At 48.5% G+C, this 60,948-nt stretch overlaps 4 protein-coding genes across 4 annotated transcripts in view; 2 read left to right on the top strand and 2 right to left on the bottom strand.

Moving 5' to 3' along the window:
- The first annotated feature begins 653 nt into the window (after positions 1–653).
- LOC103711374 (sm-like protein LSM7) lies at positions 654–7,514 on the top strand. The gene is made up of 6 exons (XM_008797488.4): positions 654–811; positions 1,147–1,236; positions 3,844–3,925; positions 5,792–5,863; positions 6,585–6,637; positions 7,169–7,514. The coding sequence occupies exons 2-6, from the start codon at positions 1,234–1,236 to the stop codon at positions 7,256–7,258; spliced, it is 300 nt and encodes a 99-aa protein (XP_008795710.1). The 5' UTR covers positions 654–811; positions 1,147–1,233; the 3' UTR covers positions 7,259–7,514.
- A 2,423-nt stretch (positions 7,515–9,937) lies between these two features.
- Positions 9,938–11,897, bottom strand: LOC103711375 (serine/threonine-protein kinase UCN-like). The gene has a single exon (XM_017843864.3). The coding sequence runs from the start codon at positions 11,717–11,719 to the stop codon at positions 10,424–10,426; it is 1,296 nt and encodes a 431-aa protein (XP_017699353.2). The 5' UTR covers positions 11,720–11,897; the 3' UTR covers positions 9,938–10,423.
- A 28,994-nt stretch (positions 11,898–40,891) lies between these two features.
- On the bottom strand, positions 40,892–41,708 carry LOC120105220 (zinc finger A20 and AN1 domain-containing stress-associated protein 11-like). The gene has a single exon (XM_039117480.1). The coding sequence runs from the start codon at positions 41,548–41,550 to the stop codon at positions 41,077–41,079; it is 474 nt and encodes a 157-aa protein (XP_038973408.1). The 5' UTR covers positions 41,551–41,708; the 3' UTR covers positions 40,892–41,076.
- A 14,741-nt stretch (positions 41,709–56,449) lies between these two features.
- Positions 56,450–60,948, top strand: part of LOC120105219 (phospho-2-dehydro-3-deoxyheptonate aldolase 2, chloroplastic-like) — a 5,179-nt gene continuing 680 nt past the window's right edge. Inside the window, exons 1-4 of the mRNA XM_039117479.1 lie at positions 56,450–57,053; positions 57,149–57,426; positions 58,541–58,817; positions 58,919–59,164. Of these exons, the coding sequence (XP_038973407.1) occupies positions 56,529–57,053; positions 57,149–57,426; positions 58,541–58,817; positions 58,919–59,164 (1,326 nt within the window). The 5' untranslated portion in view covers positions 56,450–56,528. The remainder of the gene's footprint in view (positions 57,054–57,148; positions 57,427–58,540; positions 58,818–58,918; positions 59,165–60,948) is intronic.

Raw genomic sequence — 60,948 nt, 5'->3', positions numbered from 1 at the left:
ATTCTCTCTAATAACAACATAAAAAAAAAATTGATTTGGGCCCCATTTTTGGCCTTATTAATGACATACCCTAGCCTGCCCAAAAAAATAAATGAGCTCTATATTTAAGCCCAAACTTGATCTAAATTTTTTAAAACCTACTCCGAAGCCTGACCAGGTCCGATGGGCTTCGAGCTGGTCTGAGCCTATTTCCAACCCTAGGTGACTGTGAAGGTGGCAAAAGATATATAGACAGTTCCGTAGATCTAACACTTCTCTTGCTACTTCTATTAGAACTTAGAAAACTTGAAATGATGCGTCACGTAATGCTGATATTAAAACCCCAATCATGTACCAAATGAATGGATTGTTTGCAAACCAGGTCCTCCTAGTTTTAAATTCGGCCCGCTCTATTAGTAGACAAGCAGAAATGAAGGTTTCAAATATGTTATCTTAATTATTATTACATATATATAATATAGTTATTTCGTACTTATTATATCAATATAATGTATATACATTTTAATTATAAGTTTAAGATATAATCTGGATGCTTAGTTTAAGTTATATAATTAAAAATTAGAAGAGGCCTCAAGCCCTCGCCAAAGCACTTAAACAGACCAGTCGTGAACGACAAACCTGAGTCGAGCTCGAATACAAAACGAGCCTTAGCTTGAGTTAGTCCAACTCGGCTCGCTTCCGCCCACCTATTGATGATAACTCCGACCGAAAGATTTGTGCGTGTTCCTCCGATTCCCCCCTGGAAGAAGGCAGGAAGGAAACCCTAGGCCGACGCCTCAGCGTTCTTTTCCATTCAAATACCCATCAAAACGTAGGAGAAATCGAAGCAATCTTTTTTATTTTTTGGCTCTTTTCGCAATCTATTCGGTGGTTCGATTTCGTTTTTCTTTACCTTTTTTCCCCATATCTTCTTTTATGCACGTATATATGTAGTTTCAAAGAAGCGTTCGATTTTTCGGTTCCTTTTAAGTTTATTTTTTTTTCTACGGTAAATTGGTTAGTACAAGTTAATTTTCTTCTACTCCCTCGCCTACATTAGGGTTTCACGAGTTATTCTTTCCTGTATTGATGAGTTTTCCCCTTTTTTTTTGGTAATAAAAATTATAATTGTTCTCAGGCTTATCTCGAATCATGATTTAATTCCAGGTATTTCTGTTGATTTTTGCTTGTGCGCAAACACTTCTTGTCGGACACTAAGAGGGAAAAAATTAACAGAGGAGATTCCGATATAAGATGGTAAGTCAATATTGCTGCAGTTCTTTCTCTCTTCTAGCCATTTGTTAATGTTCAAGTGCGATAGCTCAAGTTATTGTTTTGTGGTAAAAGGACGTCTCTTATCCCGCCAAGTCATTGTTATAGAGAAAGGATTGGTGTATTGATTCTTGCTCATATCAATGAGTGTATTGATTCTACAATATGGAACATGATGGAAACGTATAATTGTTTTTGTTTCCTTTTTCGTGATTTTTTTTTTGGGTTCCCTGATACTTCATGGTTTAAGTAGTCTTGGTAAGTTTATAGTCTCCATCCTGTGTTAAATTATGGGAGTAGATTCTCTTAGTTGTATTAGAAAAAAGGATGTACTCAGAGATCTTCTGCACATTCTGTGAGGTAAATTCCATGTGTCTTTTCATTGAGTTCATTCTAGTATCAGTATTAACTGAACTGGCTAGTCCCTGATGAGCCACCATTCTGATCTAATTTAGTATTAATACATCTTGAAAATTTTCAAGGGAGCTTCATTTCTTCATTAATTTATGGTTAATACAAAGCCTCTTAACATGTATTTGCAGTTCACTGGGAAGAATCTTGTTTGTTTATGAGAGCATGAGTGTCTTAGTAATCTTTTGCTACAACCTTATACGTTGAATTCATTTGCAAACTCCAGATTAAGTAGGTTTTGGGGATTTTGCATGTTCCTTAAGTTACAATATATAGCCTGTACTTGAAAATGTAATTGGTGTTACATTAAATGGGTTTCATGCGCTTTATTAACATGTTGGGATAGTGATTCCAAAGATACTGCACAATGCAATTTGCACTTTGATCCATGGCCATCTCATCATGTCAAATACTTAATCGGTATAGGCAGTGTCATTTTGGTCATGACACTTTAGAATTTGTTAAGAAAAAGAAAACAACTTTATCAGATATGAAAATTTGCTAGAAACTTACCCTGACAAAGGGTTGAGAAAGGGGGAAAGTTAATACATGAGGTTGCTCAGGAAAGGCAACAGTGAAATATAAAATGATACAAAATATAAAATGATTAGTAAGATGTTGCATATTATAAGAAACAACATGAAATATCCTAAAATCAACTCGTAAGGTAAAAAAATATAAAATAATATACATATATTTAAAGTATAACATATATGTCAATATCTAAAATCTCGTCGAGTGGCGATGCCTCTCGTAGATATTTGGATCATCAACATTGTCAGAAGACACATCAGCCCATCCCTCTAACTAAGCGATACAGTTTTGTATGTTTATTTTATAAGGAACGTGCTCTGGGTTATAAGCACTCTCGGATCTCTTGCTGAAGCTCTGACTCTGAAAGGTATCTTCTGACTGATAAAACGGGCCCATTCGAATAAGCTGATAGCAAAATTCAACTTGTAAGATGCTCCGAATTGCGTAGAATAGTAGCCACCGGAAGATGATGCCTCAGACGCACCATGTCTATATCTGTATCCGTATGGATCATAGGTTGCATGTGACTGCAGGTAATAGGATCCAATATACGACTTGAAACGTGATACGTCTAGATTTTATTCCACATGCGAGGTCATCTGTAGCTGCATCGTATTCTTTTGAATGATCTCAAAGAGTCTGTCTCCTATATGCAGTCGTATCCTCGCAGGCTCTACTAGATTGTGCACCGTGGTTCCTATTTTGTGTAAAATGTGTTAATTGGGACTCACTGTTGAATCGAAAACTACTCTGCGGCTGTGTCTCATAAACGGTCTCATTTTTTCCACTTTCTCTTCGGTCAACAAATCCATGACCACCAGAACTGCTGCTCTCAGTCTCTAAATTTGAGTGAACTGGCTCCTTCTCTACACTCTCCGTGGGAGCTGCAGGTGCTTCTTGTTTTTCTTTTTTGGTGTGCTGAGCAGCTGCTTGCTTACCCTTTGTCTCTCTTTGTCTGCTTACTCTTCGTGTCCCTCTTTGTCTGGCTATGTTGGGAAGATGGATATCGCCTTCTTGACCAAGTCGATTGGATAATGTAGTGGCCTCGTCTAAGCATCTTTCGATCATATCTTTGAGAGGATGTCTCGAACAAGGAGTCATGCGATGATCGGCTCTGAACCGTTGAGACGACCCGAGAAGTTTATAACAAAAGAAGGAAAGGGGGAGGCAGGCCGGTCCAAACTGGCCCGACTCGGTGCAAACCGGATGGTTCACATCAATTTCGAACAGAACCGGCTAGCTCGGGACCAGCCCCGAATTTAATAAGCGAACCGACCTGGTCCCCCACTGGGTTGGCTCGGTATGGGCCGAACCGGATGGTTTGGTCCGGTTCGGCCAACCTTGGTTAGACCCATGACAATTGTTTGGGTAGAATACTTTGTTCTTGATAGGCTAGTAGGCCAGGAGTGTGCAAAAGATGGTGAAATTGCATATAGCTTTTTTGGCCTATGCACGATCAACTTTTTTGCATCTTCTACTTTAAATCAGCCCCGGCTTCATGCTTATAGGATCGGTCACTAGAAAGTTTAATCTAATTCATCCCTTATTGGAATTGTTGCTTTTACTTGCTTAAGTTTCTTTAATGATCACACAACAATCTCAGGTAATATGTTGTTCTCATCAAAATGCTTTTGTCATCTATTCCAGTCAGGCCGAAAGGAGACCGTTTTAGATTTGGCAAAGTTTGTTGACAAGGGGGTCCAGGTCAAGCTAACTGGAGGGAGACAAGGTTTGTTGTCTATGTTTACTATGTATTCCTAACTTTCTTAATTATAAGTTGATTAGTTTTGACAGTTTGTCTTTTAAAAGAAATGTGTATAAAAAACTCAGTTATCAGGATTTCTAGTTATGCAAGCATCTTCAATTTACTGTTTTCAACTAGATTGCTTGTTAACTTTGATAGAAGTAAACCATAGTATGATAAATCTGCTTTTCAATGCTTGTGTTTCTTTCTTTCTGCCCTTCTTCTTTCTGTCTGCTCAGTTTACGGGAGAAGTCAATGCCAAAATCTACTTTAGGACTGATGAAATTATTTGGTGACCACTTGCAAAAGTGTGGTCTTTCACTAGCCTCTGTCCCCTCTTATTTTAACACTGGTGGTGTTGGTTGCCTTCTTCTGTGGTTGCCTTATGCTAATGAACTATTTACAATCCTTCTACCACTTCACATGTTTTTCACATCCCTGTTCATCCATCCTTGATTCCTCTTTTTTTTTAGAGGTGCCTGTGTCACTTTTTCATGTGCTGCTTTTTACATCTTCCTCAAGGAAGGACATTGCACATCTTGGTCTTTTGATTCTGAACTCCTTTTTAAATGACATCAATAGAAGGCATGCCATAATATTTCAAGTTTCCTTGAAATCATCCATTTTGGTGTTCCATAGGGTAATAAGTTGGTGTTTTCTGGTCTTGTTAAGAGAGAATATTCTAAGGTGAATGCTGATGATGGGCATTAGAAGTGAACCTTGGAAGAGATCTATTTAAGTGGATTCCCTGAGACCTGTCTGGTATTCTCAAGTTAATCTCTGATAATGGCTACCAGAATATGGTCCTTGTGGAATTTGTGGAGTTGTTCGTGATCACCTTGGTGAGATAATTATTACAGTGATAGTAAACAGATGAACATCAGATGATCAGATGAACGTGGCACATGTTCCTTGCTTCCAGAAGGTTGAAAACCTTTTGAAAACTTTAAGTTTCATGGGAGGAAAATTCTGATATTGGCTTCCTTAGAAGGAAAGTTCAGATTTTATATGACCAGCAGACGTGTCGAGTGAACTTAATTCTGTCATAGTTGAATTAGCAAGAAGAAGCAACTCTTAACAGCAATCATACACATTCTTCTGCCCTAGTATTTTTTTATGGGTCTGATTGACTTGTTTCCTTTCTGGGTTGCTGTACCTTTTGTCAATGTAATTTGTTCCTGGTTGTTAAGTTCCTACAGCACCTATGGCATATATCCTGGATTATAAAAGAGTTGCTCATCTTTTCTCTCATTGTATTCAAAGTTATCTCCCTAATATGACTTAATTATTTGATCTCGATAGATCCTTGATAAACTTTATTGTGAATAATTCATGAATTCTTGCAGATGTTTTTCAGATTATTTTGATTGTCTTATTATGTTGCTGGATTCTGTTCATTGATTGGGATGATATCAGTACTAACATGGACTCTCTTCTTTATTTTATTTTATTTAAATTTTATTAAATTTTTACCAAGCTTTTGTTTAAAAAAATAGATTGAATATGAATCATAACTGCTGCCTCTTGTAGATTTCGTTTTCTATAATGTAAACTTAGCATTCTTGTTCAAATCAATTTTTTGCTGGTTTTTAAATCTCTTTATTTAGCATCTCCTTCAGCTAATTTTAGTTTAGTGCTTTCTCTCTCATCTGCTTTGCTTAACCTTCATGTTTAGCTGCACTTTCATCTGAAGCTTGTTAGCTTAAAGTATTTCTTGATGCTAGAGTTCTTACGTTATATTATATAGTAGTAGACACTTTGATTTCAGGACTTTGGTGAGAACTAATGGTGAAAAAGGATCAGAAAGCATCATAATACGAGCTGTCTGACCATTTGAATGTCTTATTGCAGTAACAGGAACTTTGAAAGGATACGATCAGCTGCTAAACTTGGTTCTTGATGAAGCAATAGAGTTCCTTAGAGGTATTTGATTTTTTGAGGGATGTGTCCATCAAAAGGCATCTTAGAGTTGCGCATTACCTTATTTCATTCCTTAAATTTTTTCAGTAACTATATCACTAGGTTGTCTCAATGGGTTTTGATGGCAGCTGCAATTTTTCTTTTGAACCCTTGTTACTCCTCCTATGACTTGGGAGTACCAGGGAGTAGTGAACCTAAAGAAGCATACAAGTTATGGAGTTGAGAAATCCCCATTCTGTTTATGTTTTTTGGCATGTTGCTGGTGATTGTTACTTGACGTCATATTCTTGTTTCTTAAATTGTAAGTTCGTACATGTGTCATGGGTAATGATCCCTAGAATGACGAGTTTCATTTTCCCTACTGTGTTGACAGCTGTACTCCATAGTTAGGTCAGCTGCAGTGTTTTCCCAGTGTTACCAAATTAACTATAGAAAAAAAAAGCCTGCTGTAATTACCTTCAAGTCATTGTTTTCTTTTCAGTATAGATTTTTAAGATCCTAACTTTCCCCATTACTATTATTTTTCTTGTTACTTGGTAGAATTTCCTCAAGTTTCTTCTATAATTTTGGTTCCATTAACTCTGGATAAGAAACATGTTTTACCCTCCATCCCTGAACATTTTTTCTGAGTTACTCTTGGGTAAATATATCTTGGAAAGTTCAATGCTTAAGTGTAGTATTGAAAGTGGTGATCTTATTCATGCCAACCATTCTATCGTTGCAGATCCTGATGACCCACTGAAAACAACGGACCAAACCAGACGACTTGGCCTAATAGTATGCTCTTTTCCCTCTATTGTCTTTTGTGACTTCATTACTTCTTCCCTGGTTTTGTCTTTTTGTTTTAAAAATGTGACGTGACCATGTGGGGCATCTAAGAAGTATGTCCCTTTGGTGACTCAATGTCTCTGTAATTGGCCTAATAGTATGCTCTTTGCCCCCTATTGTCTTTTGTGACTTCATTACTTCTTCCCTGGTTTTATCTTTTTGTTTCTATGTCAAAAATGTGACGTGACCATGTGGGGCATCTAAGAAGTATGTCCCTTTGATGACTCAATGTCTCTGTAAATACCTACTTGTGTTGAGTTTGAGAGGTTACTAAAAATCATTTACACTCAAAATTGTTAGATTTCAAGATCTTTTTGTCGAATAAGGCCGCTTTCAATGCGTCATTCTCAGCTACAAGCTGATCGATCTGCCAGTTCTTTTGCTCCAACAATCTTTATAATTTTGATTCCTCTTAGTGGAAGAAAAAAATGATGCTTTTTGATGATGCTCTGTTTAAAGTACCACGTTATCCTCTTTCAGGTTTGTAGGGGAACTGCGGTAATGCTTGTATCGCCAACTGATGGAACTGATGAGATTGCTAACCCCTTTCTTCAGCCAGAGGGGGCCTAAGCGGTTTGCTCAGCTATTCTTCCTTGAACTAACCGCCATGTAATCATATATTATTTCAACAGTGTGCTTGCTTGTGTTGGTTTTGCTATGCTAGGAAAGCTGGGTGAGAATTTTATTCAATATCCACACCTTTCATTGTCTTGGAATGTCATAGGGAGGATAATGCTAAAGCTTGGATGAACATTTCCTTTTGGTATTTCTTTTCTGTTGCTCTCTGTGCTTGATGTTTCAAAATATGAGAAACCACTTAAAATCATTTTCCTCTATTGTATGCTGATAAGTTATCATGGTTAAAGTTAGATTTAGATTTGAGGACTCGTTTTGTTCGCAAAAAAAGGAATAAAAGTATGGTCAACGAAAAAACAAAAAAAAATATTTCTTGTTTGGTTAGAGTTTTTAAAGAAGAAATTAGAAAGTGAAATTTTATGGAAATAAATTTTTCATGTTTGGAAAAGAAAAATTCATTAGAGTTATGAAAAAGCTACTTTTTTACCGATTAAAAATTAGAGTCGTTTTTTTTTCTTTTCTAAAAATATTTTTAAGCCATCAAACTTTATGGATAATATTTTTTTTATTAACGGTATAATAGATATTTTATATATTTTTTTTTAGGAAAGTAAATGTTCAATCAAACATAAGTACTTCTTGAAAGTGTCATTTTTTAATGATCAAGTGAAGAATTTTTTTTTTTCCGCGAACCAAATTTTAAGAAGATGCCGCATTGGTGCAAGAGTTTAACAATGTTGAGCTAACATCAAATAAGTGATGGCTATCCAAACATGTTATCGGTAATCCATGTTCTCAAATTGGGAGACATATATTCATCAATACAGCTCGAAATATTTTGTAGTCGTTGCGGAGATATTGTTGCTTCTGTGCCGTAAGAATCACCAAATATCTGGTTTCAGGGCCAGTGGGACAATTTTTTGGCTGGTTGTTGTCACATCACGTCGCACAATAATCCTTAAGGTGAACTATTGGGAGCGACTGTAGATTACCTGAGAATATGACTGCCTTGAATGGAATGCCAACAGAGGACTGGGGGGGGGGGGGGGGGTTCAATTTATTAAAGGAATCAGATGCTGAAGCTCAATTGAATTGCATGTGGGGATGTTTTATGCTTCCTCCTCTACGCATGGATTGATATACTTGACAAGATGAGGACTTGGCAAGAAAAAACGACTGTGATGGGGTGGTTGGATACGCAATTCAGTGTCAAGAGAGAGTTTTCTTAATCCTCATTCCAGTTCCAGGAGAGGCATTTCAGATGATTGATATTTCAGCCAAGGATAGCACCCGGGTCCTTAACATTTCTTCGCGTTACAAAGGTAAGTCCTGTTGTGGGTCTTGACGCAATGTCTGTGAGTCTTATCATATTCATGACAAGGAGGAAAGTATTGAGACTATCAGTCGATCATGATGATTTAAAGTTTTGGTGTTTTCTTGTGGGAGATGTTGACAGGCGATGAGTAACATTTCGTTCTAAAGCATCATCACTGTATCTGTGGTCCTCTTCAGTGGAGTTGCTTCGCAAGATAAACCGAGAAAGAAGGGGGGTGGTGGGGCCTCACAGGCCAAACAAAGGAAGGCAAAAACTTCCAAAAACCAGGTCTATGGTACAATGGGGGTTGGGGCAGTTTGGTGTTTTGCTGCCTCGAGTGGGATACGAGGGCCTCACATCACCCTCTTCCCCACCCACGTAACGGATGCAAGAGAACAAAAAGAAGGGGGTGCAAGGGCACTTTTATCTCTTTTGGACCCTAGTGGGTGTGGGACACCAAAAGGGATGAGGTCGCCAGGTGATTTATCGGAGGTTCTGCCATCTTCGAAGGGTGCTGTGCCCTCAAAATGGTTAATTTTATTTTTTCTTCTTTACTCAGCTGATCAATTTGTGGCACTCTGTGACAGATCTCTGTTGTCCATCTGCCTGCTCTATTCCGTGTTCTCTTTGAGTGACTTGCCGTCAAATGATTAAAATTTATTATTTTTTTAATTATTTTTTTTTGCTGAAAATAATTTTTTTTTATAATTCGAGTACGAATACAACTAATAAAATTAAAAAATAACAAGTTTTCAAGTGCTCTCGGTAGCTCCCCCCTCCAGCTCGTAAGATGCCTCCTAGAGATGAAGAGGGGCACCCCTTTTTGGTCCATTAGCCATCCCGATTATTCACAACGAGACTTCTTTATGTTCCCTATGAGCATCTTCAACTTTTATTTTTGTAATTGGAAATGGCTCGGTTGCACCACAGCCTTACCATCTTGACAACGTTCGATGTACTTTGTTCTGCAAGAAATTTGCAGTTATTCTTTTGAATTCGCTGTGACACATTTGTATCTTGTCAGCGGTCAACTGCGTTTAAATTTGTAACTCCATTACTCGTGGAAGCCAAACTAAACTCTGCTTGCGGGGTTACTGTAGGACCCGTGTCCTTCAACTTGAGATAGCGAGAGAGCAAGCCTGCGGGCTCCCTAATCATCAATCAAGCTTCACGAGGTGGTAGGAATCTTGTCAGAGAAACTCCTGTAAGTGATATTCCACAGCTTTGATAAAATATAACTGGTGTCACAGAAAGGTAATCTACAATGCTATTCTCTCTACTCTTTAACCTGCAAAACTAAAGGCAGGTTAACTATGCAATATTTCATTGTATAATGAACCACCATCTCCCAGATTAAGTGTATTTTTTAATGAGGATCTTTTCCATATACCTCCTTTGATTATGTGTATACAGCTACATATGATCTCGTCCGCCACAAACAAATGTTTGAAAAGTGGCTGATGAAGTATAAGAGTAAGATTTGCTCTCTAGATTTCAAAGTCGAGAATGAGGGATGAGATGGCAACAGATCCCTGCAATTATCAAGAAATAATAAACATTTGTCGAAAGAAATGGAGGAGTATTACAAACAACATGCTTGGATCCGGTAGAAGGCAAACGTGTCTTCCAAACGTGCGCACAGCAAACGTGTCTTCCAAATTTTTTTTGAAATACCCACTAAAAGTTATTCCTAATTACAACCAGCGTCCCCCACTGATGAAACCCGGCTCCGCACGGCACGGCCCCTCTTCCATTATGTACAACCCCAATACCGAGAGAAGGTCCACCGTTTTATTTTAAAAAGGAAGGTTAAAAAAGAACAGGTAGACACCTAACGGTAACCGTCAGAATTCCGCCAGCGACACTGACGACGAGAACGGCGACGGCGCCGCCGGCGAGGTCTGCTTCTGCCGGATCCGCTTGAAGTAGTCCTGGATGTCGAAGCACCTGACGGCAGCGGCGGTCTCGTCAGAGAAAGGCGCGAGCACCTCCTCCTCCAGGTCCTCTAGTGGCGGGAGGAAGGGGGGGCGGTTGACGTCGGCGAGAAGATCCCACTGGACTCCCTGGAAGAACGCGTGGGCCTTGACCTCCTCCGCCCCGCCGGCGTACCCGAGTCGCCGGGTGGGGTCTTTGGCTAGGAGACGCGAGATGAGGTCGATGAGGTCGGTGCGCTGCCGTCCGGCGAACTCCGGCTGGCGGGTGAGGACGTTTCGGAAGGTCTCCTTCCGGTTGCGGCCGCGGAAGGGGGTTCTGCCGTAGGCCATCTCGTAGGTGAGGATGCCGAGCGCCCACCAGTCGACGGCGAACTCGTGGCCGTCGCCGCGGACGACCTCGGGGGAGACGTACTCCTCGGTGCCGACGAACGAGTGGGAGCGCTCGCACGCGGCGCTGGCGACAGGGCCGGAGATGCTGGGGCGGCGGCGGCTGACGGGGGAGACGCGGGCGGACTTGGCCTTTCTGAGCTGCTGCTGGAGGTGGACGCTGATGTCGGGGGAACCGCCGCCGGAGCTGGCGTGGCCACCGAACAAGATCCGGGTGAGGTTGCGGCGTCGGCGGTGGTTGTTAGGTGGCGAAGGGAGGGAGGTGGGATTGATATAAGGGACATTGAAGGCGGGGGAGGAGAAGGGGGAAGGGAGGGGTTTGGGGGCGAGGTGGCGGGAAAGGTCGAAGTCGGTGAGGGTGACGTGGCCGGAGGCCTGGAGGAGGACGTTCTCGGGCTTGAGGTCGCGGTAGACGATGCTGAGGGAGTGGAGGTGGGCGAGGGCGGAGACGATCTCGGAGAGGTAGAAGCGGATGGCAGTGGGGGAGAAGATGCGGTCGGAGAGAGAGTAGCGGAGGGCGTTGAGGTCGCCGCCAGGGCAGAAGGGGACGGCCCAGGCCAACAAATCCGGGGTCTCCAAGGAACCCAACAGCGAGGGGAGGAAAGGGTGGGGGGCCAGGCGGGAGAGGACGGAGAGCTCCCAGCGGGCGCGGCGGTCGGCGTCGGGCTTGGCGGTGGGGGAGTGCTTTTCCACCACCTTGAGGGCGAACACCGGCGGCCGTGAAGGGTGGGCCGACGGGTCGATGACCAGGAACACGGTGCCCATCGCCCCCCTCCCCAGGACCCGAGCCGCGCTCAGCTTGTCCAGGTCCAGCTCCATATCACATTAATGTGATCAATCTCGTTCAATTCCTCTTATATTGTACCTGAGTGTATTTATAGTTGTGTCTCCGGGGAGGAGGAGGGTGAGGTTTCTCGAGAGAGAGAGAGGTGTCCTTCCCGGGAGAAGGAATTTAGGAGGGAGACCAGGTGGAGGGGGAGGGAGAAAAATATGACGATTTGGCTTTGGTGGAGTGACTTATATATATATATATATATATATATATATATATATTCTTTTCAGGATTTATCTTTTTCTCTGTGTCTTAAAAATGATTAAGAGTTGATCATTTGTTTATGTAGTCTAGCATTCACTGTTTAATTATTTAGCCTCCTCTTGCTTTTGTTAGCAGGAACTCTTGCTTTATTTAGGTGGAATCCAAGGTCTCAGGGGGAAGTTACGGTAAATACTTACTTGGGTGATTTTTTTTTTTGGCACGTGAGAAAGGTTGAGGGCGAAATGTTTGGCCTGCGAAAGTGAGAAAGGAAACTTTAACTTTATAAAAGGGAAATTGGGTTCAACTGTTCAAGTAGGAACGGAATGAGTTGGGTAGGCGTGTTCCATGCTTGACTCGGAGGAGGGATGGTAAAGATAAAGTTAAATAAAACGAGTTGAATGTGCTGGATTAGATAAAAGTTCTTTTTTTTTTTTTTTTTTTTTAAGAAGGAAGGTTTGTGAAGAGTTATATATATCTAGATCTGGTACTGAATGGATTTTACCATTTCCTACATCCGTCTCAAATGTGCTGTGGGTCGGATAAAACCCGTACATTAGAGTCGGGTCGGATTAGATATCCGATGAATTAGAGTGAATTATCATATGTAGGTTCGAGCGTTACTTGCTAAAATAAAAAAGTAACATATAACTAGCTTGAACAAATATTTTTGTTTAAAGATATAAATCATCACAAAAATGATGAGTTTTTTTGGATTGTGACATCATCTAATTTTTGTGGAATAGAGAAAATATATGGCCCCACGAGGCAAGGGAACATCCAGAAGTTTGAAATCAAATGATTTAGAAAAGCGAAAAAAAATGTTGGTTCAAGTTTGCATGCTAAATTAAAAGCAAGCAAACAGCAATCAATCTTGGTCATCTCCTGTGATCTCCAAACCAAATCCAACAGGAAAGAGCGACCAGGCTCGACACCAATGCCCTACAATAGAGTTATAAAATCCTTTCAAGTAGGTGGTCTAATGTTTATTTTATGGTGGCGGCAATGCCCATATGTATTTAATATATTTGCCCACTTGTTTAATGCTTCATAATATTTTTAGGATTAGTCAATAACTAAGGGGATTAGAGCTAGAAGAGAGGTAGGATCGGCACGTGTGGGGACGAATTTGGTACATATAAATTTGGGATGGTTAGGTTGGATGGGCCGGGTGGGACAAAATAAGATAAGAAGCTCGGTCCCCATGCGTGCCCGTCTCTTCAGCTTGTTCCTCAGCGGGGGCCAAACAAATCTCTCTAGATAGAGATAGAATCCATAAAGCTTCTTGATTGGAATCATTGCAGCCTTAAGTGAATGTGTCCTTGGTCGATCGATTTGGCTTTCACCTTTTCACATGTAATGCGAATCCAAGCCGAACCTGCAAGCACTAGTAGGGAACGAGAGAATGCAATTCTATGAAAAAGTAGAGAATAAACTACAAGAATGGTTGATAATAGATGATAAAGGAATGATTAGTTGATGCTCACTAATTAAAGTATTTCCTCAAGGATGGTGATTATCCCACGAGGTTCGGATGTCTATTTCCACGAGGTATTCCTTGAGGACCATAGCTTGAAATACAAGAAAAAAGCATGGTTTGTATGATTGTTTCAGAAAGGAATTTGAAAGAACTTAACTAATGTAATCTGACCCTGAAAGAACAAGATGTAAGGTGGTTTTTTAGTGACATTATTTGGTTTTACCTAAGATCAAACCTAAACTATTGGAAATCAAATCGACCGACTTCAAGTTACTCGAAAAAAGACCTTTGTCGATGTTGTTTTGTTAAAATCCTCTAAACCCTAAAATGCTTGATGTACCGGCATCGAAATAATAAGTTGACTACTATCCTATGATTAACAGCCTATGAACAAAATCAGCATGACCCAGACAAGTCATAGGTCTTCACTTAGGTTTTCTTTTGTTTTTGTTTTTTCATTTAGCAATCATTCTTAATTCATGTTTGCTAAATAGGTGATCAGCCCACACTCACTGCACGCACTGCTTGGCTTCTTCTGAACCTTTGGCACTTGCAAAAGTCATCTGCACGCCTCGTCTCATAAACTAGTGTTAATGGAGTGAATTTGCTTGATTCGGATACAACATATGAATCAAGCCAGGCCTCGACAAGATCTAGGTGTAATTTATCAAACTTGAAGCTCAAAATATCCCCATGACACCCGGTTACAGGTTCAAAGGTGTCCTATTTTATTAGTGGCTACGGTTTTAAATTTCACTCTAATGGTGGAAAGGCACCAAGAAACACCATCTCTATTGTTAAAGTCATTTTAAAGCAGTAGACATCTGGCATCTGTAACTCACTACGAGACATAGTGAGCTCAACTTTGCTTAAATCGATTGTTATCTATTATTTAAATTCAACATTGCAAGTCACTTTAAGCTGGTGACCTTTTCTAATGGTTTTATAATTGCCCCCTTGATTTCAGGCTGAAATTGGGTGATCTCCTGTTAATTTATCATTCTTTTTATCTTTTCTATTCCTCTTTTGTCTTGTTTCTTCTTTTCTCGAACCTTAGGAATTGATGTATGATCATCTGAACAAAGGCTAAATGGGTCCATTTCTTGAATTGTTAGAACTATTTGGAGACTACCTCTGTGGTGTGACAACTGACCCATAGCCACAGCATAAAACTGATGCATCCTACATTGGGCAATATAAGGATTCTATGTATATTATAAAGTAGTTGTGTTCTTCCTCATTCCACCCTTTTTGAGCCAATGGAGTTATGGTTTTGGATTTGTATGATAGATGAACTAGATTTCCTACTTAAGGGGATTAATATTAAAAAAGCAGGAGGCCTGAAGTAAGTTAATTAGAAGCTTAATGTCAGATTATACAGTAAAGAGGAAGTAAATGAAGATGCCAGGTCTCCCAAATCAAATAGCTAGGTTTATATATCTACCTCAACTGATCTCAACCACCAACCAAAGAAATTTATAGTGACTACTAAATAGATTCACAGATGTGCGTGCAGAATTATAGGAATAAATTCTTATAAATGATGGAAGCAAACCATTGCTTCTGACATAAGCTTAGTGTTAAGTGGGGTGGCCATGCAATCCTTGGAGGTTACAGTACTAGTAAAGCAATTGCCCGATCATAATGGAGAAATAAAATTACAGGACAGATAATAAAGCAAAAATTAAGTAGTAAGTTAGTTTATAGTTTAGCAGTTCTTTCTTGAGCTAATGGGACTGAATTCTTGAGCTTTTAGGAATAATCAAATTGACCCTCGACTTAAAACTATTATTTGCATTCTTCATACGTATCCAACCAACAATAAACTAAGAAAACCCCTTTTTTTTTGTTGTTCAAAACGACTAAACTAGGTAAAACTTTCGAGAAGAAAGCCAGCCGACCGGTCTTCAATTAAATGATTAAAGGTTTCACAATAGATAAGTTTTATGAAAGCTTGAGGATTGTATTTGTTATCCCACATATTAATCATTATCTCATTATAACTAGCTTCTTCCATATTACACCATAGTAATTCAACCAAGCAAGAACAGTCTAATTAGTGTCTCGTAGCATTGCAGCATGAACTAGCGGCTTCCATGCATGGCCTTCGAATCAAAGAACTCATAAGATGATGTCCCACTGTGGCCACGTACAGTTGGCCATGGGAGTGTGCGAATAGGGAGAGACAGGGGAACGACGTACCCCCGAGGCCTATAGCCCATCACTGTTCTCGAACCACTTTGGCTCCATGCAGGTGACTCTCTTTCCACATGCATCGAGCCAAGAAGATGGCATCGAACTCCAGGATGCCACAGCTTAAGAGCACTTCCAGTGAATCTGTTCCTTTGATGTTGTACTTAAGAAGGATAGCATCTAAGCTTAATAGTGGGCATATGGTCGTATATAGTGGCCTGCAGAATGGCATGTGAAGTTACGTGGTATGCCATGCGCTTTCCATCTGAAGCCATGTGATGTTAGGGTCACTCTGATGCAGTTGCTTACTGTTAGCTAGGTTCCATGTTACTTGTATATCATTAGCTCTCCTTTGGAAGAGGATATCTTGCTTTGGAAAAGAGTTGCAGCAACCTATCTTATTACTCGTAGCTGCCTTCATTTGGTGCTGTCGGAAGGAAAGAAACGCTCTCCTCTTGCTTATCTACCATTCACAAAATCTTTCATCATCTCAACAGCTGGTCCATTCTCCGTGGACAGAAGGCGCTTCCAGGTAATGTTAAATTGTGGAACAGGATCCAAGGCCTCCTCTAATTAGCTCCTTGTCGGTTCCGTTTTTGGTGCTCAGCCACAGGCATCATCCAGCTGATGTCGGAAGCTGTTTCTTGATCAGGCTTTTACTTCTCCTTTGGTAATTAACAAAAATTTCTATTCTCTTCAGTATATCCTTCTTCTTGTAGATATTTTTCCTCTGTTAATAAAATTCAGGAGACTAAAGTTCCTTCCACTCAAAAACAAAAGTTATATTTGAAACATCCGTTCAATTTGGCAAACTAAAGCATTAGATCATTGCTGCATAAATCGTTCGTGAGAAAATGATATTTGGTTTGCGAGTCGACACATGGTATCTTATATATCTTTTCTCGCCTTTTGAGCCATATCATCCTCCTACCAACCGCATGGCTGAGGCAGAGACACCCAAAAAACCTACTGAAGACTTGTTTTGCTTGGTTATTTCATGGGTTTAGTAATAACTGATGAGCAAAATATATAAGCACTATCCAACTAGTCATTGGAAATAATTTTGGAAATTTGTTTACACAGGAATTGATTTAGCATTCCTTTCAAAGCAAACATTGCAATGACAATCACATTTAAACATACATGGCATCAGAGGAAAACAACAGAAGGTGAAAGATAAATGACTTTATGCTTCTAATTAATACAGTTATCCAGATGGATTGTATTGGCTTCATTGCATAATCAGAATATCACTCACTAACGTTATCAGCTAAATTGAATTACTCATATTAGTAGTATTCCATGAAATATGAAAAGTGTACAATATATGATCTATTTTTAAGTTTTTCGCTTCAGTTCTATTTTTCCATATTCTTTAAAGCGTAAACTAAAGCTTCAGAATATATTCCTCCTGTTTTCAATCTGCAATTTTCTCTTGCCGAATTATTCCCAGAAATTGTGACAATGCCCTGTTAGACAAAAGGTTGGGTTTCATTTATAGGAGAGACAAAGCAGTAGTTGTGCTTTTGGGCATGGCCAATTCTATTCCTAGCTCTTATTTCTTACTAAGAGCTGTGTCTTATCCTATGACATGGTTGTTGCTTGCCACTGTTAAGCCCCTATCATATGATTGTCATGTATATAATTTATAGCTTCCCCGAATTAGTTGCAGAGGCTTTTAAGTCACTTTCTTGTGCCTCTCATCACTAATTAGGTTAAAATCACAGTCACTTTAGTTGCTAAATCATATCTCACTACCTCAACAGCCCGTCTCAACATCCTATCATAGTATTATTAAGGATAAGATGAACACATCCACTTCCCTTGGTATATATGATCTGGATTTTCGTGATGACAATGAGCCATCACCTAGAAAAAAAATCAAATCAAAGCCACTGGTGTGCACCAACCACCAAGACAGTCTGGTAATCCCACCAAAAGAAGTCTAATCATGGAGCCAAAAGTTAAAATCTCCATGCTGGCTGGCAGAATCCCCCGGCGATTGTAAAGCTAGAAAGCTCCAAACTCTCGAGTGTTGGTGTGCTTATGGAGCTCATAAAAGTTTAAAACGTGTCCTGTTTGTTTCTAAGAGGAGGCCATGTGCATGACTACGCCTTGCTAAAGAGTTTGGATGCCATTTTAATGCTTTCTTTTATATGGTTTTGGGGAACAACCTAACATGTTCATGATGCCTATTCCAAAAGCCTTCTCTCTCTCTCTCTCTCTCACGTCCCAAAAACAGGACAACCAAACTCATAATCCTTAAAAATTTAGAAAATTACTAAGCTACAAATTCATAATCAACTGAAGAACTAAAATTTTACTATATAGATCGCGAAGCTTACTAGCATGAACTCCAAGCCTGCTATTCTTCATCCCTACTGATCCTATTTGCCTTAAAAAAAAAAATAAAACTAGAAATTTATGAGCGACACAGCTCAATAAGCAAATCTTACATTATCTTACTGGATCAAGAATAAGTTTTTTCATGTCATTGCATCATTTATAGAAAATAAATGTTATTGCGAAACTAAAGCATTTCATAGCATAAGAGATCAAAATAAGTTGTAAAGCAAATCATATATGAATAAGTCATCCATTTTTTGTAAATATAGTTTCAACTTTATATTACAAATAAATTCGTAAATCATTCTTTATATTATTTAACCCTATCATGAATTAAAATATTGCTCATAGATATTCGTGCTACGGTCACTTTATACTCGTGATAGGGCCGTAATCGAATGTATGTCATAATTTGCCAACTATTATACCCGCTGGCGGGCCATATGCCAACTATTATACCACTAGTGGAGCCGTATGCCAACTATTACTATTGTTGGGGCCGTATGCCAACCATGATACCCGCTAGCGAGGGCCATACATAACTATCTGAGAGCCTTTCAAATACTTATATATTTTTCTTAAAACATACACAATAAATAGATGGAAACACTAAATGGCATGACCAAATTCATATTTCATAACAAAATTATTTTCATTAAAATATTTATGGAACTATTTTTTATAATAAAATATTATTTTATAACTCATATGCTGATCTAAAATTTTAAGAAAAATATGATATTTTCACATGCGAATCTTATGCAGAAAAAACTTAATAATTTGAAAAATAATAAAGAGTGCAAAATCTGCTTACTTCTTTTGCTTTAGACCGTCAAACTTCAATAAGCAAATTACTTAACCCTATTAAAAATATTAAAAGTGGAATTAATTTTTATTCGGTGATCGAATTAAAATAATAAGAAAAGGAGATGGTTGATCGGGTGATAGAATATGGCGGCACCGAACGGGTCAGATTTAAGCAACTTGGTCAATGAATCAGAAGGCATGGATTTGATTAGAGCCAAGATCGTTAGACAGAGTTCATAATAAGTGGATTTTAGGGACACTTAACAAAGTTGGGATGATCGGTTTAGTAGGCGGTCCAGGCACAGGATAGATTAGGGCTCTTTATAGGGGTCAGCTCGGGTTCGTAGAATAGATGGATGGGACCTGATATTGGGTTCCATAGTCTTCTAGATAGAGTAAGTTGAGAGAGAAAATAGAGAGAGAAAGTAGAGAGAGAATAGAGAAAATAGAGAAGAGGGAAGAATTCTTTCCGTCTCTCTTCTTCCTTCCCCCTCAGTGTTAGCAGCGGTGGCCCATCTACCCAACCGATGGTGACCTTAGGCGATCGCAACCCTGGCCAAACTTGGCGGTCGGTGATGGCTAATCATGGTGAAAGATGACCGAACCAGGGGTTTTCTATTTCGGATGAAGCTCCAGTGATTGCCGGCTCAAATCCAAAGGAATGAAGGCCCAAAACACTAAGGAAGAAAGAGGAGGAGATGAAGAACTCATACCTCAGTTCGGCGAGGCTTTTTGGCAACTCTTCTCGGCCGAAATCGGAGGAAAAACTCCAGAAAGAAAGTTTGAATCGCGAGAAATCTAGTCTTATTCTTTGATGAATCTCAGAGGAGGAGGATTGGGATCTTAAATAGGCAAAAATTCTAAGTTTTTTGGCATTTGGATGGTCCTGAAACCCTAGTTTCAGGCGCAATCGCAATCGGATGAGGAAGGAATGAGACTCCCAGCCGGAGTCCTCCGCCTCCTTTCCTTCATGTGCAGTGCACGTGAGAAGTTAGGCTGGCCTCTTAGGCTGGCCCATAGGACCAAAATTTGTGCTGGCCAGTCAATGAACCGGGCCCTCACAGGTCCCATCCAGGGGGGGGGGGGGAGACGAAGTCTACAACCAAAAGTTAACTGCACCACTTTTATGGTGAACGAAGACCGGCCTAGTGTTCTCCTTCATTCTCCTTTTTGGTGTAATTGGCACGAGATGCCCACAGGCAGCTGTTCAGATTCAAAAGAGGTGGGGCTCGGTGGGCCATCATTTGGTCGTGCTTGCTCCACTTCTCGTGTTGGGGCAAAGCTGCCTTCGATCCCTTGATTTGTAGTTGTTCCACCAATGCTCGAAGAGGATGGCAGCAGCAAGTATGATGTGCTTTAAAGCAAAGGGAGGGGGATTTCTTACGACAACCATGGTCGGCCATCATAGTTCTAGTGATGGTGGAAAGATTATGATTTGAATATGGTTCCTTGATGATATAAAAGGAGACATTGAACGAAAGGTATCACTTAATAAATGGCATCCTTTCTCTTGTGCTACGGTCACTCTTGGACAAGAATAATTTTATCATTCTAATAGATCAATCTAGCCATAGCAAAAGAACTCTCACCATGTCACTGACTTTGTTTTATAGTGTGGTTGTTAGGAAGATCAATGGTCTAATTAGGACATATGGTTGCCCAAAAGCAACACCAGTGTTTCCTAACTAGGATGGTGGACTGCCCTTTATGTTCACGGTTTAGTTGGGTGAGTCCAACCTGATCATCTATCTAAACCTAATTAAATTGTCTTTAGTTCTGGGATTGCTATTAGATCGATTGCATTTGCTTGGTGGGTTTAGTTCTTATGTGAGTTTTAAGGCACGAGCCCATGCTTCAACTATTATTTTCTTTTATAACTTCATTTTGTAGTTATCCTTTCCGTTGATCGGCTGAAGGATGTGGTGATGCTACCATGTCGCTAACATGTAAGACTCATGCTCGAACATTTCTCCCATAAACTATTTCGAGAAGGTCTGCCCCTGCGCTCTGGAGGACCACCATTGTTTTGCCCAAGCAAACATTAATCCTTATCGGTGGCTTCACCTCCACCTCCAATATATATATATATATATATATATATATATATATATATATATATATATATGGAATTGTGTCAGAAGTTTTTTACAATAGATTGAATAAGTATAAATTTAGTATTAGTTTACGGTTGAGAATTGGTGAGAGACGGGTGATAGATGAGTGTCACCACAATCAAATACCATATATGGAGTTTGGGCCATTCATAGGGCATGACATAGAGTGGTACATCTCATATATATATATATATATATATATATATATATATATATATATATAGAGAGAGAGAGAGAGAGAGAGAGAGAGAGAGAGAGAGAGAGAGAGAGAGAGAGTGTTATACTTAGCTATACTCATAGATCTTTACTTGGATCCGATTATATCTAAAGTGGATAATAGAAATTCTACATCGATGATCGGAACTATTGGATATCATTTTTACCTCTAAACGGCTTACAAACAAATAGAATCATGTATTTAAAAAATCCTAGCCTATACATCAAGTGATCAAAAAATTAGATAGTCTAAATAACATTAAATTAAATATATATATTTTTTATCACTTGATTAATAGATGTTCAAATCATATAATTTTTTGTGTGTAAGCAATTTAAAAATAATAAAACACATCTAACGACTTGAATCGAATATATAAAATCCTCACTATCCAATCTAGACTTGATTGGATCTGAGTAAACTTGCCTGCAACCAAGTTTATCAATCTCTCTATATATAATATATAATTTTAAATAAAAATCTAAATAATTAAAAATTATTAATATTTGATATTTTATTTTTTTTATCCATCTATTCGCATAAAAACAAAAGTTGAGAAACAACCAGTAATTATATTCTTTTTTATAAGCCCAATGCTGGCACAAAACTTGGGCGAAAGATTCTCTCTCTGGACCACATCACATGCACTTCATGAGTTTTTTTTCCTTGATAGATCATGTACGCTATTTTTATTAGATGAGAACGAAACAGCGAATTCAAAAAACACAATCAAGTAATTTTCAAATCCTCGAACGAGGAAAAAATGGGAATAATTCAAGTTCTCAGGCTGACCCACTTGGAACCCCAGGGGATTAGACGTAGAGTGGTCCAGGGTACAAGACAAAACAAAGGCGCATTTATTATATACTCTCGGTGCTCGAGTAAGATCGTACTTTCTCGATGCACCTGCCACGAACCCAATCATTTCCCTACTTCTAAGAATAAATTGGAACTGGAAGCCATATCGCCAGGACGGCTCTACCTTTCTCCCAGGGCAAGGGATGTTTCGAGGCATCACAAGTTACCAACTGGTAGATCGCTAAGTTTCCAGAGTTTTTTTTTATTATTAAGAATAAACGTTCATTATAACCATTAAGCATGGAATTCCTGCGGAACAGCCATTTGATCTGAGTACATCAACTGAAGGAACGCTAAGGAAATTATAAGTCCAAAGATCGCATGCACAAATTCATGACACAAATCTATTAGCTTCTCTACATGTATTGATGTATATCTACTAATATAGTGCTGTAGCTGACGTACAAACTATGTAATATCCTTGCAAAACAGGTCTAATCATCCAATGATTTGCTCAACCTTTTGTAGAATGTTTATAAGGGTTGAGTAAAACATTTTCGTTCGTAATACCTTGAAAAGCGTACGTAAGAATTCATATTGGTATATCTTTAAAAATTCATATACACTAGGTAGATCTCGAATACTTATACAAAATTAATGGATCTAAATAATATCTTCTAACTGTGTATAAGGCGGCCACAATATTTGTGATTGGATTTGATTATATTTGGACCCATTGCCTAGTGAGGATGCCGAGCTTAAATAGGAGAATGTGTGAAGATTCATGTCAACATGTGTGTAGTCTCATATTAATGGATCTTGAATATTTATATAGAACCAATGAATCCAAATAATATATTCCAGCTAATTTTTTTGAGCGAAGTCCTAAATTTTGGTTTAAATAGAAAAATGTGTAAGGATCTATGCAGACATATGTCTAGTCCTATATCGACTATGCATTTGACAGATTTTGGATATTTATATAAAGCAAATAAATTTAAATAATATCTTTCAGCTAGTTTTTTTTTATGAGATTCTGCATGGTTATATTATGGTTAATAGCAACAAAAGTGCCTTCTAAATAGCTCATGTCTCGATAAACAATAGAATATGGGCAGCCAACATGCACTTATCTACGTATATAACCGAGCCATCTGTGAGGTCCTGGTCTATTGACCGGCCCGCACATAGATTGGGCTTGTGGGCCGGCTCTCAAAAACTGATGTGAAGATTTAGAGTAACTCTGCCATTTATGCCTGTGCTTGTGAACCGCGAACTAGGGATAAAGAATTATATCCTTGAGCCAAATTAAGTCATCTCAAGGTAAGGTAAGCCTGGTCGTCAGCACCATCAATCCATAACATCATGAACCTTCTTTCAATCATACAACAAAATTCTGCAATCTAATTACATTGTTTCCTCCCATTACATCCACCATTCATTAGCAGCCCCGTGACCTCGTCAATATGTTACAATAATTCACATACATTTCCATCAAGGAGAAAATTCAATCAATACCTCAAATATCTATTGTTCTAACCAATGAAAACCCATAAATATTTCATGTTAGATGAGTTGAATTTGCTTGTAGCTTGACCAGTTTGCACTCGGTTAGATATGGACTAATTCATTTTTTAAATTCTAGTAACATCGTAATTAAAAATTGGATCTGATTTGAAAATCAACTTGGGTCTGGATTCATAATTTCTAACTTGGCCCATATACTATTTTAATCTAATTTTCAACAAAAGATATGCCTAACCTTGTCCGCACCTGATCTAGCCCAATTTCAAAATCCAAATCAAATAAAACCCCTTCTCCTTGTTTATCAATTGTTATACTTTTACCTATAAAGGAAAACCAAAGTGCCTATTTTGTTATTTTTATGTTTTTATTTCATGACAAATTAGTAAAATCAAGGTTGGCCGAATCGGACTAAACCTCTCGATTTGGCCCGTACCGAGCCAACCCGGTGGGAAACTGGGTCGGTTTGGGTATTAAAATTGGGACCAGCCCCAAACCAGTTGGAACGGGCTCCGAATTGGCTGAAACGGGTCCCAAACCGGCCGAAAAGGGCCAGAATTAGAATGAATCGGCCGAAATCGGCCACAAACTGATCCGTTTTTTGTTAAAAGAAGATGTTGGGAGGGTCCAAGGCCTTCCAAAGATTTCTTTTCTATAACTCTAAACGTCTCTTGGCTCTCCTTTCCCTCTAACTTGCAAAATCACACTAATTCAGTGCGATTGAAGGAAGATCTATGCCTAAATAAGGTGTGCTTCCTCTTCCCTATCTCTTTTTTCTATTTTTTTTGCTCCAAAAAATAGCTCAAAATTTGCAAAATAAGAGAAAATTAGGCCAAAATTTTTGATTTGAACTTTATTTTATAATATGTTGTTGATCCATAGATGATTTCATGAAATAACACGATTTGGTCGGTTTTTGATGTACTAGTGAGTCTTAGTTTACGCATGCTGTTGCTGGTGGTCCAAACCGAGAACGATTGACACGACGGTGTGAACGGGGTTCCGCCTGAGTTGTCTTGGTTGGTGCTGGTTGCGCTCCACCTTCCGCCAAGGAACCTGCAAACAAGCCTTGCACCACCACCAGGGTGGTGATGGCCCTCCGACGGTCAAGTCAGAGGAGATTGGAGGAGGAGAGATGTTAATCACAAGTGGGAGAGAGTGCTCTGGGAGGTATTGCTTACCCCCCCTTCTCCCCCCAGCCCCGTATATACCTGGCTGGGAGGTCTCTCAGGGGGGTTTGTTGTCGTGGGGCATGATAGAATGGCCACTGACATGGCCGTTACGGGGCGTCGTGGAGCAGCGCTGGGTACGGCCATGACAGGGCGTAGTGGAGCTCCGCTTTGTACGGTTGATACAGGAGATCGTGGGCAGCATCGGGTACAGCCGTTGCAGGGAGTAGTGGAGCAGGAGGCCGCGGCGTGCCTCTGGAGAATAGCCTGTCGTTATCAAAAGATCTCCGACTCGGGGTCGGAGTGCTGGATCATAGGGCAGCCGACCCGGGGTCGGGCTGCGGAGCCGGGGAGGTCCGACTCGGGGTCGGAGTGCTGGATCATAGGGCAGCCGACCCGGGGTCGGGCTGCGAAGCCGAGGAGGTCCGACTCGGGGTCGGAGTGCTGGATCATAGGGCAGCCGACCCGGGGTCGGGCTGCGAAGCCGAGGAGGTCCGACTCGGGGTCGGAGTGCTGGGTCAAAGGGTAACTGTAGCTTTCCTGGATACGCGTGCCGATCACGTGGGGCATGGCGGCTTAATTCCCCCATAACAGTAGCCCCCCACTTCCGAGCCTGGAACCAGAAGGGGAACAGGTGAAGGGAGTGATGTTTCGAGATTGCCGCCATCCTTCGGAGAGGCGCGCGCGCTTCAAGCTTCCCGCCTTCTTTATGGCGTATGGCGGTTGCTGCTGACCTGGCAACCTGAGGATTTCGGCGGACATCCTTCCTTAATGGTGTCGATTCGCCTTTGGGGTGCGAGCGACCCTTCGGCGGCCAGGCGTCTTCTGGCGTCATCGAGGCGTCACTTGCCATTTCGCCTATTTAATCGGGGGCCCTCCCCCGTCCGTCTTCTTCTTTACGGACATTTTCGAGTTTCTCCTTTGCGCTGCCATTGTTGCCGCCGAAACGTTCGCTTGCTTTTCCTTTGACGCTCTCGGAGCCGTTCTTCCTCCTCTTCAAGTGAGTTTCCCACTCTTCTACTTTGAGCTCTTCATACTTTTTCTTTTTGTACTAGTGCACCCCAGTCGTTCCGGCCTTTCCCTCCTTCTTGACCCCGTCCTGACCGTAGATTTATTGGCCATTAGGGATGGGCGAAGTGGGAGCAGATAGCATCAAGTCAAAACTGGTCGCCGAGGACTTAGACGGATTTGTGGCTCGGTACCACCTTCCCGAGGCCTGCAATGTCACGCTCCCAGGGCCTGAGGAGAGGATGTCTCATCCTCCTCGAGGGAAGATCGCCATCAATGAGGGCATCCTCCAGGCCGGGTTCTGCTTTCCCCCTTCAGACCTAGTCTTACAGGTGCTCCGGGGTTTAGGAATGGCACCGACGCAACTGGTGCCGAACTCGTGGCGTGCTCTGACGGTCTTCCAGGTTCTCTGTCGCTTGCATGCGATTCCCGCCACCTTGAACGTTTTCTGGGAGCTCTACGGCCTGAGTGGCCACCCCCAGGACAAAGGGTGGTGGTGCTTCGCAGCGCGGCGAGGGTGCGGCCTTGTCAAGGAGGGTCCTACCTCCATTCACCACTGGAAGGAGCGCTTCTTTTTCGTTGATGCAGACCCCTCCTGGGAAATCAGGGCAATCTGGGGGACGCCGGTGAAGTCCCCAATTGGCCTGTCGAAGTTGTCGAGGGAGGAATCCGAGGGCGTCGCCGCCTTGAAGGGGTTGGTCGCCGAGGGCCAGCTTCCCCCGGTGGGCCGCCTTATTTCTGAGGATACCTTGGTGAACGTCGGTTTGAGCTCGGTCCCCACCGACCGTGAGTCCGCCATCATTTCTTTAGCTCTTTTCTTCTCTTTCGTTCCTTCTTCCTTTCGGTTTCTCAGTCCCTGACTATCCCGTCCTTCTTGCAGAGGTCGACGACGTCATGCGGTCGGTGAAGACGAAGGCTGTTGGTAGGGCGTCCCTGCTGGAAGCAGTCCGGAGGAGGAAACGAGCTCTTCCGAGCGGGGCCCCACCGGCGAAGAAGTCCCGTAAGGAGATACCTCCGATGCCGACCGACGAGTCCGGGCCCACCGGTCAGGGAGATGTCGTGGGCACCGACCGGCAGCTGACGCTGTATCAGCCCTCCGGTGGTAAGGTTGCCGCTACTCCGGAGGTGCCACCTGAGCCTGCTCAAGACGGACGGGTCGGACGTGATCGGTCCCCGACCCGGCCTTCGACTCGGTCGGCTCCTGATGACTCGAGGAGGGACGCGCCGAGGCCCCGGCCGAGCGGGACCCTATCAATTCATGGGGCGACCCCCGCCCCGAGCGCGATCAGCCGGACTCTTCCCCAGGCGATGGATAAGGGTAAGGCTGCAGAACCACCATCCGGCTCCGGGGAGAAATCGGGGTCTGCCTTCACTACCGATGGCGCCCGAAATCTCATCGAAACAGTGTTGCTGGAGAAGGACCGTCGGCGGGTCCGGGAGTTGGATGTCTCTGACGTTGGGGCCGCCAGCTGCGTCTGTCTCATGTCGGTGAGTGTTCTTCTGGCCGTCTTTCACCATTTATTGGCTCTGTTGTTCTCCGCCTGACTCCCTTATTTTTTCTATTTCTTAGCTCGCCCAGTACATGATCCGTCTGGAGGAGTGCTACAAGGAACAGGCGGGGCTTTTGGCGAAGGCCGAGGACCGGCTGAAAGCAATGGAAGAGGGAGGCCGGGCTGCGGCAGGCAGGACGACCGGGGACCTCGAGGCGAGGCTCCGGGAGGCCGAAGAGCGGGCACTCGGCTTCGCCGCCCTGGAGGAGCAACTGTCAGAGGCTCGGGAGCAACTCAAAGCCGCCTCGGGCCTCGAAAGCAGGGTCAAGAAGGCGGAGGAACGGGCTGAAAAGCAGTCCCGGAAGATCGCGGACTATCGAGAGCGGTGGGAGAAGGCCCAGCGGTCTGCCGACAACGCCTGCGACCGAATCCGCTCTTTTGAAGCCAAACTAGGCGAACTGGAGTCGGCCCTGGAGAAGTCATGCACGGACGTCCAAGAGCTCCGTTCGCGCCTGAAGGAAGCCGAGGCCGCTCGGGTTGCTACCGAGGCGAAGCATAAAGAGGCTCAGGCTGATCTGCTGAGGGTCTCCTCTGAGGCCGAAGGCCGGATTGTGGCGAAGGTCTTGGAGGCCAAGGCTCAGATTATGGAGCGAGCTGAGGCGGAGCTGGCCGAGAAGAGGGCGGAAATCGGGCGTCAGGCGGTAGAGGCTTATCGCCAGTCCGCCGAGTTCGCCCATGATATGTCGGAGGCAGTGCGGACCTATCGCCAGTCTGACGAGTTTGTCCATGACGCGTCGGACGCGGGGGCCGAAGCCTTCACCTTGGGCTTCGAGGAGGGCCTGGCAAGGGTGTCGGCTAAGTATCCCGAAGTTGACCTGAGCGAGATCTCCCTCCTCGACTCCTCTCCGGCGCCATCGCCTGCTGGTTCTCCTGCTGCTTCCCTACCTCCCGCGGACGAGCCCGGCGTTCCCGACCCGGGAGTTCCTCCAAGCTGACCTCTTGTACCTTTCATTGTCTTCTTTTTTATTTTTGTATGTCGGCGTTTTGCCCAATTGTATGGGCCTCGGCCCTGAAAATTAATGCACGTTGAATATTTCTTCATCTCGCCTTCGTCCTCTTTTTTTTTTTTTTTTTTTTTTTTTTTTTTTTTTAGCTCTTGGTTGCGTCTTGCTGACTTTTGATTCCCGAAGTTCTTCCGGCGCTAGGCCAGGCATCCGAGGGTTAGGCCTCAGGAAATTCTTCCGGCGCTAAGCCAGGCATCCGAGGGTTAGGCCTCAGGAAACTCTTCCGGCGCTAGGCCAGGCATCCGAGGGTTAGGCCTCAGGAAATTCTTCCGGCGCTAAGCCAGGCATCCGAGGGTTAGGCCTCAGGAAACTCTTCCGGCGCTAAGCCAGGCATCCGAGGGTTAGGCCTCAGGAAATTCTTCCGGCGCTAAGCCAGGCATCCGAGGGTTAGGCCTCAGGAAATTCTTCCGGCGCTAAGCCAGGCATCCGAGGGTTAGGCCTCAGGAAACTCTTCCGGCGCTAAGCCAGGCATCCGAGGGTTAGGCCTCAGGAAACTCTTCCGGCGCTAAGCCAGGCATCCGAGGGTTAGGCCTCAGGAAATTCTTCCGGCGCTAAGCCAGGCATCCGAGGGTTAGGCCTCAGGAAACTCTTCCGGCGCTAAGCCAGGCATCCGAGGGTTAGGCCTCAGGAAACTCTTCCGGCGCTAGGCCAGGCATCCGAGGGTTAGGCCTCAGGAAATTCTTCCGGCGCTAAGCCAGGCATCCGAGGGTTAGGCCTCAGGAAACTCTTCCGGCGCTAAGCCAGGCATCCGAGGGTTAGGCCTCAGGAAATTCTTCCGGCGCTAAGCCAGGCATCCGAGGGTTAGGCCTCAGGAAACTCTTCCGGCGCTAGGCCAGGCATCCGAGGGTTAGGCCTCAGGAAATTCTTCCGGCGCTAAGCCAGGCATCCGAGGGTTAGGCCTCAGGAAACTCTTCCGGCGCTAAGCCAGGCATCCGAGGGTTAGGCCTCAGGAAATTCTTCCGGCGCTAAGCCAGGCATCCGAGGGTTAGGCCTCAGGAAACTCTTCCGGCGCTAAGCCAGGCATCCGAGGGTTAGGCCTCAGGAAACTCTTCCGGCGCTAAGCCAGGCATCCGAGGGTTAAACCTCAGGAAACTCTTCCGGCGCTGAGCCAGGCATCCGAGGGTTAGGCCTCAGGAAACTCTTCCGGCGCTAAGCCAGGCATCCGAGGGTTAAACCTCAGGAAACTCTTCCGGCGCTGAGCCAGGCATCCGAGGGTTAGGCCTCAGGAAACTCTTCCGGCGCTGAGCCAGGCATCCGAGGGTTAGGCCTCAGGAAATTCTTCCGCTCGCTGGTCGGCCAAGGCTGGCGCAAGCCGAAGCGACCGGTCGGGGCTTCCGGCTAGTCTGCTCCCGGGATGATCATCGGGTTAGCCAGGCATCTGAGGGTTGTCAAGCCTCAGGGAAATTCCGCTCGTTGGTCGGCCAAGGCTGGCGCAAGCCGAGGCGACCGGTCGGGGCTTCCGGCTAGTCTGCTCCCGGGATGATCATCGGGTTAGCCAGGCATCCGAGGGCCGAGCCTCGGGAGATTCCACTCGTTGGTCGGCCTAGGCTGGCGCAAGCCGAGGCGACCGGTCGGGGCTTCCGGCTAGTCTGCTCCCGGGATGTTCATCGGGCTAGCCAGGCATCTGAGGGTTGTCAAGCCTCAGGGAAATTCCGCTCGTTGGTCGGCCAAGGCTGGCGCAAGCCGAGGCGACCGGTCGGGGCTTCCGGCTAGTCTGCTCCCGGGATGTTCATCGGGTTAGCCAGGCATCCGAGGGCCGAGCCTCGGGAGATTCCACTCGTTGGTCGGCCTAGGCTGGCGCAAGCCGAGGCGACCGGTCGGGGCTTCCGGCTAGTCTGCTCCCGGGATGATCATCGGGTTAGCCAGGCATCCGGGGGCCGAGCCCCGGGACATTCCACTCGTTGGTCGGCCACTTGTCGCTCGCCGCCCATCGGGGTTTCTCCGTGCCCAGCCGCGACCGTGTTTCTCCTCTCCTCCAAGCGTTGCCTGGGGGGAACACGAGAAGGGTATTAAACGCTAATTAATGCGTTACCTGGGAAATCAGATCGCCAGTTGCTGCTGGTGAGGAGTGTTAGTTGAGCGGGCCGCGATACGCGGGTTCTTCGAGGAGGATGCGGCCTGGGCGCGAGCGGAGACACGTGGACCTAGGGGTATACGACACCCGGATTGTACTGCACAAAGAATGCGATTTAAGGAGAATGACGCTTAGGAAGTCGCGGGGAGATACGCCTCGGGAGCCGGAACGGCTCCGGATTCAGTGCGCCTGCATTTATTGGAGCCACCCGTATCGGAACTACCAGGGGGCCGCAGCTTGGCTATAAATACAGGTGCAGGTACGATGGAATTTGCCAAGCCGGAGCTGCAGGTTGCCATGGATCGCGGACCTCCTCCTTGGCATATGACTGAGAGACTCCTGTCGAAGGAAAGGGGAGGCGCTCCCCTTACAACTTCAGCCAACTAGCCGTTTCATCTGGGATCAACAAGGAGGGTCTCCCCGGCGGAACTCCGCCCTAGGCGTTTCATCCGGGATCACATCTCCCCTCCTTGAAGTTCAGCCTCCCGGTTGAGCTCTGCGCCGGACGCTCAATCCGGGACCGCGCCACCATATGCTCCTCCCCCTTGAATCCCTTCTCTTCCCTACCACTGGGGAAGATGGGAATATCCTTTGGAGGCGGCGTTCCCCTGGGGGCAGCGGGAGCTTCTTCTGCGGCGGCTCCTCGTCTTTTTGGTGAGGTGCTGGATGGCGCCTCCGGTTAGAAGCATCCACTTCTGGCGGGACTGCAGCCGCCCTGGGTTGAGGGTTTGGGTCCCCATCTCTTCTTTACTTTCTTTACTCCCTAATTCCCCTCTGGGAATTCCTTGTAATCACACGAGCACGCCATTGTAACCAGAAATTATTGAAATGAAAAGTGTTGCACCTTTTTAAATTGTCTTTCTGGCCTTGTTGTTCTACTGGTAATACATCCGCAGGTTAGCGGAATTCCAGCCCCTTGGAATTTCTCGGCCATCTAGGGCTTCCAACTGGTAGGAGCCAGGTCGGTTTACCCAACGAACTTTATACGGGCCTTCCCAATTTGGCGCTAGCTTCCCACCTTCCGTAGGTTGAGATGCCTTAGCTCGCCTCAGCACCAGATCTCCAATTCTGAAAAGCTTCGGTCGGACTTTGGAGTTGTAATATCGGGCCACCCTCTGCTGATACATTGCCATCCGAACCTGAGCCATTTCCCTTGCCTCTTCCAAGAGATCCAAGTTCCCTCGGAGTTGCTCTGAATTGGCCTTGGGTCGGTGCACGGCCACCCGAGGCGAGGGAGTCCGAGCTCCACGGGGGCAACGGCTTCCGTGCCATAGGTTAGGCTGAAAGGCGTCTCTCCAGTAGGAGTCCGTTGCGTGGTCCGATACGCCCAAAGGACATTCTCGAGTTCCTCGACCCAAGCTTGCCCCGTCCGGCCGACCCGCGCTTTGATACCTTGGAGGATTGTACGATTTGTGACCTCGGCCTCGCCGTTGGTTTGGGGATGCGACACGGATGTGAACCGATGCTCGATCCCGAATTCCTCGCAGAAGTCCCGGAAGTGCTTGTTATCAAACTGTCGACCGTTATCCGAGATGAGGACCCGAGGTACTCCAAATCGGACAATGATGTTCTTCTTTACGAACTTCCGGACTTGTGCCTCCGTGATGGTGGCCAGTGGCTCTGCCTCCACCCACTTGGTGAAGTAGTCGATGGCGACAATCAAAAATTTCCGCTGGGCCGAAGCGACGGGGAATGGTCCGAGGATATCCATTCCCCACTGTGCGAAGGGCCAGGGCGCGGTGATTGGCGCCAAGGGAACAGAGGGGACTCTCTGGACGTTGGCGTGGCGCTGGCAGGCGTCGCATTTCCGCACGTGGTCCTTCGAGTCCTCCAACAAGGTCGGCCAATAGTAGCCTTGCCTCATGATCTTATGCGCCAAGGACCTAGCCCCCAAGTGCGATCCGCAGATGCCTTCGTGGACTTCGCCGAGGGCATAGGCCGCTTCCGCGGGGCGGAGGCACCTTAAGAGGGGGGCGGTAAACGAGGTCCGATACAGCCTCCCTTCATAAAGTACGTAGTGGGCGGACTTCTTTACAAGCCGCCGGGCCTGATCTTCGTCTTCAGGGAGGATTCCTTCGGCGAGGTAGGCGACGAGCGGGTCCATCCAAGACGGCTCCGGGTCAATTGCCATCACCGCTCCAGCCCCGTCAATGCTCGGGGCATCCAGGGTCTCCAGGTAGATTGCCCTCGACAAGTTGTGCGCGTCTGCGTCCACTAGGCGGGACAACCTGTCGGCCCTGGCATTTTCGCTCCTTGGGACCTGCTGAATGTCAACACTGCCGAGGTCGGAAATGAGTGTTTGCACCTTCCGGACGTAGCTCTGCATGGTCGGGCTCCGCGCCTCGAACTCCCCTCGAACCTGCCCGACCACCAGCTGGGAGTCGGTGAAGACTTTCAGACGCCGGACGCCGAGCTCCTTGGCGAGTTTGAGTCCCGTGACTAGGGCCTCGTACTCCGCCTCATTGTTGGTCACTGTAAATCCGAACCTCAAGGCATACTCGGCTATCACTCCATCGGGATTGGTGAGGACCAGCCCAGCCCCTCCACCTTCAGGGTTCGACGACCCGTCAATGTGGAGCGTCCAGATCGGGAGATCGAGGCTGGGTGTCTCCGGCGGCTTAGGTTCCGCCTCCTGCACAGTGCACTCAGCGAGAAAGTCCGCGAGCACCTGGGCCTTGATGGCTGGTCGGGGCTGGTAGAGGATGTCGAACTCACCAAGTTCTACTGCCCACTTCACCAGCCGTCCCGCATTCTCTGGATTGCTGAGAATCTGCCGCAGTGGTTGATCGGTCAAAAGGGTGACAGAATGAGCCTGGAAATAGGGGCGAAGCCTCCTGGTCGCAGTCAGCAGCGCGAAGGCGATCTTCTCAGCCTTCGTGTACCGCGTCTCGGCATCCCGGAGGACTCGGCTGATGTAGTACACAGGCTTCTGAAGTCTTGCCTCTTCCCGAACCAGTACTGCGCTGACTGCGGTTGGGGAGACCGCCAGGTAAAGGTAGAGCATCTCCCCCTCTTGCGGCTTGGACAGCAGGGGAGGAGACGCCATGTACTCCTTGAGCTGGTCGAACGCCGCTTGACATTCGGCCGTCCAGAGGAAGTCTTTTGGGCGCTTCAACACCTTGAAGAATGGTTGGCAGCGTTCGGCCGACTTTGCCACAAATCGTCCGAGCGCGGCGACCCTTCCAGCGAGCTCCTGAACCTCCTTCACTTTGGTCGGAGGGGACATATCTTGGATGGCTTTGATCTTGTCCGGGTTGGCCTCGATCCCCCGTTGGTTGACAATGAAACCGAGGAACCTCCCGGCCGAAGCACCAAAAGCGCACTTCGCTGGGTTTAGCTTCATGCGAAACTTTCGCAAGGTGGTGAAAGTCTCCTCCAGATCTGCAATGTGCTGGTCTGCATGGCGGCTTTTTACCAGCATATCGTCCACGTACACCTCCATATTCCGGCCGATCTGCTCCTTGAAGATTTTATTGACGAGGCGCTGGTAAGTGGCGCCAACGTTCTTCAGACCGAAGGGCATTACCTTGTAACAGTACAGCCCCCGGTCTGTTATGAAGGCAGTTTTCTCCTCGTCCTGTGGAGCCATCATTATTTGGTTGTAGCCGGAGAAGGCGTCCATAAAAGACAGTAGCTGATATCCGGAAGTCGCGTCGACCAGTTGGTCTATCCGTGGAAGCGGAAAGCTATCCTTGGGGCACGCCTTGTTCAGGTCGGTGTAGTCGACGCACATCCTCCACTTCCCGCTCGCCTTCCGGACAAGTACGACGTTTGCCAGCCACTCGGGGTAGCTCACCTCCCTTATGAAACCTGCCTCCAAGAGTTTGTCTACCTCCTGGTCGACCACCCGGATCCGATCCGGGGCACAGTGTCTCTTCTTTTGCTTTACTGGTCGGTGGGTCGGGTCGACGCTGAGGGCGTGAGAAACGACCTCCGGGTCGATCCCAGGTACATCGGCCGCCGACCAGGCAAACACATCTGCATTGGCTCGGAGGAATTCCACTAACCGGAGCCGAGCTTCCAAGTCGAGGTTGGCACCGACCCGGACCGTGCGGTCCGGGCGGCCTTCTTCGAGGGGAACTTCGATTACGCCCTCAGCCGGCTCCCCGTGCCGCAAGGCCACTTCGTCTCTGGCGTCAAGTGACTCGACGCTTAGGGCCTCCATGGGCTTCTTCCCTTTGAGAGTTGCTAGGAAACACTGCCGTGCGGTCGGCTGGTCACCTCGGACCTCTCCAATCCCGGCCGCCGTGGGGAACCGCATGAGCAAATGGTAGGTAGAAACCACCGCGCGAAGGGCGTTCAGTCCGGGTCGTCCGAGGATAGCACGGACGACCAAGAACCCGAGCCGCACCGTGGCTTCTGCGGGTGCAATGCCCGCAGTCACAGGCAGCTCGATGACACCTTCGGCCGAGATAGCGTCTCCAGTGAATCCTATGAGGGGGGTGGATGTTTTGTGCAACAATTGTCGGGACAAGCCCATCTTTTGGAAGGCCTCGTAATACAAAATATCAGCTGAGCTTCCACTATCCACAAGAACACGCCTTACATCATAGTCCGCCATAGTGAGAGAGATCACCATGGCGTCATCGTGGGGAGTCTGAACCCCCTTTACATCTTCATCACAAAAAGTGATTACATTTCCTACCCGCTGCCTCTTCGCGACGGCCACTCCTGATGCTTCCGCCGAGCCCCCTGCGTTCCTCACGGGCCGAGAGCAGCCCCCAGTGATGGTGTGGATCACTCCCGCAACGGGTCGATTCTGCTCCCGAGGCTCCTGAGGGGCCGGGTCGGCTGGACGCGGATCTGCGGGGGGACGTCGGTCGTTTACATATCGACCGAGACGCCCTCGGCGAATGAGAGCCTCGATCTCGTCCCGAAGCTGGAAGCAGTCTTCGGTATCGTGGCCGTGGTCTCGGTGGTATTCACAGTACGCCCGAGAAGGCTTCCTCCCAGGGATCTTCTTCATCTGCCTCGGGACCGGGAGGTCCTCCCGCCCCTTGACCTCCATGAGGATCTGGGCCCGGGGGGCCAGGAGTGGGGTGTACCGGTTGAAGCGTCGGTGCGGAGAACGAGGGCGTGTGGCGCCGTGGTTCCTTGCTGGTGACGGGCTTCTGCGCCGGCGTTGAGGCGTCGGGCTCCTCCTCTGGGGTGCCTCTTTTCGCCTTTTCTTCCCGGGCTTTAGAGGGGCCTCGGCGGCCTCCTTGTTCCGGTGGGAGGCTGCCTCCTCGGCGTCTGCATACTGGTTTGCCCGAGACAACAGCTCCGGGAAGCTCCGCGGCAGGCGTTTGTCCAGGGAGAAGGTGAGTCTGCCCTTCCGGAAGCCTCGCTTCAGGGCTGAGAGAGCCACCTCCTGGCTCAAATTCCGGACCTCCAGTGTTGCCTTGTTGAAGCGGGTGAGATAATCCCGCAGGCTCTCTCCCTCGTTCTGCCGGACATCGAAGAGGGAGTCGGAGACCAGTCTTCGCCGGCTACTGACGGCGAAATGGCTGATGAAGAGACGGGTGAACTGGTGGAAGGACTGGATGGAATTAGCCTCCAGGCCGGCGAACCACGCCCTTGCCGGGCCGCGGAGGGTCGCCGGGAAGGCCTTGCAGAGGAGAGGATCCGATGCTCCATGGAGGAGCATAAGAGTCCTAAAACTCTCCACGTGGTCCCGTGGGTCCGCCGCCCCGTCGTAGGGTTCGATCGCCGGCATTTTGAACCCCGGCGGGTTTAGGGTCCGCAGGATCCTTGAGGCAAGCGCCGGCTGGGAGGAGATCTCCAAGTCGGCGAAGGGATCTTTGGAGTGGCCCTTCAGGACCTGGAGCTGTCTGTGGAGATCGTCCACCCGCCGGTCCAGGGAGCGCGACCGGTGGGTGGGAGACAAGGAGCGGCGCGAGGGGGACCGACTGGAGTGCGGGCCCCTCGAGGACTGGGGTGTCTGAGAACGCGCCCGGGTCCGCCTCTCGTACCCCGCGCAGCTCCGATGAGAAGGTCCTGGCAGAATGGACCGCACTCGAGAATCCTCCTCGCGCCGGCGCTCCTCTCCATGGGAGAGGAAGGAGCGCGGGTTGTGAGGAAGAGGCGAGTGCTCGGGGAGCAGCGGCTCCTGAGCCCGCTGCGGCACCCGAGAGATCACACCCTGTAGATTCTGCACTGCCTCCGCGAGGGTGCGAACCTGCTGGGCTAGCTGGTCGAACTGAGCAGGTTCGACCGTCTGAATGGGAGGAGAAGCGGTGGAATGCTGCTGAGAGTGTGTTGGGGACGCAGCAGCCTCCCGGCCAGAGGCGCGAGAGGCTCCGCGACCGGAAGCATTGGAAGCTCCGCGACCACCTCGCCGTGCCATTACGATCGTTCGGAGGTTCGGGCCCTTCCTCTAGCGCCAACTGTTGCTGGTGGTCCAAACCGAGAACGATTGACACGACGGTGTGAACGGGGTTCCGCCTGAGTTGTCTTGGTTGGTGCTGGTTGCGCTCCACCTTCCGCCAAGGAACCTGCAAACAAGCCTTGCACCACCACCAGGGTGGTGATGGCCCTCCGACGGTCAAGTCAGAGGAGATTGGAGGAGGAGAGATGTTAATCACAAGTGGGAGAGAGTGCTCTGGGAGGTATTGCTTACCCCCCCCCTTCTCCCCCCAGCCCCGTATATACCTGGCTGGGAGGTCTCTCAGGGGGGTTTGTTGTCGTGGGGCACGATAGAATGGCCACTGACATGGCCGTTACGGGGCGTCGTGGAGCAGCGCTGGGTACGGCCATGACAGGGCGTAGTGGAGCTCCGCTTTGTACGGTTGATACAGGAGATCGTGGGCAGCATCGGGTACAGCCGTTGCAGGGAGTAGTGGAGCAGGAGGCCGCGGCGTGCCTCTGGAGAATAGCCTGTCGTTATCAAAAGATCTCCGACTCGGGGTCGGAGTGCTGGATCATAGGGCAGCCGACCCGGGGTCGGGCTGCGGAGCCGGGGAGGTCCGACTCGGGGTCGGAGTGCTGGATCATAGGGCAGCCGACCCGGGGTCGGGCTGCGAAGCCGAGGAGGTCCGACTCGGGGTCGGAGTGCTGGATCATAGGGCAGCCGACCCGGGGTCGGGCTGCGAAGCCGAGGAGGTCCGACTCGGGGTCGGAGTGCTTGGTCAAAGGGTAACTGTAGCTTTTCTGGATACGCGTGCCGATCACGTGGGGCATGGCGGCTTAATTCCCCCATAACACATGCTATATAGGATAGGAACCACGGTGCACGATCTGATAGGGCTCACGAGGATACAATTGCATATAGGAGACGGGCTCCTCGAGGTCATTCAGGAGGACACGATGCAGCTATAAATGACCTCACATATGGAGTAAGATCCATAGACATATCAAGTTCCGAGTCGTATAGTAGATCCTATCAATCGCAACCGCAGGCAACCTATAACTGATATGTATATGGATATGGATATGATGCGTTTGAGGCATTTTCTAGTGGTTACTATCCTATGTAGCCCAGAACATCTTACAGGTCAGATTTTGCTGCCGGTTGATTTGAATAGGTCCCTTCGCAGCCATTTTATCAGCTAAAGGATACCTCTCAAAGCTAGAGCTTCAGCGAGATATCCGAGAGTGCTTATAATCCAAAGCGCGCTCCTTATGGAATAAGCAATTAAGACTACAATGCTGCTTAGTTAGAGAGGTGGGCCAATATGCCTCCTGACTATGCTAATGATCCGAATATCTGTGAGAGGCATCGCCACTCGACGAGATTTTAGATATTGGTATATATGTTGTATTATTTTATATTTTTCATCTCACTAGTTGATTTTAAGATATTTTATGTTGCTTCTTGCAGTATGCAACTTCTCACCAATCAATCATTTTATATTTTGTATCGCTTTAAAAGAATAAGATGCATCATTTAAGTTAAACCAAGATTATAGAAACTTCAAAATATATCAAAAAAAATCAAATTAGACTTAAAATTATTGAAAAAGTTGAAAAAATTGATTACTAATTAATTAAACTTGGAAAACTCAAAAAAAAAATAGTTGTGCTAGTCCTGAACATGCACACCTAAGCGTACCGTGTGTCAGTATAGTACCATACCGACCCACTCGCCGATCGGTAAAGATTTTCGTACTGACCCGCCCGCCGACCGGTACAGGTCTCTATGTCGACCCGCCCGTCCATCGACCGGTATGGGTCTCAGTACCGATTCGACAGACCTTGAGTAGAAACAATAATGATGACCGATGATGAATAAAGCATTTGCATTAAACTTTTACCATCCCTTGCTTTTATTTTCATTCTTGTTTTAAAGCAATAAATTTATACTTCTAAAAGCTCTGAAAACTCAACAAATAATTTCGTAAAACAAAAGAGGGTTCATCATGCATTGTTATTCATTGTACTTTATTTTTCTTCCTAAATTTTTGAAAACAAAAAAAAAATAAATAAAAGCAATACCAAATATTTGATCCAAAATATAGACGCGACCGATCTGACCTGGTTCCAAGTCAACCTGACAGTGATGTTTTAGTCATGTTGGATGGTTGCATTGACCCAAAGGGCTTGCTAGGTGTAAAATCCTCGTCATCGACATAACTCGATCCGACTTAATGGAATCATCTATTAAATTTGTTTTGGGTCCAAATTAAAATGCAAAAATATAACAGTATCAGGTGGGACAAAGGTTACCTCGGTTTGGATGTGTTTGACCCGTTTCCAAGATTGCAACCTCTAGTAGGGTGCCAATTTTTAGTTGGACCTAACCCATGACTGAGCTTATGGATTAGTTCAATTGTGAAGCAACACTCACAGACACGCGTGTATTGCATTCTTTTTCTTTTTTGTCCGTCTGTAAAAGTGTTAATGTATGATTGGACTGGTCCACTAACACTGTGGTGAATCTAGTCTAACTAATAATTACTTCCAGTAGGATAAAGTTGTGCAGGTATCATGTATCTAATTATAGGAATAATCTAGCATCCCTCCATCTTAGCCACTAGATACTAAAGATTAGGGTCAGTTGTGATGACTCGTGCGAGTATGTGTTTAGTCCCACATTAATTATTCGTCGGAAAGATCTTGGATACTTATACTATTATACAGGATGAAAAAATTCAAAAAAATCTTCCAGTGAGTTTTTTTGGATAAGATCTTGAATTATTACAAATGGTATTAGAATATATCCGGCCCATAACCTACGTGGACTAGAAGACACTGCAACATGAATATATTTGAGCTGACTACGAGTTGATCATTATGTTTATAATTAGATTTGAACGGATTTTGACTCTTAGTCTGACGAGAAAGTCAATAATTGAATAGAAAGAGTATGTGAGGATCCGTATGAACATGTGTTTAGTCTCACATCAATTATTTGCTGGAGTTTGTTAAAAATATCTTGAATACTTGCAGAGGACTCAAAGAATCAAAAATATTTTTTTGCTAGCCTATGACCTGTTACATCAGACCTGCTCTGGAGGCACATTTAGCCATTAAAGAAAGAAAGACAAACGTTGTTATAACGGAGACACAGCTCATGCTAGCTTTCTTGCCAACTGGATAGCTTCCCAGTCTAACATATATAGACAATGAAATTAATTTGCTACGTCATCGGTTGCGTCCTGTAATGACATTATTTTGGCGAGACCTTCCCTCCACCAAAAGAATGTTCGATGCGGGCAGAAATAACCGTGTGTTGGGCACCCCAGCTGGTTTTACTCATATCCTCCCCATCCGTGGGTCCGACTCGGATACTCCTCTGGGCTCCGACATGAACCTTCTGTGTGAGTACGTCACATCTGGCACCACTGAGACTACTAACGGACCAGTAGCTTTTCCAAACCCCGTGTCCGAGCAGAGAGCATCTGGTCTCCGTAATTTAATCGACGTCCGCGCGTTTTAAACTCGAAACCACTTGATTGGAAGTAAGGCCCCGTTCCACCGAGCTACCGCTTCAGCGGCAGAGCAAGGTCTTTTCATGGCCTCATTGACAAGCTTTTATAGGAAGCCTTATTGATGGTCTCTGGACCACTGCATATAGGCAAAGTCTGGCCTAATAACAAAAGCAACGTCAAGTTTCTGAAAGTTCTCCTAGGCTGAAAAGGCCCACTTATTCTGACTTTCTAACTGCTCTAAGTTCTTATCATAGTGAGCTAGGCTGAAATATTGGCTTACCCAGCCAAAAAATATGGACTGAGAAAGTTCCAAACTAACTAGAGTTAAGTAATTGGCTTTAATATTCTATGTCTAAACGACCCACTTCAAGGTAGTAAAAGGAGGACTGAAAAACTTCGGCCACATGATTTGATATCAACCAAATATTCTATGACTGGCGAATGAAATTTTTACGGTGTTTTGGGGTATACGGCCGAGTTTGGAGTCCAGGGGGCAGTCCACGGCCCGCAAGGTGGACGAAGCGCCCATGTTCACGGATGCGGTCAAGAAACAACTGCGCTTTGAGATTGACGAAGGACCACCGTCCATTCGTCCAACGATGGCGGACCGTCCGTTCCAAGGCCGGCCCACCGCACCCCATATCCCACGTTCTCAAACCGTAAACGTGCTGCGTGGCCCGCCGTATCGCGATTTTGACGTCGGGCTGATCGCCACGAAATCTCATTTCCCACCTCGTGATTCGTGCAATCATGCTTACAGCATACTTATCGCCAACCCAAGTTCGAGAGAAAAAAAAAAACTGAAGTACGAGAAATTCGAAAATTTAATCCAAGATCCAGATGAGTTTTTTTCTTTTTAATCTGTATATATTTGATTAAAAAAAAAAGGAACAGGCTTTGTCTCTCCGATATCGGAGATTTCCCCATGACACCATTTTTACCAAATAGAAGAGATCTGACCGAAGAAGAAGGTATAATAAAAGGGGGAATTTTCTTCCCCACATCAGCACCTCAAATCTTGACGATCTTGGCGGCTCGGACGACAGGGTTCTCCCGGGCGATGGCTTCCCGGCCGGCTGCCTTGTAGTCGAAGCTGCAGTCGTGGCGGTCCGAGTACCGGTGCTGCGCGCAGAACAGCTTACCGCACCGGCACCGGAACCCCGTAAGCCCCACCCTCTTCCGGCAACCCGCGCACCGGCTCACCCGCCTCGCCGGCGACACCACCGCGGCGGCAGCATCAGCCTTGCCCGCCGGCCCCTCCGCACCTTCCCTCCCTGCTTCCGCCGCCGGATCCAGCGACCGAGCCGGGGCGGAGCTAGCTTTCTCGTGGCTGGAGCGGGAGGGCGGCGAGGGGGAGGCGAATCCGGCAGCCTGGAAGCAGGCTTGGCACATGTTGTTGGTGGCGGGGTTGCCGTAGAAGCCGCAGTTGTTGACGCAGAGGGTGAGGGTCTCCGGGACCTGGAGCTCCTTCTCTCTCTGGGCCATTTCTCGTCTTCGATTGCTCGCTGGGGTTAGGGTCAGGGTTTCGGGAGGATTGAAGGATCTGTGAACGCGAGAGGAGAGGGGCTTTGAGCGGGCCGTGGAGAGGAGAAGAGGGGATGGAGAGGGGTTTTTCAAGGGGTGGCCGCGTGGGGGGAGAGGGGGTCGAAGGTCATGGCAAGGAAAAGGAGCCCCATGGGAACGCGGTCCGATCCCGAAATTGGCCCTGTATTGGGCGCTTATTTTACGAAATCGCCCCTGCACGACATCATGTCGGTATTGTGGTGGCAAAATTGTCCGTGAGATATTTATATAATATAATACTATTGAATCGGAAAATATCGGGTGTGCCGCCGACGATGGTGGACCCGGATGCAAACCGCCGGCCGATGCGGCCTCTGAGCCGACGTGACTCGTGAGCGAGGTTATAAGATGCATCGGCGACCGTAATATTTAGCAAGAAAATAATCACGGTAGGAATGTCGCACGGCTTCCTTCTTCGTGAGAAAAGTAGTATACCTCCAACCCTATTTTTTATTTATAGAAATAAAAAAATTATTTTCTCATATAGAAAAGCTGAGAGGATTAATTAATATTTATAAATTTTAATTTTAAATATTATTTTGTAATTGGACTTCAAGATGGCACATATTTGTTGGCTTTCTAGGAAAAAAAAATAATTATTTGAAAAAAAGTTTATAATTCATAGCATTGCCATACTTTCTTATAAGCTGCCATGCTTTTTTATGCTATTCAAAAAAGATATAAATAGCGAGGGGTTGGTCAATTTTACGGAGTAGAACTTTTTCTATAGAATGGCTATCCATTTTTGATGTGATATCTCATTCCAATTTTCAAACACAAACATGTGATTTAAAATTATTCAAGCCAGTTAATGTTGCATAAAATTTTGATCACTTACATAGTAGCTGCTATGCAGCAAAGAAAAACCGTCATTTTGAAAAAAAACAAGGGAAAAAAAAAAGAGGAATGCCTTTCCGTTACAAGTCGACATCAAGATGCAGAGGCCGCTGGGCTGCCGTCCGGCGGACAAGACAAGATAGCCAGAGAATGAGCAGTTCTGATGGAACGACAAATCCGTACACCACCTCAACCGGAGAAATCCGGTGAGGGCAATTCCGTAAATTTGGGAGCTCCGAACTACCCCTAGCCACTCGGCCGCCCAATCTGACCGCCGCTAGCTTTTATATTTTATCAATCACGGGGCCGCGTGGACGTCCGGAGACCGACTTTGTCGCCGTCCGACGATGCCGTGGCGCAGCCGTCAATCCAACGTGTCGCACGGGCAGCCCGTTGTCGTGCCATCCAGCTGGCGCCAACCCATTTATCCCCTAACCTTCCCGAACACCAGACATTCCCTTCAAACTAATCATCAAGTGCCACGCGCCCTCCAAAAACCGGAGGCACCCACAAGCATCCGAGAGAGCGGCGGGCTGTACGGTGTGGCGCGTTCGGCCCAGTCCAGCTGAAGAGATCCCGTACGGCCGCGACCATGAATTGACACGCGCCCTCGGTTATTCTTGAGCGAGAAGAAAACTCGGCGGGCGGTTCAACGGTGGAGACGCCGTCCCGTTTATGATAAGTTTAGATCCTCTTCAGGATCTAGTCGCATGCGTTTTGTCCCGTTCAGTCGCACGTTTTTAATCCATGGATACGGAGGTGATGATGAGTGATTGATCTGTAATTCTCCAATTTTTTTGTACGTGGAATTTGGATTCTTCGTGATCCATAGTAGACTGAATCCAGCTTAAAAACACCAAAAAAACGTGGCATGAGGAGAGCTACTTATCTATATCTCATTTGAAACTAAACAATATAATAAGTGGTGTGACATGGTCTGACCAACATTTTATTAGAGTACATAGATTGATTTCTATATGTAGATGGCCCTACTTCATTTATAGATTAGTGTGTTTACCCGTGTTCAGAAACATAATGCATATAGTAATATGTCCTCGTGTATATGTTTAGCTTGAAACTATGCCATAGTTATTCCATAACCTATTTAGCATTTACAGAGAGAGAGATGTTGCAACATCACTATATATCTTTTTTTTCTTAAGAGTCAGTGAAATGTGAGTTTTTTGACAAAAAAAATCTAAAAATGGTAGAATTGAAAGAACAAACCACCCAAGTCACTTAGCATTTTCCTTTTACTTTTATGCTACTACATGCAGCAACAAACAACAAAAAAAAAAAATGATGCTAGCTCATACTTCGATCATTTTACACAACCTGATAAATTGGGTTCTGAACTCTGCTCGAGTTCAGCGTACAAACTCTCAACCAATTGAGTCGTAATGAGAGATTATATAATATATATTTTTCTGAATATTTATATTTATATTACTATTTATATATTTTAAAATTTATGCAATATTTTATATTTTTGTTACGGGGGAACTAAGCCGCCATGCTCCACGTGACCGGCACGCGCGCCCATGAAGACTACGGCTGTCCTTTGATCCAGCAGTCCGGCCCCGAGTCGGACATCTTCGGCTTCGCGGCCCGACCCCGAGTCGGCTGCCCCTTAATCTAGCAATCCGACCCCAAGTCGGATATCCTCAGCACCGCAGCCCGACCCCGGGTCGGCTGCCCCCTGATCCAGCACTCCGACCCCGAGTCGGAGATCTCTTGATAACGACAGGCTGCTTCCCAGAGGCACGCCGAGGCCTCCTGCTCCACTACTCCCTGCAACGGCTGTATCCGATGCTGTTCCACGATCTCCTGTATCAGCCGTACAAAGCGGAACTCCACTACGCCCTGTCATGGCCGTACCCAGCGCTGCTCCACGACGCCCTGTAACGGCCATGTCAGTGGCCACTCCATCGCGCCCCACGATGACAAACCCCCCTGAGAGACCCCCCAGCCAGGTATATATGCGGCTGGGGGGAGAAGGGGGGGTAAGCAATATCTTCCAGAGCACTCTCTTGCTTGCTATTATCATTTCTCCTCCTCCTCCAATCTCCTCTGACTTGATCGTCGGAGGGCCCCCACTACCCCAGTGGTGGTGCGAGGCTTGCTCGCAGGTTTCCCGGTGGAAGGTGGAGCGTAACCAACACCAACCAAGACAACTCAGACGGAACCCCGTCCACACCGCTGTGTCAATCGTTCTCGGTTTGGACCACCAGCAACAGTTGGCGCTAGAAGGAGGGCCTGATCTCAGAGCGATCGTAATGGCACGGCGAGGTGGTCGTGGAGCTTCCAATGCCTCCGGTCGCGGGGCCTCTCGCGCCTCCGGCCGGGAGGCCGCTGCGTCTCCAACACATTCTCAGCAACACTCAACCGTTCCACCCCCGATTCAGATGGTCGAAGCCGCTCAGTTCGACCAGTTAGCCCAGCAGGTCCGCACCCTCGCGGAGGCAGTGCAGAACCTGCAGGGTGTGATGTCTCGGGCGTCGCAGCGGGCCCAGGAGCCGCTGCTCCCTGAGCGCTCACCTGTCCTCCTTAACCCGCGCTCCTTCCTCTCCCATGGGGAGGAGCGCCGGCGCGAGGAAGATTCTCGAGCACGGTCCATTCTGCCGGGACCGTCCCATCGAAGCTGCGCGGGGTACAAGAGGCGGGCCCGGGCGCGTTCCCAGACCCCCCAGTCCTCAAGGAACCCGCGCTCCAGTCGGTCCCCCTCTCGGTGCTCCTTGTCTCCCACCCACCGGTCGCGCTCCCTGGATCGGCGGGTGGACGATCTCCACCGACAACTCCAGGTCCTGAAGGGCCACTCTAAAGATCTCTTCGCCGACTTGGAGATCTCCTCCCAACCGGCGCTTGCCTCGAGGATCCTGCGGACCCCAAATCCGCCGGAATTCAAAATGCCGGCGATCGAGCCCTATGACGGGGCGGCGGACCCGCGGGATCACGTGGAGAGTTTCAGGACTCTTATGCTCCTCCATGGAGCATCAGATCCCCTCCTCTGCAAGGCCTTCCCGGCGACCCTCCGTGGCCCAGCCAGGGCGTGGTTCGCCGGCCTGGAGGCTGACTCTATCCAGTCCTTTGACCAGTTCACTCGCCTCTTCATCAGCCATTTCGCCGTCAGTAGCCGGCGGCGATTGGTTTCCGACTCCCTCTTTGATGTCCGGCAAAACGAGGGAGAAAGCCTGCGGGATTACCTTACCCGCTTCAACAAGGCTACATTGGAGGTCCGGAACCTGAGCCAGGAGGTGGCTCTCTCAGCCCTGAAGCGTGGCTTCCGGAAGGGCAGACTCACCTTCTCCCTGGACAAACGCCTGCCGCGGAGCTTCCCGGAGCTGTTGTCTCGGGCGAACCAGTATGCAGACGCCGAGGAGGCAGCCGCCCACCGGAACAAGGAGGCCGCCGAGGCCCCTCTAAAGCTCGGGAAGAAAAGGCGAAAAGAGGCACCCCAGAGGAGGAGCCCGACGCCTCAACATCGGCGCAGAAGCCCGTCACCGGCGAGGAACCACGGCGCCCCACGCCCTCGTTCTCCGCACCGACGCTTCAACCGGTACACCCCACTCCTGGCCCCCCGGGCCCAGATCCTTATGGAGGTCAAGGGGCGGGAGAACCTCCCGGTCCCGAGGCAGATGAAGAAAATCCCTGGGAGGAGGCCCTCTCGAGCGTACTGTGAGTACCACCGAGACCACGGCCACGACACCGAAGACTGCTTCCAGCTTCGGGACGAGATCGAGGCTCTCATCCGCCGAGGGCGTCTCGGTCGATATGTAAACGACCGACGTCCCCCCGCAGACCCGCGCCGGCCGACCCGGCCCCTCAGGAGCCTCGGGAGCAGAATCGACCCGTCGCGGGCGTGATCCACACCATCACTGGGGGCTGCTCTCGGCCTGTGAGGAACGCAGGGGGCTCGGTGGAAGCATCAGGGGTGGCCGTCGCGAAGAGGCAGCGGGTCGGAAATGTAATCACTTTTTGTGATGAGGATGTAAAGGGGGTTCAGACCCCCCATGATGATGCCATGGTGATCTCCCTCACTATGGCGAACTATGATGTAAGGCGTGTTCTTGTGGATAGTGGAAGCTCAGCTGATATTTTGTTTTACGAGGCCTTCCAAAAGATGAGCTTGTCCCGACAAGTGTTGCACAAAACATCCACCCCCCTCATAGGATTCACTGGAGACGCTATCTCGGCCGAAGGTGTCGTTGAGCTGCCTGTGACTGCGGGCGTTGCACCCGCAGAAGCCACGGTGCGGCTCGGATTCTTGGTCGTCCGTGTTCCCTCGGCCTACAACGCTATCCTCGGACGACCCGGACTGAACGCCCTTCGCGCGGTAGTCTCTACATACCATTTGCTAATGCGGTTCCCCACGGCGGCCGGGATTGGAGAGGTCCGAGGTGACCAACCGACCGCACGGCAATGTTTCCTAGCAACTCTCAAAGGGAAGAAGCCCGTGGAGGCCCTAAGCGTCGAGTCCCTTGACGCCAGAGACGAGGTGGCTTTGCGGCACGGGGAGCCGGCCGAGGGTGTGATCGAAGTTCCCCTTGAGGAGGGTCGCCCGGACCGTACGGTCCAGGTCGGTGCCAACCTCGACTCGGAAGCTCGGCTCAGGTTAGTGGAATTCCTCCGAGCCAATGCTGATGTATTTGCCTGGTCGGCGGCCGATGTACCTGGGATCGACCCGGAGGTCATTTCTCACGCCCTCAACGTCGACCCAACCCACCGACCAGTAAAGCAGAAGAAGAGACACTGTGCCCCGGATCGGATCCGAGTGGTCGACCAGGAGGTAGACAAGCTCTTGGAGGCAGGATTCATAAGGGAGGTCAGCTACCCCGAATGGCTGGCAAATGTCGTACTTGTCCGGAAGGCGAGCGGGAAGTGGAGGATGTGCGTCGACTACACCGACCTGAACAAGGCGTGCCCCAAGGATAGCTTTCCGCTTCCACGGATAGACCAACTAGTCGACGCGACTTCCGGATATCAGCTGCTGTCTTTCATGGACGCCTTCTCCGGCTACAACCAAATAATGATGGCTCCACAGGACGAGGAGAAAACTGCCTTTATAACAGACCGGGGGCTGTACTGTTACAAGGTAATGCCCTTTGGTCTGAAGAATGCTGGCGCCACTTACCAGCGCCTCGTCAACAAAATCTTCAAAGGGCAAATCGGCCGGAACATGGAGGTGTACGTGGACGATATGCTGGTGAAGAGCCGCCATGCCGACCAGCACATCGCGGATCTGGAGGAGACTTTTGCCACCCTGCGGAAGTTTCGCATGAAGCTGAACCCAGCGAAGTGCGCCTTTGGCGCTTCGGCCGGGAGGTTCCTCGGTTTCATTGTCAACCAGCGGGGGATCGAAGCCAACCCTGACAAAATCAAGGCCATCCAAGATATGTCCCCTCCGACCAAAGTGAAGGAGGTTCAGGAGCTCGCTGGAAGGGTCGCCGCGCTCGGACGATTTGTGGCAAAATCGGCCGAACGCTGCCAACCGTTCTTCAAGGTGTTGAAGCGTCCGAAAGACTTCCTTTGGACGGCCGAATGTCAAGTGGCATTCGACCAACTCAAGGAGTACTTGGCGTCTCCTCCCCTGCTGTCCAAGCCGCAAGAGGGGGAGATGCTCTACCTCTATCTGGCGGTCTCCCCAACCGCAGTCAGCGCAGTACTAGTTCGGGAAGAGGCAAAGCTTCCAGAAGCCTGTGTACTACATCAGCCGGGTCCTACGGGATGCCGAGACGCGGTATGCGAAGGCGGAAAAGATCGCCTTCGCGCTGCTCACTGCGGCCAGGAGGCTTCGCCCCTATTTCCAGGCTCATCCTGTCACCCTCTTGACCGATCAACCACTGCGGCAGATCCTCAGCAATCCTGAGAATGCGGGACGGCTGGTGAAGTGGGCAGTAGAACTTGGTGAGTTCGACATCCGCTACCAGCCCCGACCCGCCATCAAGGCCCAGGTGCTCGCGGACTTCCTCGCTGAGTGCACTGTGCAGGAGGCGGAACCTAGGCCGCCGGAAACACCCAGCCTCGACCTCCCAATCTGGACGCTTCACATTGATGGGTCGTCGAACCCCGAAGGTGGAGGGGCCGGGCTGGTCCTTACCAGTCCCGATGGAGTGATAGCCGAGTATGCCTTGAGGTTCGGATTTTCAGTGACCAACAACGAGGCGGAATACGAGGCCCTAGTCACAGGACTCAAACTCACCAAGGAGCTCGGCATCCGGCGTTTGAAGGTCTTCACCGACTCCCAGCTGGTGGTCGGGCAGGTCCGAGGGGAGTTCGAGGCTCGGAGCCCGACCATGCAGAGCTATGTCTGGAAGGTGCAAGCACTCATTCCCGACCTCGGCAGTGTTGACATTCAGCAGGTCCCGAGAAGCGAAAATGCCAGGGCCGACAGGCTGTCCCGCTTAGTGGGCGCAGACGCGCACAACTTGTCGAGGGCGATCTACCTGGAGACCCTGGATGCCCCGAGCATCGGCGAGGCCGGAGCGGTGATGGCGATTGATCCGGAGCCATCTTGGATGGACCCGCTCGTCGCCTACCTCGCCGAAGGAATCCTCCCAGAGGACGAAGATCAAGCTCGGCGACTCGTCATGAAGTCCGCCCACTACGTACTCTATGAAGGGAGGCCGTATCGGACCTCGTTCACCGCCCCCCTCTTAAGGTGCCTCCGCCCTCGGAAGCGGCCTACGCCCTCAGCGAAGTCCACGAAGGCATCTGCGGATCGCACCTGGGGGCTAGGTCCTTGGCGCATAAGATCATGAGGCAAGGCTATTATTGGCCTACCTTGTTGGAGGACTCAAAGGATCATGTGCGGAAATGCGACGCCTGCCAGCGCCACGCCAACGTCCAGAGAGTCCCTTCTGTCCCCTTGGCGCCAATCACTGCACCCTGGCCCTTCGCCCAGTGGGGAATGGATATCCTCGGACCATTCCCCGTCGCTTCAGCTCAGCGGAAATTTTTGATTGTTGCAATCGACTACTTCACCAAGTGGGTGGAGGCAGAGCCGCTGGCCACTATCACGGAGGTGCAAGTCCGGAAGTTCGTGAAGAAGAACATCATTGTCCGATTTGGGGTACCTCGGGTCCTCATCTCGGATAATGGGCGACAGTTCGACAACAAGCATTTCCGTGACTTCTGCGAGGAGTTCGGGATCGAGCATCCGTTCACATATGTGTCGCATCCCCAAACCAACGGCGAGGCCGAGGTCACAAATCGGACAATCCTCCAAGGAATCAAAGCGCGAATCGGTCGGACGGGGCAAGCTTGGGTCGAAGAACTCGAGAATGTCCTTTGGGCGTATCGGACCACGCATCGGACCCCTACCGGGGAGACGCCTTTCAGCCTAACCTATGGCACGGAAGCCGTTGTCCCCGTGGAGCTCGGACTCCCCTCACCTCGGGTGGCCGCGCACCGACCCGAGGCCAATTCGGAACAACTCCGAGGGAACCTGGATCTCTTGGAAGAAGCGAGGGAAATGGCGCAGGTTCGGATGGCGATGTATCAGCGGAGGGTGGCCCGATATTACAACTCCAAGGTCCGACCGAAGCTTTTCAGAATCGGAGATCTGGTGCTAAGGCGAGCTAAAGCATCTCGACCTGCGGAAGGTGGGAAGCTAGCGCCAAATTGGGAAGGCCCATATAAGGTTCGCTGGGTAAACCGACCTGGCTCCTACCAGCTGGAGGCCCTAGATGGTCGAGAAATTCTAAGGAGCTGGAATTCCGCTAACCTGCGGATGTATTACCAGTAGAACGACGATGCCAGGAAAGACAGTTCAAAAATGTATAACGCTTTGCATTTCAATAATTTCTGGTTACAACGGCGTGCTCGTGTGATTACAAGGAATTCCCAGGGGGGAATTAGGGTGTAAAGAAAGTAAAGAAGAGGTGGAGACTCCGAGGAGCTGAAGATCTGGGATCCCGAAACCTCCATCTGAAGCGGTTGCAATCCCGTCGGAAGTGGGTGCTTCCAACCGGAGGCGCCATCGGCGTCTCACGAAAGAGACGAAGAGCCGGCGCGGATGAAGAAGAAGTGGACGAAGGAGAAGTCCACACTGCCTCCAACCGGAGGCGCCATCCACGTCCCATGAAGAGGATGAGGAGCCGCCGCCGACGAAGCTCCCGCTGCCTCCAGAGGAACGCCACCTCCAAGGGATATTCCGGTCCTCCCCATTGTTAGGGGAGAGAAGGAATACAAAGGGGAAGAGCATATGGAGGCGCGGTCCCGGATCAGGCGTCTGGTGCAGAGCTCAATCGGGAGGCTGAACTTCAAGGAGGGGAGATGTGATCCCGGATGAAACGCCTAGAGCGGAGTTCCGCCGGAGAGACCCTCCTTGCTGATCCCAGAAGAAACGGCTAGTTGGCTAAAGTCGCGAGGGGCGCGCCTCCCGTTCCTTCGGCAGGAGTCTCTCAGCCATGCGCCAGAGAGAAGGTCCACGATCCATGGCAACTTGAACAGCTCCGGCTTGGCAAACTCCATCGCACCTGCACCTGTATTTATAGCCAAACTGCAGCCCCCCGGTCGTTCCGATGCGGGTGGCTCCCATAAATGCGGACGCATTGAATCCGGAGCCGTTCTGGCTCTCGAGGCGTATCTTCCCGCGATTTCCTAAGCGTCATTCTCCTTAACCGCATTCTTTGTGCAGGACACTCCGGGTGGCACGTACCCCTAGGACCACATATCTCCGCTCGCGCCCAGGCCGCATCCGCCTCGAAGAACGCGCGCATCGCGGCCGCTTAACTGACACTCCTCGCAAGCAGCAACTGGCGATCCGATTTCCCAGGTAACGCATCAATTAGCGTTTAATGCCCTTCTGGTGTTCCCCAGGCAACGCTTGGAGAAGAGGAGAAACACGATCGCAGCTGGCCACGGAGAAACCCCGTCGGGCTGCAAGCGACAGGCGCATGGCCAACGAGCGGAATTTCCCGAGGCACGGCCCTCGGATGCCAGGCTAACCCGATGATCATCCCGGGAGCAGACTAGCCTGAAGCCCCGACCGGTCGCCTTGGCTTGCGCCAGCCTTGGCCGACCAACGAGCGGAATCTCCCGAGGCTCGGCCCTCGGATGCCAGGCTAACCCGATGATCATCCCGGGAGCAGACTAGCCTGAAGCCCCGACCGGTCGCCTTGGCTTGCGCCAGCCTTGGCCGACCAACGAGCGGAATCTCCCGAGGCTCGGCCCTCGGATGCCAGGCTAACCCGATGATCATCCCGGGAGCAGACTAGCCTGAAGCCCCGACCGGTCGCCTTGGCTTGCGCCAGCCTTGGCCGACCAACGAGCGGAATCTCCCGAGGCTCGGTCCTCGGATGCCAGGCTAACCCGATGATCATCCCGGGAGCAGACTAGCCTGAAGCCCCGACCGGTCGCCCTGGCTTGCGCCAGCCTTGGCCGACCAACGAGCGGAATCTCCCGAGGCCCGGCCCTCGGATGCCAGGCTAACCCGATGATCATCCCGGGAGCAGACTAGCCTGAAGCCCCGACCGGTCGCCTTGGCTTGCGCCAGCCTTGGCCGACCAACGAGCGGAATCTTCCGAGGCCCGGCCCTCGGATGCCAGGCTAACCCGATGATCATCCCGGGAGCAGACTAGCCTGAAGCCCCGACCGGTCGCCTTGGCTTGCGCCAGCCTTGGCTGACCAACGAGCGGAATCTCCCGAGGCTCGGCCCTCGGATGCCAGGCTAACCCGATGACCATCCCGGGACCAGACTAGCCTGAAGCCCCGACCGGTCGCCTCGGCTTGCGCCAGCCTTGGCCGACCAACGAGCGGAATTTTCTGAGGCCTAACCCTCGGATGCCTGGCTTAGTGCCGGAAGAATTTCCTGAGGCCTAACCCTCGGATGCCTGGCTTAGTGCCGGAAGAATTTCCTGAGGCCTAACCCTCGGATGCCTGGCTTAGCGCCGGAAGAATTTCCTGAGGCCTAACCCTCGGATGCCTGGCTTAGTGCCGGAAGAATTTCCTGAGGCCTAACCCTCGGATGCCTGGCTTAGCGCCGGAAGAATTTTCTGAGGCCTAACCCTCGGATGCCTGGCTTAGTGCCGGAAGAATTTCCTGAGGCCTAACCCTCGGATGCCTGGCTTAGTGCCGGAAGAATTTCCTGAGGCCTAACCCTCGGATGCCTGGCTTAGTGCCGGAAGAATTTTCTGAGGCCTAACCCTCGGATGCCTGGCTTAGTGCCGGAAGAATTTCCTGAGGCATAACCCTCGGATGCCTGGCTTAGCGCCGGAAGAATTTCCTGAGGCCTAACCCTCGGATGCCTGGCTTAGCGCCGGAAGAATTTCCTGAGGCCTAACCCTCGGATGCCTGGCTTAGCGCCGGAAGAATTTCCTGAGGCCTAACCCTCGGATGCCTGGCTTAGGGCCGGAAGAACTTCGAGAGTCAGGAGTCGGCAAGACGCTGCCAAGAGTCAAAAAGAAAAAAAAGGGGAGGACGAAAGCGAGATGAAGAAACATTCGACTTGTATTAATTTTCATTGTTTCAGGGCCAAGGCCCATACAATTTGGCAAAACGCCGACATACAAAAAAAAGAGGACAACGAAAGGTACAAGAGGTCAGCTTGGAGGAACCCCCGGGTCGGGAGCGTCGGGCTCGTCCGCAGGGGGTAGGGAGGCGGTAGGAGAATCAGCAGGCGATGGCGCCGGAGAGGAGTCGAGAAGGGAAATCCCACTCAGGTCAACTTCGGGGTACTTAGCCGACACCCTGGCCAGGCCCTCCTCGAAGCCTAAGATGAAGGATTCGGACCCCGCATCCGACGCGTCACGGACGAACTCGTCAGACTGACGATAGGCCCGTACCGCCTCCGACATATCTCGGGTGAACTCAGCGGACTGACGATAAGCCTGTACCGCCTGGCGCCCGATCTCCGCACTCTTCTCGGCCAGCGCCGCCTCTGCTCGCTCCGTAATCTGAGCCTTAGCCTCCAAGACCTTCGCCACAATCCGGTCTTCAGCCTCGGAGGAGACCCTCAGCAGATTAGCCTGAGCCTCCTTATGCTCCGCCTCGGCAGCAGTGCGAGCGGCCTCAGCTTCCTCCAGGCGCGAACGGAGCTCTTGGTCGTTCGCGCGGGACCTCTCCAAGGCTGACTCCAATTCGCCCAGTTTGGCTTCAAGAGACCGGGTTCGGTTGCGGGCGCTGTCGGCAGACCGCTGAGCCTTCTCCCACCTCTCTCGATAGTCCGCGACCTTCCGGGACTGCTTTTCAGCTCGTTCCTCCGCCTTCTTAACCCTGCTTTCGAGGCCCGAGGCGACTTTGAGTTGCTCCCGAGCTTCCAACAGTTGCTTCTCGAGAGCGGCGAAGCCGAGTGCCCGCTCTTCGGCCTCCCGGAGCCTCGCCTTGAGGTCCCCGGTCGTCCTGCCCGCCACAGCCTGGCCTCCCTCTTCCACTGCTTTCAGTCGGTCCTCGGCCTTCGCCAGAAGCCCCGCCTGTTCCTTGTAGCACTCCTCTAGACGGATCATGTACTGGGCGAGCTAAGAGATAGGAAAAGTGAGGGCGTCAGGCGGAGAACAACAGAGCTAATAAATGGTGAAGAGCGGCCAGAAGAACACTCACCGACATGAGACAGACACAGCTGGCAGCCCCGACGTCAGAGACCCCCAACTCCCGGACCCGCCGACGGTCCTTCTCCAGCAGCACTGTTTCGATGAGGTTTCGGGCGCCATCGGTAGTGAAGGCCGACCCCGATTTCTCCCCGGAGCCGGATGGTGGTTCTGCAGCCTTACCCTTATCCATCGCCTGGGGAAGAGTCCTGCTGATTGTGCTCGGGGCGGGGGCCACTCCAGGAATTGATAGGGCCCCGCTCGGCTGGGGCCTCGGCGCGTCCCTCCTCGAATCATCAGGAGCCGGCTGAGTCGAAGGCCGGGCCGGGGACCGATTACGTCCGACCCGTCCGTCTCGAGCGGGCTCGGATGATACCTCCGGAATAGCGGCAGTCTCACCACCGGAGGGCTGATACAGCGTCAGCTGCCGGTCCGTGCCCACGGCGTCTCCCTGATCGGTGGGCCCGGACTCGTCGGTCGGCGTCGGAGGCACCTCCTTGCGGGACTTCTTCGCCGGCGGGGCCCCGCTCGGAGGAGCTCGTTTCCTCCTCCGAACCGCTTCCAGTAGGGACGACCTATCAACAGCCGGTCCCTTGTCCGACCGCATGACGTCGGAGGAGCTCGAAGCGCGCGCGCCTCTCCGAGGGATGGCGGCAATCTCGAAGCATCACTCCCTTCACCCGTTCCCCTTCTGGTTCCAGGCTCGGAAGTGGGGGGCTACTGTTACGGGGGAACTAAGCCGCCATGCTCCACGTGACCGGCACGCGCGCCCATGAAGACTACGGCTGTCCTTTGATCCAGCAATCCGACCCCGAGTCGGACATCTTCGGCTCCACAGCCCGACCTCGAGTCGGCTGCCCTTCGATCCAGCAGTCCGGCCCCGAGTCGGACATCCTCGGCTTCGCAGCCCGACCCCGAGTCGGCTGCCCCTTAATCTAGCAATCCGACCCCAAGTCGGATATCCTCAGCACCGCAGCCCGACCCCGGGTCAGCTGCCCCCTGATCCAGCACTCCGACCCCGAGTCGGAGATCTCTTGATAACGACAGGCTGCTTCCCAGAGGCACGCCGAGGCCTCCTGCTCCACTACTCCCTGCAACGGCTGTACCCGATGCTGTTCCACGATCTCCTGTATCAGCCGTACAAAGCGGAACTCCACTACGCCCTGTCATGGCCGTACCCAGCGCTGCTCCACGACGCCCTGTAACGGCCATGTCAGTGGCCACTCCATCGCGCCCACGATGACAAACCCCCCTGAGAGACCCCCCAGCCAGGTATATATGCGGCTGGGGGGAGAAGGGGGTAAGCAATATCTTCCAGAGCATTCTCTTGCTTGCGATTATCATCTCTCCTCCTCCTCCAATCTCCTCTGACTTGATCGTCGGAGGGCCCCCACTACCCCAGTGGTGGTGCGAGGCTTGCTTGCAGGTTTCCCGGTGGAAGGTGGAGCGTAACCAACACCAACCAAGACAACTCAGACGGAACCCCGTTCACACCGCTGTGTCAATCGTTCTCGGTTTGGACCACCAGCAACAGTGACGTATTAAATCGTCCTAGTTTTTAGACTTAAAAAACGAACTTCACATTAACGAACAAAAGCCTCCCTTCGCTTTACTCTCCCCCGTCTCCTTAATCTATCAGCCCTGTTAATCAACCACTCAACTCAAGTGAATTAAAGAAATATAAGTAACCAAATTGTCAAATACAAGTTGATAATACAAATCATGCTTCAAATAAAATTTCGTTAAGATGATGGCCAAACAACTACACATAACTGCATGCAATCGCTACAATTAGTGTTGCTTGTGTGGCAATGAACTGATGGAACAATTACCAAGATAAGTAACTTCATGCACTTGGTACAATATCCAAAGCTTCCTATTTCTTTTTTATTTTTTAGTATTGACGAATTATTTATACAATACGCATACGAATACACTCAAGATCTTATTTCTCTCCTCTCTCTCTCTCTCTCTCTCTCTCTCTCTCTCTCTCTCTCTCTCAGGAGTAAGGTGGCACGTGCTAGTTGCAAATCGAGCGAAGCGGATCCGCTCACGTGGTTTTACCAAACTAAAATCCCTCTCTCTCCTACTTTCCAAAGCGCGATGCGTTGCACGTGTTACCACCAACCCTTCCCCAAATTAAAATCTCGAAAATTAAAATCTGAAAAAGGAAAAAAGAGACCTGCCCCCTGCGGTTGGGCTCGAAGCCGTCCCCATCGGATTCACCGTAGCAGGTTAGGTAAATAATTTGCCGATATAGATATAGATATTTTAATCCACAATTTTATCAACTTATAGATAGGAGATTATGCACGGTCTAAGTCCACTGTATCTTAGAATTTTCTTGGTCCCATACCCGAAATACCCTTCCTCTTCCTCAACTACCACACCACCAACCCCCGCTCAGGTTGTTCGCATTCCGCCCCATAAATGCCCCTCTTTCCCCTCGAGCCCTCCCAGGGCTCTCTCTCTCTCTCTCTCTCTCTCATTCTCTTTCGAGACAAACGAACAAAGAAAGGAAGGAAGAGAGAGAAGGAAATGGCCCTAGTGAGCAGCTCCACTCTCTCCGCCACCAACCCCCTCCACCAACTCTCTTCCTCCGCCACCGCCGGCGGCCAGCAGCACCGCCTCGCTTCCCTTCTCCCCGCCCAGCGCCGCCGCGCCGCCCCCCGTCCGATATCGGCCATCCATGCGGCGGAGCCCGCCAAGAACCCGGCCGTCGCCGAGAAGATCCCGGCGGCCACGGCCGCGCCGGTGAAGTGGTCGCTGGACAGCTGGAAGTCGAAGAAGGCGCTCCAGCTGCCGGAGTACCCGGACAAGAAGGAGTTCGAGTCGGTGCTCCGGACGATGGAGAGCTTCCCGCCGATTGTGTTCGCCGGCGAAGCTCGCCACCTCGAGGAACGCCTCGCCGACGCCGCCGTCGGCAAGGCCTTCCTCCTTCAGGGCGGCGACTGCGCCGAGAGCTTTAAGGAGTTCAACGCCAACAACATCCGAGACACCTTCCGCGTCCTCCTCCAGATGGGCGCCGTCCTCATGTTCGGCGGCCAGATGCCCGTCGTCAAGGTAAGATGCCCTTTCCATTCCCCTGCGATCTGGATTCTGGGCCGTCGGATTGGCGGGATCTAGGGCCGTGATCGCTCGATTCGGTGGTGGCGCAGGTGGGGCGGATGGCGGGCCAGTTCGCGAAGCCGAGGTCGGACCCGTTCGAGGAGCGGAACGGGGTGAAGCTTCCGAGCTATAGAGGGGATAACATTAACAGCGACGCGTTTGACGAAAAGTCAAGGACGCCGGACCCCGACAGGATGATCAGGGCCTACTGCCAGGCGGCGACGACGCTTAACCTCCTCCGGGCCTTTGCCACCGGAGGGTACGCCGCGATGCAGCGGGTGACGCAGTGGAATCTCGACTTTGCCGAGCACAGTGAGCAGGGAGACCGGTGAGTAGTGTGAAGTTTTTTCTACTGATCTTGGTTTCGAGGGATCTGTTTCATCGCCACAAATTAGATTGCTGTTTGTTTCTTAGTCTATTTGAAAAGTTTTGTCTGGTTTTAAACTTTATGTAGTGTTCGCGCTTATCATAGTTATTTTGTTCGAATATCAGTCTTTTCTCAAAAAGGTTGATAGGTGTTGTGCTGTTTCTTTTCTGTAGAAATGATTAATATTTATTCGTTAGCTTTGAATTCTTCTTATTATAAAATATATAAATAAATCTATACGGGAGTGTTAGAAAATATAAAATATAAAAATAAATATAGCTCATTCTATAAGCTTATGCTTTTAGGACAAGTGGTGTTTTCAACATGGTATCAGAGCAGAGGTCCCGAGTTCTTGGTAATATTCATTATATGCCTTTATCTTGAGCTCTTCATAATATTCATTATATGCCTTTATCTTACGAGAACGAAGAAGAATTGGAGTTATCATATAAACTCTTGTAGAACTTAATATTGCTGAATTTTGAATCAGTTTTTCTCTATAAAAGTTGCGTTGATCAATTTATTTTATAAATGAATTTGGTTTCTTATGATAAATATACATATTATTCTAGATACATATTAAATCCAGCACCGACAAATAACAGATTGACTTCCACAATTCATAGTAAGGAAATTGTGACATCTAGAAATATAAAATATATTTGCATGAATTTCACTCTACTATTTGGCCTGTTATTCCACACTATTATATCTTTCCTCTGTAATGTTCTAAGCTGTCAATATTAGAATATTCCCTGCTTTTTTTTTCTTTCGGTTTTATCTTAGAGTTTGGAAAAAGATATCTACCAAAATTAAGGAGTGCATTTATCAATAGTTCAGTCCTCTAGACGAGAAAGTGACTCGACTGGGAAAGATAAAAATATATGCCTTCAACATCCTAAAGAGAGAGAAATTATGGACTGCGACTTTGTTCCTAATTCAGGGGAAAAAACAAGAGATTCTAGAATCCAATAGTCAATTCCTAAGTCAAGACTGAGACCGTCGAGACATTTTTGAAATCCAAAATCTAAAACTTGCTCCTTGTCTTGCTGTTTCTGTGGGAACGAGCTTCCAGGTACCGAGAGCTTGCCCACCGAGTGGATGAGGCACTGGGGTTCATGTCAGCAGCAGGGCTAACAGTGGACCACCCCATCATGACAATGACTGAGTTCTGGACCTCTCATGAGTGCCTTCTCCTCCCTTACGAGCAGGCCCTCACTCGTGAGGACTCTACCTCTGGCCTCTTTTATGACTGCTCTGCCCACTTCCTCTGGGTTGGGGAGCGCACTCGCCAGCTTGACGGAGCCCATGTTGAGTTCCTTCGTGGCCTTGCCAATCCCCTTGGCATCAAGGTAGCTACAAGAATTCCCTTTTTTCCTTCCAAAGAAACTCCGATTAGTATGTGCTTGTGTGGAGACTAAATATAGGTGCTTCAATGGATGAATTGACGCAGGTAAGTGATAAGATGGACCCGAGGGAGCTGGTGAAGCTGATAGAAATACTGAACCCTCATAACAAGCCAGGGAGAATCACAATAATTACGAGGATGGGGGCTGAGAACATGAGGGTGAAGCTTCCCCACCTCATCCGAGCAGTTCGTGGGGCAGGCCAAATTGTCACCTGGGTCAGTGATCCCATGCATGGCAACACCATCAAGGCCCCCTGTGGCCTCAAGACTAGACCTTTTGATGCCATCCGGGTATGTGAAGCTTCCCTCTCATTTATCATTTTATTGATATGCATTTAAATCTCTTATAAGTATATTGCATTTCATTTAAACAAAAATAGCATCTATTAAGATTTTTAATCATGGGACGGGTCACCCGTGCGACGAGATGCATCGCATACTGATGCATGGGACAATTGGGAACCGGTATTTCTCAATTCATCTTGTCCCGACACTTGGGACAATTGGGAACTGGTATTTAAAACCTTGATCTCAACTAACCTTTTGCTTTCTTTAATGACTTTGTATTTAACATTTTAATTCTAGCTTTAATGTCTTGGAGTAGAATAAAGGTATGAAAATATAAAAGCTATTTGTGAAACATTAAGTGCATATTTTTGAGCTAAAGTTGGTTTTCAGGTGGTATGTTTGTAGCTCTGTTGCACCTTACGGCATATAGACCCGTCAAAAAACTTTATTTGTTTATTTCAATTTTAATGAGTTTCCTTTTTCCTTGTTGGAGTTACTTCTAATCAATTCTTTCAATCATGAACTAATACATAATTGATCGGTCAACTGTTCCCTTGAGCTTTCAAAATGGTGATGGAGCATGACAACTCTGGCCCATCAGCTACAACACTGAGGGTTCTGAGGCTTATGGCTCCATTAAGTGGTTGAGGAGTGCCTGTGTCTTGTGATAGGGCAGGCATTCCCCTTCTAAACTGTTTCATCAGCCGATGATCCAATTCGTCAATCAATGAATCCATGCCACGTATTATGGAAACTGTTGACTTCATATGTACTGAGGTTTTGCTGGGAGGTCACAAATTACTACTTAAAATGGTAAAATAGAACATAAAAAGTTGATGTGAAGAGCAAAAAAAAAAAAGAAAAGAGAGAGAGAGTAGGCAACCCTAGATTAGTTAATCAACATGTACTAAGAAATCTTAGGGAAGAATTATCCTGAGTTTTGAGTAAAATTGTGATGATACCATTAAGCTTTGAGTCTCTCCATTCATCACAAAAAGCAGAAAGCTATCAAAGAGAATATTTAATTATTCATGCTCAAGTAACCTCAAGGAAGAGAGACAGGAGACCCAGAAATGTTGACCATGTATATTGGGCCAAAGTTGTCATTGATAATGACATGCATCTACTTGTTGCCCGCTAAAATAATTATCCAAAATGGTCATGGTTGTGGTTGGTGTGGTCCTCAGATTTGCGATGAAGGTTAGTGTGGAGGAGATAAATCTATATTAAATGTCATTACTAAGTTGTTTAATGTGTGTTCTGTGTTTATTCATTGATATGAAAGCTTGACCCAGGCACTAACCTTTTCTTTTGCATGGAATATTTAAGATTCCTCTAGTTTGATATTAAATATCCGGTGGCATATTTCTAATTTGATCAGTCGATCTATAGCATATACTAACATGCTTATTGGTTGTCTGGGAACATAGGAGCTGTAGATGGCAAAAAAAAGGGGGGGGGGGGGCTATCAAAGGTGGTATATTTTTTATAAATGTCATCATCTACCTGTATCAAATTAGTTAAGAAAAATATTAAACTAAACATCAGCCCTCATAACAACATTAAAAATCAGAACTAATGCTTGTTTAGGAGAAGAGCCATGTGGTTGGATGGCAAGCCTCCCGCAAACAAAAATTTTCACCCACTAACCTGATTTTTGTGACTTTTTTTTAAAAAGGAATGATGTTAGTTTAGCATTGCTTGTTTAGTATTTGAACCTGCAGCCTTTCTTGGACGTGCCAACCATATCTCATGCTCTCTCCACAATCAAACCCTAATTCTTCATC

The sequence above is a fragment of the Phoenix dactylifera genome, unplaced genomic scaffold (genome assembly GCF_009389715.1).
Source record: "Phoenix dactylifera cultivar Barhee BC4 unplaced genomic scaffold, palm_55x_up_171113_PBpolish2nd_filt_p 000237F, whole genome shotgun sequence".
Lineage (NCBI taxonomy): Eukaryota > Viridiplantae > Streptophyta > Magnoliopsida > Arecales > Arecaceae > Phoenix > Phoenix dactylifera.
Note: the sequence above shows the minus strand (reverse complement) of the source record. Positions and strands in the feature narration are given on the sequence as shown.

Excerpts from the sequence above, each read along its gene's own strand:
- LOC103711374 (XM_008797488.4), top strand. Across the intron at positions 3,926-5,791 it reads GCTAACTGGAGGGAGACAAG|TAACAGGAACTTTGAAAGGA; the intron begins GTTTGTTGTCTA and ends GTCTTATTGCAG. Across the intron at positions 5,864-6,584 it reads AGCAATAGAGTTCCTTAGAG|ATCCTGATGACCCACTGAAA; the intron begins GTATTTGATTTT and ends CTATCGTTGCAG.
- LOC103711375 (XM_017843864.3), bottom strand. The coding sequence starts at position 11,719 with ATGGAGCTGGACCTGGACAAGCTGAGCGCGGCTCGGGTCCTGGGGAGG.
- LOC120105220 (XM_039117480.1), bottom strand. The coding sequence starts at position 41,550 with ATGGCCCAGAGAGAGAAGGAGCTCCAGGTCCCGGAGACCCTCACCCTC.